This window comes from Felis catus, chromosome B2 (genome assembly GCF_018350175.1).
Source record: "Felis catus isolate Fca126 chromosome B2, F.catus_Fca126_mat1.0, whole genome shotgun sequence".
In the NCBI taxonomy this organism is placed as follows: Eukaryota; Metazoa; Chordata; class Mammalia; order Carnivora; family Felidae; genus Felis; species Felis catus.
Genome location: NC_058372.1, coordinates 101,242,726 through 101,314,814, shown reverse-complemented (window position 1 = coordinate 101,314,814; position 72,089 = coordinate 101,242,726). Strand labels below are relative to the sequence as shown.

General features: G+C 38.1%; 1 long non-coding RNA gene across 1 annotated transcript; it reads right to left on the bottom strand.

Moving 5' to 3' along the window:
• Positions 1-28,045: 28,045 nt before the first annotated feature.
• Positions 28,046-31,933, bottom strand: LOC123385713. The gene is made up of 3 exons (XR_006598675.1): positions 31,525-31,933; positions 28,925-29,047; positions 28,046-28,546 (listed from the first exon to the last, which is right to left on the bottom strand). It is a non-coding gene; the product is annotated as an uncharacterized LOC123385713 (long non-coding RNA).
• Positions 31,934-72,089: the final 40,156 nt, after the last annotated feature.

Here is a 72,089-nt window from a genome sequence, read left to right as displayed (position 1 = left end):
CCGTGGGCCTCTGGTCTGCGTTTGGCTCCGGCGACTCCGTTCTGCTAATCCTCTGGCGGTTTTCTGGGTTATTTTGGCAGGTGTAGGTGGAATCTAAGTGATCAGCAGGACGCGCGGTGAGCCCAGCGTCCTCCTAAGCCGCCATCTTGCAAACCTCCTCTACAATACAGATTTAATATAGCATACTTATATCATGCCCTTGCTATATAATTTTATAACATACAAACAGAAATTTCTTTCTCTACACTTTAGATCGATTTCAGAACGAAAACCATGTACCTAATACATATTAAATGAGAGAATGGAACATTAATTTCTTTCAATTTTATTTAAAATAGTATAAATCTATAAATATTTTTATATGATCTTGGTAACTCCTTATAAATAAATGAATAGTGCAAAAGATTCTGTGATTTGGAAAAGCAAAGTCTCTTTTAAAAAAGAAATATAAATCAAGAAGAAAATTAACACAAAAGAATTCAGTCTGCTTAGGATCAAATTGCATTTTTCACATAATTTAAACAAAATTCACAAAGGCTAAGATGCCAAGTTGATACATGACTTGGAATATATTGGCAGTTATAACATAAATTCTGGAACACTGTTGAAGGGAAAAAGAAAATGCTGTTAAATATTTGATGCTACAAATGGGAATGCTTTACCATCATTTAACATCTTAACCTAAAAAGTACATTTTAATAAGTATGTTTCAATCATATTTCTGGATCTCTTCTTTGAAGCTAGCTTTTAAAAATCCACAGTCAGGCGTTATTTTACTAAACCATATTTTCTTTCATTTCTCTAAAAATGAATTTTCACATATCTTTTCTGGTAACATGCTGAGAACTGTAAGTTGCTTTAAATGAAACAAGAACAGGGGGAGCTCATATTTACTGAGTAACAAAATCACTTTTTATTAGAAGGAAGATTTCGTTTGTATCAACTAAATGAGAACTTGTACAGAGACTAAAGGCAGCATGGGCTAGGGACTGAGGTTCAGTCTTGGCTATGCTGTCTATAAACGGGTGACTTTGGAGAATTATTTATCTTAAGTCTCAGTTTCTCTATCTGAAAAATAGTAATAATTATAATGATAATAATAATAACAGCCGCAGTAGCAGTATCTATCTGATGGGTAGTTTTGTGTATTAGTGACAAACATGTGAAGATCCACTATACTGTCTAACAGGATAGGTACGTAATAGAAATGGTCCCTCAAGTCTCTGGGTGATACATTTGAATTCCAGTTCTTCTCTACAAATGATGTATTCTTGGATGCATCTTTGTAAAGACTTTCTCTCTATAAAATAGACAGCGATATGAAAAAGTACATACGAAAGCCCTCATGCGTTAACAAAGCAGTGCTTCTTTGTTTAACCAGTGGGTTGGTTAGAACAGGCTACATAATTCTGTGATGGCAAACTATAAAATCATAATGTATTTGTCCATCATTTAAATTCATCATGGGCCTGGTGACTCTTCAGGGCAGCTCTCTTCCAAGGGCTGATACAGGGAACAGCTTCCATCGTCTACTCTACACTCTGACGTACTTGACCTTTATAATCAAGGGAGAGGAATAGGGTGGGGAGAGCTTACACATCCCTTAAGTACTGCAGACTGAAAGTATCACTCTGTTCCTAAAACTGGTGGCATGGCCCCAGCCAACTTCCCAAGGGAACTTGGGAACTGGAGGGCAGCATAAGGAATATTACATGAACTCTATTGTCTGCCATGTTGAGTGTACAAAATAAACTATTAGCAAAGCTGTTTAATGTGTCTTCCATGGTTTAACAGTTATGATCTGTTTTAAAAAATGTACTTGATGCTGGTTTTAAATCTGTATTAAAACTATGGAGACTGAAAAATCTTTTTCGTTATATTTTCTATTTATTTAGAATATTTTACTGTTCATAACATTATTACGTATCCCAGTTTTAAAATAGGGATATAAATTAAAATATGTTCTGTGTCACTATCAGATTTTGGCCTGTTGTCCCATTTTGAAACCAGCTTTTATCTTTTATAGTAGATAGACTCAGCAGGATTACTGGTAATATTTGGACTAAAACCTTTCAGAAGCATATTAAAAGAATCCAATGACCATGGCAAAGCTGCAGCTTATCGGAGAATGATCGCGATGCGTCGTTACACAAATCTAAGGAATAGTATTTTTCCTGAAACAGAGATAAAGCTATTTTGCAAATGAGAAATTTTTTTGCAAAAAAAAAAAGTCAAGATAGCTAACCGAGGCTTACGTTGTCCCCAGTGATTCCTTGGTGATGGAGAAAATAGACTAAATCTGCATTATTCCCAAAAACAAAATAAAAATTTCAGAAAAGCATGCATACAGTGCCCTACTACATGCATTGGAGGTACGATGACACATTCCTTTCATGAAGAAATAATGTAACCGCAGGCAAATGATTATCCCTTGCGGTTTAGCTACTAGGCAGAATTTGAGAACATGGGCTGTTTCCATTGAAAGCGCATGTGAAAAGTCCGGCACAGTCAGCTTGACCAAAACCATTGCGTGAGTTCTTTGAACTGTCTGCCATCATGCCAGTGTTACATCCTTAACTGAGAAGACACTTCTCATGGCAAAAGCTTGAAACTACTCCTCCCCACGTGTTATTCATTCAGGCCCTGGAGACTCTGCCTCTCGTTTGTCAGGGGAACACTTCAAAATGGAAAAACTATGATCAATCAACATTATTTATTTTCATTGAGAAATGTCCAGCTTAGCTTAACTTTTTAATCGACGGGTGTTGGAAACTCCATTTGTCACTATCATCAGGTGTGTTATAAGCTTCTCAAGCCAAACATACTGATGCTCCCGTCTCCAAGTTCAGGCTTACCCCCTAAGGCAGTAAGACATGTACTAAATATAATTTCTACTTTAATGTCTGTACGGGTGATTAAGGCACACAGGCTTAGTCTTTTATGAGAAAGGACCCCATCTTACTAAAGACAGTATTAGGAAACTGTGGGAACCTAGTGTGGTACAAATAGTTGTTATTTTCACTTGTCTGCTCTTTGGTTATACCAAGATCCTTGCTCGTGAGGTTCCAGAATGCTGTCTCCTTCCCATCTCCTTCTCCTGCTTTTATGGTAACTCTTCTTCCCTCTACCGCTCTAGTTCACCAACAAGCACACACCTACCTGGATCCTTGGCTTCCCCTAGGCATCATTGTGATCACCATGCTAGTAACTGCATTAGCAAGGGCAAGTCCTCTTTTGCTGTGCTGTACCTTTTGCTTTCGAGGGGAGTATGTGTGAAATGGGCCTTGGGTTTCACTGATATGCGTTCATTCTCCATCTGTACCCTAATGTATTATAATGTACAACAAAAGCTATTCTTGTTTTGCAAGGGACCCAACAGATCACTTGAATGCATCCAGGTCCTTTAAACACAATGATCAAGAGAAACAGGGTGAAGGAGAAAAGAAACTCTCTCACGACCATACTCCTCCCACTAATTGCCAATAACTTTAGGCTTGGAATCGAGTCCTTTTTCAAGATCCAAAAGCTATTGGCCCAAATATCTGGCAGTTAATGCTAACACTGTTTGTTGTGTCATCAGTTTTAAAGTTCAGTCTTCCTAAGATGCCAAAATGACTAGTGAGGAATCAGTGAAAATGTGTTTATATCACCCAAAATTCGAATTTTACACATTTTTTTTTTATTAATGGAGTAGTTGAGACTGAGCAGTATTTCTTGTACTGACACTAAAATCTGGCTGTTTAGAAGTGTTCATTTAAAGAAAGAAATGATTTTTTAAAAGAATTGTATACCAAATCCAAAATCATCGATTTGCTCATTTTCTCCCTTGTTTCCCGTTCTCAATTTGAATTACTCTTATTTAGGAGTCTGAGTTTCCTCCTAACTCTTAGCTATCCAGGAGATAAAAGAAACGGAAAAGCAAGGCTGACATTTTGTGCTTCAGTGTTAGAAATAGCATGCTAAGTGTACTTTCCAGGTCCTCCCAAAGGATTCAGTAAATCATTCTGTAAATTATTCCAGGGTTATTGACAGAGAGTATGGCTTTAATTTTCTGCTCTTAGCCATAGCATAGAGGAACTTATTGGTATGAGGCTAACTCTTCAAAAGCCCTAACTGGAGGGGGATGGGTAGAAACACAATTTGAATAAAGAGTATCTCCTAGAGCATTCCTCTACTGATTTTCCATTCAGAGGTTCACAATGGACAATACACAGAATAAATTTCTCTGTTGGCAGTTTTAATCAGTTGAACAAAAAAAGTCTCCAGAGACTTTCTAGTGTTGGAAACTTAGCCTCATGGCAAGTCCATAACTGACTACCAACTCTACTTCTTCACATTTCACATTACTTTGATTCCGTTTCTTCACACACACGCACAACCTGTTAGTTTTAAATGTTTATTTTTATTTATTTTTTGAGAGACAGAGAGAAGAGGAGAAGGGGAAGAGCAGAGGAGGAGCAGAGAGGCGGGGAAGGGGCAGAGAAAGAGGAGACAGAGGATCCAAAGCAGCTCCCCACTGACAGCGAGAGCCTAAGGCAGGGCTCAGACACCGGGCTGGAGCCCAGGAACCTTGAGATCATGACCTGAGCCAAAGTCGGATACTTAACAGACTGAACCACCCAGGCGCCCCACAACCCTTTAGTTTTAACATTCTCTGGGATGCCTGAGTAACTCAGTCGGTCTAGTGTCTGACTGCAGCCCAGGTCATGATCTCACAGCTCATGAGTTTGAGCCCCGCATCAGGCTCTGTGCCGAGAGCTTACAGCCTGGAGCCTTCTTTAGATTTTGTGTCTCCCTCTCTCTCTGCCCCTCCCCCTGGCTCAAACTTTGTCTCTCTCAAAAATAAATAAACATAAAAAAACCTAAATTTTCTGTATTCCCAAAAGTCAATGACAAAGGTGTTTCAAATTTTATAAAGCTATAATTTTTTGAGACTGATAACAGTAAAAAAAAAAAAATGAACAGACAAAACAAAGGAGCAGAATAAACAGCATTTACAGAAAAGACATATATTATTAAGGACTTAACAAATGTGGAAGGACAGGATTGTTAAAAAAACGAAGCTGAAAAAAACTGCTTAGCTTGTTAAGAACTTCACCTCAGTTGTGGCAGATAAATATAAATTGATGAAAGAGAAAATTAGAAAATATAGATAATAGAAGAAATAGATAGATAGATAGATAGATAGATAAATAGAAGAAAATATAGATAATAGAAGAAAATGGAAATTAAAAATATCAAATGTCAAGAATGTCATGACATGTAAATATATAAACACTGTATATACATTAGATAAATAGATCATATGCATACATAAATAATAAAGAAGTGGGATATTGTTATTGTTTTTAAAATGTTAATGAATTACAGAGTTTACAAATAAAAGAATCTAATGCTGATGGACATGGATTTTTTTCAAACACTGTTGAAGACACTGAAAATATCCATTTTGAAAAGAATGTGGCAAGGATTATATAACAACATATAAGAATGGGGCCCTTTTGGCTAGTATCCAAAATCTATAAAGAGCTCCCCAAACTCCACACCCAAAAAACAAATAATCCAGTGAAGAAATGGGCAGAAAACATGAATAGACACTTCTCTAAAGAAGACATCCAGATGGCCAACAGGCACATGAAAAGATGCTCAATGTCGCTCCTCATCAGGGAAATACAAATCAAAACCACAATCAGATATTACCTCATGCCAGTCAGAGAGGCTAAAATGAACAAATCAGGAGACTATAGATGCTAGAGAGGATGTGGAGAAACAGGAACCCTCTTGCACTGTTGGGAATGCAAACTGGTGCAGCTGCTCTGGAAAACAGTGTGGAGGTTCCTCAAAAAATTAAAAATAGACCCACCCTATGACTCAGCAGTAGCACTGCTAGGAATTTACCCAAGGGACACAGGAGGGCTGATGCATGGGGGCACTTGTACCCCAATGTTTATAGCAGCACTCTCAACAATAGCCAAATTGTGGAAAAAGCCTAAATGTCCACCAACTGATGAATGGATAAAGAAATTGTGGTTTATATACACAATGGAGTACTACGTGGCAATTAAAAAGAATGAAATATGGCCCTTTGTAGCAACGTGGATGGAACTGGAGAGTGTGATGCTAAGTGAAATAAGCCATACAGAGAAAGACAGATACCATATGTTTTCGCTCTTATGTGGATCCTGAGAAACTTAACAGAAACCCATGGGGGAGGGGAAGGAAAAAAAAGAGTGGGAGAGAGCCAAAGCACAAGAGACTCTTAAAAACTGAGAACAAACTGAGGGTTGATGGGGGGGTGGGAGGGAGGGGAGGGTGGGTGATGGGCATTGAAGAGGGCATCTTTTGGGATGAGCGCTGGGTGTTGTATGGAAACCAATTTGACAATAAATTTCATATAATAAAAATAAATAAATAAATAGGAAAAAAAAAGAATGGGGCCCTTTTTAAATCAGTTTCAGTTGAGCCCTAAAACAATAGGTGATAACTGACCCCTTATTCTATAGTAAAATGCTAGACCATCTATAAGACCTGCAAAGAAAATATCCAAGTGTATAGGAACTCAATACAACATCTACTTCCTGGTGATATAAACAAACAGCCAATAGTTTAATTGGGGGAGTTGACGACTTAAGAGAGGATTTATTTGGAGAAACATGACAGTACTGTGGTAACCATGGCATGTGCGTGTGTATGTATTTTATTGGCCTCCAACATCGTGAGAAATGATTTAGACGGACAACGCAAGACTTCAGTGTGATTTCTCTGGAAGTTGAAGGGAGGGCCTTGCAGAGGAGCGTCTGATAAACGTGTGGTATCTAAACGAAAGAGCCTGGCTGAAGGGGTGTGTGACAGTGTGGAGGGGACTCTCACTGACAGAGTCTGCCCTGTGCCCGTAAGGACTGTGATGGCGGATCTTTGGAGGACAGGAGCAGGGAGGGAAAGGATGCAGTCTGATTCACATTTTTAAAAGCTGACTCAGGCTGAGGAGCGGGTTAGTAACAATACAAATTTTGACGGATAATTTTATGTGTCAGTCTGACTATGCCATCATCTGCCCAGACATTTGGTCAAACATTGTTCTGGGGGTGTCTGTGGTGCTGTGTTGGGATGAGATTAACATCTGAAGCGGTAGACTGAGTGAAGCACCTTGCCTTCTCTACTGTGGGTGGTTTCATACAATCCGCTGAGGGCCTGAATAGAATAGAAAGGCCTAGATAAGCGCTCTCCTGCCTTACAGTGCCAGCTAGGACACTGGTCTTTTCCTGCCTTAAGGACCCGAACTGAAAAATCAGCTCCTGCTGGGTCTCAGCTTTCAGACTGAAACTACACCATTGGCTCTCTTAGTTCTCAGGCCTTTGAACATGAACTCAAACTAGATCATTGCCACACCCCCGCCCCCTTCCCGGGGCTCCAGTTTGCTGACTGAAGATAATCGGGCTTTTCGGACTTCCTAATCATGTGACCCAGTCCCTTGTAACAGATTTCTTTCCATATATATGTACAGTCTATTGGTTCTCTTTTTCTGGAGAACGTTAATAGCAATAAGAATAATTACTAATATTGTTTCTTGTACTAGGTGATATCCGAATGCTTTATGTTTCCATATGTCAATCTACATAATCCTCACAATGACTCTGTAATGGATATTATTATGGTTATCATTTAAAGATTAGAAAACTGACAAAATTAGTTAAATGGCAAGTCTAAGACTCACTCATACAGTCTATTTCCAGCACTCACTCCCTTCCATCCTGCTCCATACGCCATAATAACAAAAAATAACTGTGGGTAGGAACCATAACGGAAGCAAAGATTATTACAAGGCTCTTGGCAGTCGGGCAGGAGAAGATGGTGGCTGAAACTAGGCTTAGAGCACATTTTAATCTTGTATTTATTGAAGGTATGGTGTGAGATACAAGTGCCAAACAGCAATGGACATGTATCATGTGAAAGAAACTGAGATTTTTGGCATTGACTCCTTACTCTAGCATACCTAAACTATCCTCACTTGTACAGTAAGCTTGTTTATAACTCACCCATTATGATTTTGATTTTTCCACATCTCGTTTTAATGCATTTGAAATTTTATGTATAGATACATATATATGTGTGTGTGTGTGTGTATTTTATATAGTTTGTATAGACATGTGCTCATATTTGCTCATATATATATATATATATGTATACAATTTGAAGTTATTTCTATACTGCTTTAAGTGATTATGTGTATTTTATTGAGGGATCTATCATTACCAAATTCTCAAAGAGGCTTGTGTCCTTACAAAAGTTTAAGAATGCAGGTTTAAAGAGTCCTCTATCAGGAGTTACTAGGTTACGATATAGACATGTGACCCCCACTTGAGCCATTAAACTCGTTCGTAATGTTCTTAAGTGGAACCTTGATTTCTGGGAGTAAAATTTGTTGGTAGCTTCTGAGTTAGAGCAGATATCGAATGGGATTGATAAACAGCAATTATAAAGACAAGAGGACAGGGAGAGGAGAAGGTTTGGACAAAGATAAGAGTATTGAGACAAAGAATCAGGAGTTCGGCTTTGAACATTCTAAATTTGAAAAGCCTTTATGCTTCTAAGCAAAGAGTCGAAGTGGTTGCCTGGCACTCAAGGGAGAGTTCAGTGTGGAGCCATAAATCTTAGACTTTTCAGCTTCTGGGTGATATTTAAAGCCACGAGACTAGAAACCACGTGACTAGCGAGCATGTTTAAATAAGGAACAGAACGCAGCTCAGCACCAAGTCATTCCAACATTTGAAGCTTTGAAACGGGATGCAAAATTAGCAAAGGAAACTGGAAAGCAATGGATGGAGGGGTCAGAGGGAAATCGAGAAACAGCAGTATTGCGAAAGCCGAGAGAAGAAAGAATTTCAAGGCAAGAGCTCAGCTGTGGGAGGTGCTGCTGAAGAAGTAAAATGAAGGACAAGAAGTGACAGAGGGTAGGACGGAGGCTCAAGGCGAGCTGGATCAGGGCTGCGGAGGGAGCAGGGATGATGCTGCACTGAAGCAGGTTGGGGAGCGATTTGAGGATAGGAAAGCAGGCAAAAAGTGGAGACAGTTAAGCAAGCATATAAAGGATTAACACATGCATATTACTGGCATTATCTAATAAAACTCCAAATTCTCTTTCATTACAAATCTTAAAATTTTCTCGTGTGACAGTCTCAATTGGAACATTGGTGTGTGTGTGTGTGTGTGTGTGTGCGCGCGCGTGTGTCTAATTCTCCTTTGCTTCTGTTCTTGCCATCTGTGTTTGATGTCCCCAGGACCACCACAGGTCTGGTAATTTACCAGGAGGACTCACAGGGCTCAGTATACAGTCACAGTCAGGTTGATGATTTATTACAGAGAAAGGATGCAAAGCAATATCACCAACGGGAAAAGGCACAAGGAGAGAAGTCTGGAGGAAATTAGACACACATTTCCAATAGTCCTCTTCCAATGGAGTCACACAAGACATGCTTAATGCTTCCGGCATCGAATTATGACAACACATGTGAAATATCGTCTACCAGGGAAGCTTAGTAAAGACTCATTACTGATTACATGGCAGGAAATCTCATTTAGATTAGGTCGTGAGGGTATGAACCTTATGATGAGATTAATACCCTTTAAAGCAGAAGAGGAAGAGGGCACCTGGGTGGCTCAATTGGTTGAGTGTCCAAATTCAGCTCAGGCCATGATCTCAGGGGGTTCAAGCCCCACGTCGGGCTCACCGTTGCCTGCATAGATCTCACTTCAGATCCTCTGTCCCCATCTCTCTCTGTCCCTCCCCTGCTCGCATTCTCTCTCAAAAATAAACAAATGTTTAAAAAGAGGGGAAGAGGGAGAAATCTTTCTGCACACGCATGCAGGAAAGGCCATGTGAGCATGCAATGACAAGGAGGCTGTCTGCCAGCCAGGAGGAAGGTTCTCAACAGAACCCAAATCCGCTGCCACACTGATGTCAGACTTCCAGACCCCAGAAATGCAGGAAATAAATGTCTATTTTTTAAGCTACCCAGTCTATTGTGTTTTGTCACAGCAGCTCCAGCAAACTAAGACAGCATCTAAAGTTGATTCACTGCCCCTCTGTCTTAATACTTGTTAGTGGTATTCTGGCTTCAGTGCATAACCATGAAAGAGGCTGAGCAAGGTAAAAGGTAATTAGCCAGATTATCAGTGTGTCTGGCGACAGCTAACCAGACCCAGACACTGTTCTGAGGGCCAGGGGCACAGCTATGGCTTAAGGAAAACTGGTAAGGGCATGAGAGGGCCAGAACTTAAAGCAAAAAGAACATCAAACAGCAACATTACTATTTTTCACGGGGGTATTAGTTTATCCCAGCTCCCACCTTTGACCAAGACACTAGTATTTCCAACTAGTGGAAATAAGGCCAGCCACGCCCAGATGATAGGTCACAAGCGGTAGAGTTGAGGTATCATTCACAAAAACAGACTTGCCCTGCTTTAGAACCAACTTGGGTTGCCAGCAGAGAAGTCTGTCCCAGTTATCTCTTGCTACATAACAAGAGACCCCACAACTTAGCGGCTTAAGGCCACAACTATATTACTATATCTTAGGATTTTTTGAGTCAGACATTGGGGCAGGGCTGAGTGATTCTTCTATTCCATGTTGTATTTATAAGCCTCACTTGGTGCTATTCAGCGGATAGGACCATTCGGGAGGCTCCAAGATGGCTTTACTCACATGTCAGACATCTTGGCAGAGGCTCAACCAAGACTATCAACTGGAGAACCTGCACATGACGTCTTCAGGATGGTGGTCTCACGGTACCTGAACTTCTTATAGACAGACCCAGATGCCCAGAGAAAACACTGTAATGCCAAAGAAGATGGAAGCCTTCTTACATAGCTACAAAAACCCCAGAACATTATTTCTACTACATTCTATCGGTCAAAGAAATCACGAAAGCCAGCTCAGTTTCAAGGGGAGGTCAGTTAGATTTTACTTCTGGATGGGAAGTGCAGCAAAGAATGTGTAGCTATTTTTTTTTTAACGTTTATTTATTTTTGAGACAGAGAGAGACAGAGCATGAACGGGGGAGGGGCAGAGAGAGGGAGACACAGAATCTGAAACAGGCTCCAGGCTCTGAGCTGTCAGCACACAGCCCGACGTGGGGCTCGAACCCACGGACCGTGAGATCATGACCTGAGCCGAAGTCGGCCGCTTAACCAACTGAGCCACCCAGGCGCCCCTGTGTAGCTATTTTTAAGCTACCACATTCACTGTTTCCAAATTTATTCTCAATTGTGGTAAAGTATGGCTCCCTCTTGCCATGTTTTCTTTCCCATTTCATTTATAAAGGGGAGGCACTGATTTTCAAAAGAAGGAACTATTCTAGCTGTGTAAGAAGCTAGTAAGAAGTTGCCTAACGGCTTTTTTTACATTACACCAAGGAAACATTGATACTTACTTTGAAAACCAAGGAATTTCCAAGAACTGCTCTCAAATCTATATACGAATGATAAATTTGTCTCACATATAAACACTAAGGTATGATAGAACCGGGTCTGTTCTCTCAATAGAATAGGGAATTATTTTTTTTTTTACCACTGGACTCTAAAACCTAGGGTTTAATTTATTGTAGGGTTATATGGCAAGAGAAGACAAAACATGATTCCTATTTGGGGAATAACAAATTCCTATTTGAGGAGGGTGTTTAATGTGATTCAAATTCATGCTCAGTAGTCATAATAAATGAATATGTACAAGTACATAGCCATTCGTGGTTGGTTGGATTATGTTTTAGGATTGAGATACATTACATTCACTTGTATACATTTAGTAGATATTTTTTTTTACATATTAAAAATCACAACTTTCAAGAAAATTAAATTTCACGAAAATTTTAAATCTTATTAAATCATTGACAAGATGTGATGAGAACCAGTTTGCAACTAGAAAATGCTTCTCTGTTTCCCAATGTCAAATAAAAATAAAGAGCATTTTCTTTCAATCTTATTTGCAAATGAGAAGTTTGTCTGCAAACAGTCTACATCGTATAAAAGGTAACATCTACAGGTAAGGCATTGAAAGGTTTTAAAAAAAAATATTTATAGGCAGTAATCTCTTAGACATTGGCCCTGGCAATATATTTCTGGATCTATCTCCTCAGGCAAGGGAAACAAAACCAAAAATAAATAGTTGGGACTACATCAAACTAAAAAGGTTTGCTCAGTGAAGCAAACCATCGACATAAACAAAATGACAATCTACTGAATAGAAGGAAGTATTTGCAAATGATATATCTGTTAAAGGGTTAATATCTAAAATATATAAAGAATTCATAAAACTCAACACCAAAAACATAAAGGATCTGATTTAAAACTGAGCTAGGACCCAAATAGACATCTCTTCAAAGAAGACATACAGATAGCCAACAAACACGTGTAAGGATGCTCCACATCACTAATCATTAGGAAAATGCAAGCCCAAATCACAATGAGATATCACCCCATACCAGTCAAAACAGCTAATGTCAAAAAGGCAAGAAATAATGGTTGTTGGTGAGGATATGGTGAAAAGGGACCACTTGTGCTCTGTTGGTGGGAATGTAAATTGGTACAGCCACTATGGAAACTAGTATAGATGTTCCCCAAAAAACTAAAAATAGAAATACCGTATAACCCAGTAATTTCACTTGTGAGTATTTACCTGAACAAAACAAAACACTATTTCAAAACAAAATATATGCACCCCTATAATTCTTGCAGCATTAATTACAGCAACCAAGATATGGGAGCAGCCCAAGTATCCATTGATAGATGAATGGATAAAGAAGTGGTGTATATATTCAAAGGAAAATTACACATCCATAAAAAAGAATGAAATCTTGCCATTTGTGACAACAGGGAGGGACCTATAGGATATTATGTTCAGTGAAGTACATTAGACAGAAAAAGACAAATGCCATGTGATTTCACCTATATGTGGAATCTAAAAAGGCATCTGAGTTTTAAACATCACCCTAATTACTTACATAGGTTCCACTTTAATTATTACTTTTAATAATCACTGGCTCACAATACAAATATACCTCACATAGTTTTTTTGAAAGTTCATGGGAGGAAAAGTCATTTGCCCTTTTAAGAAGGATTTGTCTTTTCTCTCTTCCTTTTGGAGTAAAACTGGAAAATGGAGGAAGTGAACGCGCTCATACAGCAAAGCACACATTTTTCAAGATGACTTTGACTTGAGCTGGTCATTTTATTTTTTTTTTAATGTTTATTTATTTTTGAGACAGAGAGACAGAGCATGAATGGGGGAGGGTAAGAGAGAGAGGGAGACACAGAATCTGAAACAGGCTCCAGGCTCTGAGCTGTCAGCACAGAGCCAGACGCGGGGCTCGAACTCACGGACCATGAGATCATGACCTGAGCCGAAGTTGGACGCTTAACCAACTGAGCCACCCAGGCGCCCCAAGAGCTGGTCATTTTCAACGCTCAGTCAACACTAGGATGGATTTTAATGCCAAGTTTTATTTCAGGAGTGTTATCCACTGTCCAGTGTGAAACGGGAGTGCTATCTGTGATGGCACTTTTTAATTTCCAAGCTTAACTCCAACAGCTGCCATAGAAAATATCCTTCTCTTAGACTCCTCCTTAATCACCAGGAAGGCTGCTTCCTGTGTTTGAAGCCAAAAAGACATTAACAGTAGTTGATCTGACTTTATCCTTTCTGGACCCCAAAAATATTGCCAAGAAAACTTTAGCTGCACCACGTTGGCCCAGAGCTACCTCAGGCCTGCCAAGGGGCCAGAACTGCCTGGTGGCACCATCTCCAGGGCCTCGCCACATCATGGTCAAGTCTGTGCCTCTGTCCCTGATTCTGGTGCTGTGTGGTTGGCATCAGGTTGCTATGGTTACCAGAGACACCAGTCACCGTGATAAAGTGGCCCCTCTCGCATCCACCTGCCAACCTCCGGTCTTCAGCAATGTCTTTATACAAAGCTGGAAACGAAGAAAAATAGAAAAGGGAAAAAAAAGAGAAGCCTTTCACAGGATATTTTGTTTAAATTTTTACATTTTAAAAATCACTCCCGCTCACACACCTTCCTTTTGATTGGGATTTACTGATCTAATTAATGAAAACTCTGGTCATTTTCAGTGAAATCAACCAGCCTTTGAGATAACTAAATGAGAAACGTGTCCTATCATGTTAGGGCAATCTCTTTCCTCACTTATCTTGTTCTGTAGGTTGAAATGCTGAGTCTTCTGTCAATGATGCTAGCGATCAGGTGTAGAGGTACCATGCCAATTTAGCAAATTGAAAACAAGGGGGGGGAATGCTCAATTAAACTTTCTAATAAACAATGTGAATAATTTATAGTATAAGTACATACCATGCAATACTTGGGACACATTTATACTGAAAAATTATTCATTGTTTCTCGGAAATTTAAATTCAACTGGGCATCTTTTCATTTATCCAATAAATGCACTGCATTTCCATAACTGAACTTAGAAATCTCGCTTAATCAAATAGGAGATAAACATCCGAATGGAGGAAACGTTTAAATGAAAATGAGAGTCACTATATAATAGAAGTCCTTAAAGATACATTAAAATAGCTAAACGTCATATTGATTTGATTATCCTTTTGACTCTCATTCAATAACTTTAAGGTTGGCTGGAATATAAAAAGCAGCTCAGCGGCCCGAGAATTTTATAACACTGTCGAGAGATGAAGCAGTAAATTAGCAAAAATAACTCTTTACAAGAAAAAGTCCCAATTTTGCTGATATCATTATTTATATTTCACAGAAGGATACGTAGAAAATATGACAGGTGTTAGAGAAGCAGAAGGACCCACGGGAAGTGGGGTTCTTTTTTTATACAGGTCAGTGATTAGAAAAGTCAGATTGAACACTAATTTATCATTTCAGCATTCTCATATAATACTAAAGAGACACTAATCCTAAACCACAACTCTCATATCCATGATACTTTGTATTAAAATACACTTTTTCCTTCTTATGATAAGTGGTTAACTGAACCAGTAGTAGACTACTGCATATATATTATATACATATATGTATTGTGTGTATATGAAAGTCTGTATGTATGGATGGATGGATGTATGGATATATATGTGTATATATGTGTAAGCATATGTATGTATAAATATATATATATACATATATATACACACACACAAAATCACCTTACAGAAACAAGAATGGCTGCATTTTTCATAAATTTTCAATATGGACCTACATTTTACTGTTGGTAAACACAAAAGACAAAAACGAGATAAACAATAAACTTCATTATACATGTAAAGGAACCACAATTCCACATATGTTTGCCCTTTATGTTTTTAATGCTTACTTATTTATTTCTGAGAGAGAGAAAGGGGAGGAGGGGCAGAGAGAGGGAGAGAAAGAATCCCAAGCAGGCTCCACACTTTCAGCGCAGAGCCCTACGCAGGGCTTGAACTCACAAACCAAGAGATCATGACCTGAGCTGAAACCAAGAGTCTGTTGTTTAACCAAGTGAGCCACTCAGGCACCCCTATGTTTGCCCTTTAAATACTTACATATCAATCAGTAGTTGAGTGTTTTCTATAATCAAGGACTGTACCTCCTTACCTACAAAATAGGAAGTTGATAGTGTCTTCCCTTCCTCTTCTAACTATTTTACAGGGCATTACTTTTCTTTCTTTTACCAATCTTACTCATTTCACGGAGAAAATAAATCACATTGTAATGAAAAATAGCAGAAAGGGTTTTTAAAAAGCGCATGTGTTACTCTGAAAGTAGCTCATTTAAAGCAAGAGGACTCATTTCAACTAAGAGCCTTTCACGCTATCAGAATAGGTTTATTCAAAAGAAAATACATTAAATAAATTAGTAGTATTAGTAATACTATATAAAAAAATTAACCTAGGGGCACATGGGTGGCTCAGTCGGTTAAGCGTAGATTCTTGATTTCGGCTCAGGCCATGAGCTCACGGTTGGTGAGATCGAGCCCTATGTTAGGCTCTGCACTCACAAAGTAGAGCCTGCTTGAGATTCTCTCCCTCCCTTTCTCTCTGCCCCTCCTCCTCTCTCTCGCACATGTGCTCTCTCTCTCTCTCTCTCTCTCTCAAAATAAATAAACAAACTTAAAAAAATTAACCTATATAATAGGATGAGTGGTCTTAGAAGCAACCATTTGAAAACAGTAACACCAACAAAATTATTCTATTGAGTCTAAAGAGGTCTATTACATCAAAGTATTCAGCTAATTTGCTATTCTTGCTATGGAATGAATGAATCCAATTTTATTATGAGAATATTCTATAATTCTAACTTTATTAACTGAACCTCACTTTTCCTACAACTAGGTTGAATTAGTGACATTTTGATTTTATGTGTGTTTGTGCATGTATGTGTGTGAGTGCGAGTGTGTGTGTATGTGTGTGTGATTACCCTTTTTATACCTCTAAATTACAATGGTTATCGTGGTCCTGTTTGTATGTTTGACTGAAAGGACTTGTTTTCATTGTTCAAATGAAGAAATGTATTACCTTTGCTTTTTAGGGAGTAACTTTCAGGCACTTTAAATATAGCTCTTTGCAGGGCGCCTGGGTGGCTCAGTCGGTTAAGCGTCTGACTTCAGCTCAGGTCACAATCTCAGGGTCCGTGAGTTCGAGCCCCGCGTCAGGCTCTGGGCTGATGGCTCGGAGCCTGGAGCCTGCTTCCGATTCTGTGTCTCCCTCTCTCTCTGCCCCTCCCCAGTTCATGCTCTGTCTCTCTCTGTCCCCAAAATAAAAATAAATGTTAAAAAAAAATTAAAAATATATATAGCTCTTTGCTGCTTATTTCTGCTAACTTTACCTTATAGGTATGAGAAGACAAGGGATTTCATAAGCAATTAATTCTGAAGAGGATGAGCATTAGGTAAGTAGGTACTGCCTTGAGTATTATGGTTTTAGAAAAATTACAATTAAAGCAGAGGAGATGGGGTATGAGAGAAGGTGATATTTAACTAAGTGATCATTTATTTTGTTGCAAATTTGAAACCCCATTAGAGATTTCCATAAAGTTTCAAACTACTAATGATCCCAACTTTTTGCGCTGAGGGAAAAAGTTCCTATTTAGATATTTGACGGCAGAGTGTTAAAAGGTCATTTGTCAGCAGGGTCACTAGCTGTAGAACTTGTTAGGAAAGTTTGATATTGCTTGGTCCCACATTGTTGCTGCCTAAAATCCCATGGGCAGCTAACAAGAGCAATTAGGCAAATTCTGGTTTCGCTGAGATTGACCCCTTTCAATATTTTGAAACACACATAAGTGTCTGTCAAAGTGCATCAGCCAACTCTGTATTTAAAGATAAGAGGAGAAGCTGCTGGCAAAAATTTCTACCTCCTGCAGAGAACTGAGATTTAAGGCCAACCCACCCTCCTGCTAAAGCTTTGCCAGGAGAAAGATTATTAAAGGAGGTGGCAGATTGATGTTGGAAAGCTTGCTACTCAACTACACATTATACACGTCTCTGCATTTACTCTACCCTCTGTGTCCTTTTATGTTCTTTGTAGATCAGAAAGTACTCTAATGCCTTTCTATACTGAGCTCTTTCTTTATACATTATCTTACATATTTTAATGTATTTTAGTTTAAAATGGAAACTCAAAATTAAGTAGCAAAGTGTAATCTTTGAAAGTGAGCACTTTCACATTTAATATTGCTTTTGTATTGTCAAATGTTTCATGTGGGGATGAGAGAGAATGCAAGTATGATCAGATTTTTGTAATATCTTTCAAAAGAGATAATCAGATATTTATAACATCTCTCTGCTTGTTTAGGAAGTCAATATTAATTTTCAGGTAAAATTTGAAAATATACAATAATTAAGGTTCTATAAACGAGATCATTTATATTCTGTGAACTTGTTATCTCTTAGATTGTATCCCTAAGTCTCTACAAACCCAGTTGTTGTGTTTTTTTTTTTAAAAAAGAACTAACCTATATGTTCCTATTATTCATTCAACAAATATTCCTGAAGGTCTATGTGTTTCAGCCACAATCCACAAAAATCCATAAAATCTATAAAAAGACTGAACAAAACAGAATGGGTCCCTGATCTCCTACAATTTAAAATCTAGTGAGTAAATCTTAGTGTTACTGGATTGATCCCAAATAATTCAATATGTAAGTAGAACGTTTTCCTTTGGGTAAACCACGCTAGTTTAAAAGAGATGCTCTTTGGGGTGCCTGGGTGGCTCAGTCAGTTAAGCGTCCCACTGGCTCAGGTCATGATTTCAAGGCTTGTGAGTTCCAGCCCCGGGCTTCATGCTGACAGCTCAGAGCCTGGAGCCTGGAGCCTGCTTCAGATTCTCTCTCTCTCTCTCTCTCTCTCTCTCTCTCTCTGCCCCTCCCCGACTTGCAGTCTCTCTCTCAAAACATAAACATTAAAAAAAATTTAAAAGAGATACTCTTTAATGGCAGTGTATTGAAAGAAATCTTAGCTATAATTTTGCATGTAACCTTACTTTGAAGGAACCAGTTTGCCAATGACTGAAAAAGGCACTCAAATGAAACAATTTCAGAAAATGGACATGTACATAAACACATGCACATACACAATGCAGTGTAAAATCTAAAGTCACAAAATGGTTAATGTTAAATGCCCTTTGACTAGTATATTATTTTTTTATGGAAACAATCATCTGGACTTTTTGTTAAAAATTATATCCTCAGACAACCTCCCAGATATTATGATTTAGTAGGTTAAGTATGCATCCCAGGATTATATGTTATCAATTAGTCTAATCTGATTCAGATGCCCCATGGCTTACACTTTGAGAATCATTGCCTTAAATAATAAATAGACTGTATTTATGAGTTAGCAAATTAGACCAGGCTATAGGACTTCCATTCCTGTCCATGAAGACTTACCTGCTAAGGAACTTGTTCTCCTACCGTAAAATAACTAAAAAACTAAAAACAAAATCAAAGAGTAGCAGCACCAACAACAACGAACAACCTTCCTGACCCAGAAAATATATATAAAATGATGATCTTCATACATTTCAAACAGTAGTAGCAGACTATAATTCCTCAGAAAAAAATAAGCGAGATGAGTTGTATGGTTGCTCCAGGTTAATTCATGGAAGTAGTTCTCAGAACTAAGAGTAGTAAGAGGAACTTAAACATTCCTGAGATGAGAACATAGAAATTGGACTTTAGGAAAACCGAGCCAGCTAGAAATTGTGGGGTACCCTACAAGAGAACAGGGGAACTGGAAAGAGACAGAGACAGAGAGATGGACGTACATAGAGGGGTTCCTTCTAGTCTTTGGCTGAGTATTTAAACACATGTGGGATAAAACACAATAAGACTGGGAAAAAGAAACACCAGGAATTAGGCTGAATAGTTCCCCTATGCTCACAGAGGGCTGAAAACAATTCACATTCCTGATTCCTCAGTCAGAATAGAAAATGTCTCATAACGTACTTATAAAGTATTGAGTAGCATCAGAGAAGGGTATGACCTTAGTAATGAGCTAAGAGAGCCCAAGACTAAAAACTGTTTGGATTAGCCCTAACAAAGTTTCAAAGAAAACTTTGAAAGGATAAACTTGGTCTCAAATAGCTCAACTGAATGCTAGAAAAAGTTCAACACTTTTAAAAGGCAGACAACAAAATCTGGTTACCAATAACATAAAATTCATTAGGTGGGATATTCACACAAAAATTCTGAGGCATGCCAAAAAGCAGGAAAGTATGACCTAGAAGAGATAGACATACCAGTCAATAGAAATAGACCTAAATAAGAGATTATGGAAGTACAAGCCAAAGACTATAAAACGGAAATTGCAAATCTAATCAATAGGCTCAACAGTGTAAAGGAAAACTTAAAAGTGATGAGGAGATAAACAAAAGATATTTAGAAATAGAACTGCCAGCAATGAAAAATGCAATATGTAAAGTGAAAATACACTAAAGAGGATTAACAGCAGATTAAACACTGCAGAAGAAAAGATAAGTGAACTTGAGATTACTGAAAGAAAACAAAATCTGTCAACCCTCAATTCTATATGCAAAGAAAATGAAAATGTTCTTTCATGAATGAAGGGAAAATAAAGACTTTTTAGGACAAAAGAGAGATAAGTAGCTTTATTGCCACTAAGCTCTCCTAAGGCAGGAGGATAATACCAGATGAGAATTTGAATCTTCTCAAAGGAGTGAGTAGTGCTAGGTGATTAGCTGTTTCAGGCACAAATAATAACAGTGTATTGCGGGGTTAAATCATACATAGAACTAAAATGTCTGACTATTACATTAGCATCAAGACGTGAGAGCAGAAAGAGAAGTTTTTTATACCAAAAGGGAAGTGATATAATGCTAGTTAAAGTGATGGTGACAAGTTAAAGGTGTATATTGCCAACCCTATGGGGAAAACTAAAATATAAATTAATATATGCTAATAAACCAATAGTGGAGCAAAAGTCATCATAAAATAATCATTAATGCAAAAGAAGTCGAGAAGAGAATTACCAAAAAAAAAATAGAGGAAGCATTTAGTAAGATGCTAGATTTGAAACTAAACATATCAATGGGGTGCCTTGGTGACTCAGTCGGTTGAGCAGCCAACTTCAGCTCAGGTCTTGATCTCATGGTTTGTAAGTTCTAGCCCGACATTGGGCTTACTGCTGTCAGCACAGAGCCCGCTTCGGATCCTCCACCACCCTCTCTCTCTGCCCACCGCTGCTCTCTCTCTCCCTCAAAAATAAATAAACATTAAAACTAAACATATCAAAAATCACATTAGATTTGAGTGGTCAATACACTTCAATTAAAAGATAGATATTGGGGTACAAGTGCCCCTATGCATCAGTACTCCTGTATCCCTTGGATAAATTCCTAGCAGTGCTATTGCTGGGTCATAGGGTAGGTCTATTTTTAATTTTCTGAGGAACCTCCACACTGCTTTCCAGAGCGGCTGCACCAATTTGCATTCCCACCAACAGTGCAAGAGGGTTCCCGTTTCTCCACATCCTCTCCAGCATCTATAGTCTCCTGATTTGTTCATTTTGGCCACTCTGACTGGTGCGAGGTGATATCTGAATGTGGTTTTGATTTGTATTTCCCTGATAAGGAGCGACGTTGAGCATCTTTTCATGTTTATAGCAGCACTCTCAACAATAGCCAAATTATGGAAAGAGCCTAAATGTCCATCAACTGATGAAGTGATAGAGAAATTGTGGTTTATATACACAATGGAGTACTACGTGGCAATGAGAAAGAATGAAATATGGCCCTTTGTAGCAACGTGGATGGAACTGGAGAGTGTGATGCTAAGTGAAATAAGCCATACAGAGAAAGATACCATATGTTTTCACTCTTATGTGGATCCTGAGAAACTTAACAGAAACCCATGGGGGAGGGGAAGGAAAAAAAAAAAAAAAGAGGTTAGAGTGGGAGAGAGCCAAAGCATAAGAGACTGTTAAAAACTGAGAACAAACTGAGGGTTGATGGGGGGTGGGAGGGAGGAGAGGGTGGGTGATGGGTATTGAGGAGGGCACCTTTTGGGATGAGCACTGGGTGTTGTATGGAAACCAATTTGTCAATAAATTTCATATTAAAAAAATAATAAAAAAAAAGAAAAATAAATAAATAAAAGATAGATATTACCAGATTGGATAAACAATTTTCAATGATATGCTGTCTGCATGAAACCCAAAGTATAAATATACAGATAAATATGAGTTAAAAGTAAAGGGTGCAGAAATATATGCCATGCCAAAAAATCTTTTAAAAAGCTTCAGGATAAGAAATATTACTAGAGGAAAAGATGTCATCTCATAATGATAAAGGAATCAATTAATCAAGAAGACATAAAAACCCTAAATATGCCTGCATCTAATAACAGATTTTTAAAACATGGATGAGACAAAACTAAGAGAAATCACAGAAGCAAAATTATAGTTGAAAGTGTCAACACTCTTCCCTCAGTAATAGATAAAGTGATGCAAAAATTAGACCAAAAAATTCAATAAGGATGTAGAAGACTTAAAATACACTTTCAACCAACTTTATCTGATTGACATACAGAACATTCTCACCAAAAACTGTAAAGCTACACATGGTTTTCAAGTTCACAGAGAATATTGACCAAGTTATTTATACTCTATTTTGGCCCCTAAAGCAAATTTGAATAAATGTAAAGAAATTAAAATCATACATATGATGCTATTTGTTCACAATAAAGCTAAAAATTAATACGAATAAATTAAGAAAAAGTGTATATTTGTGTATTTAGGAATTTTAAAATAAGCAGCTAAATAATTTTTGAATCAAAAGGGTATAAAAACGAAAATTTGAATGTATTTTGAACAGTGTATCACAATGATACCACTCACATCGAGCGCTTAAAGGAAAATTCATAAGATTAAATAAAGGCTTATATTAGAAAAGAAAAAAAAAGGGTCAAATAAAAGGCCTAAGCTTCCACTTAGAAACTTAAGAAAGCAGAGAAAACCACAAGGCAAGTAGAAGGAAATAAGTAATAAAAGTAATGCTAGTCGGTAAAACAGAAAGCAAAAACATAAAAGAGAAAAATTAATGAAAGGAATAGTTGGGTCTTTAAAAGTGTCAGGAAGATTGTTAAATATCTAGCCAGACTGATTAAGAACGAGGTCGCAAAGTTGCGGTACCTGGGAAGAACAGTGAATACTGAATACACTTTCTATATTGAGAATCTATTAAGAAAGGAATATCGTGAACATCTTTATGCTTGTAAATTTGAAAACGTATATGAGGTGGCCAAACATCTTTAAAGACACAAATTAGAAGTTCACCGAATAATAAATAGTAATGTAAGAAAGCCGTATGTATAAAAAATTGAACTCTTATCTAAAGCCTTCTTACAGAGAAAAATCCGAGTCTGAGGTAATGCAATGATGAAAGTCTGAGGTAATGCACTCCATTTTTCAATAAACAGTAGAGCAAATGGAACTCTTGCAAAAAAAGAGATGTGAATGTTGACCCCTACCTTACACCATATGCGAATATTAACTTTAATGCATCATACTTCTAAGTATAGGGTAAAAGTTATAGAATTTCTAGGACAAAATCAAGTTAAACAGCTTTCTGTCATGGGGTTAGATGTTAAAAAACCGTTAAGAGGAGAGTAATTAACAATTGGGACTTCATAAATTTTGTTTAAACGATCATCAAAATACATTATTAAGAACATGGAAAGGTATATAATGGATTGGGAGAAAATATTTACACAGCATATATCTGATAAAGCACTTGTATCCAAACACATAAAGGATTCTTACATATCAATAATTAGAAGACAATCAAATTAATTTTTTAAATTGGGCAGGAACTTGAACAAATTCTTTTTTTTTTTAACGTTTATTTATTTTTGAGACAGAGAGAGACACAGCATGAACGGGGTAAGGGCAGAGAGAGAGGGAGACACAGAATCGGAAGCAGGCTCCAGGCTCTGAGCCATCAGCCCAGAGCCCGACGCGGGGCTCGAACTCGCAGACCGCGAGATCGTGACTTGAGCTGAAGTCGGACGCTTAACCGACTGAGCCACCCAGGCGCCCCAAACAAATTCTTTATAAGATAAGGTACCTAAATGGCAAACGAGCACATGAAAAGGTATTCAACACCATCAGTCATTAAGGAATGCAAATTAAAGCTACAATCAGATGCTGCGCTTGGGGGGGCTCAGTGGGTTAAGCGTCTGGCTCTTGATTTAGGCTCACGTCATGATCTCATGGTTCATGAGTTCAAGCTCCGAGTTGGCCTCTGTGCTGACAGCACAGAGCCCGCTTGAGATTCTCTCTCTCCCTCTCTCTCTCTTCCCCTCCCCAGTTTGTACTCTCTCTCCAAATAAATAAAATAGGCATTAAAAAAAAAAAAATAAAGCTCCAATGAGATGCTACCATATATCCAATAGAATGGTTAAAGCTAAAAGTAAAGACAGTACTAATTCGTGGCAAGGACATGCAATAACTCAAACACATTGGTGTTAACAGAAATGCAAAATGGTAGACATTTTAGAAAACAATTTGCCAGTTTTTCTAATGCATAAATATTCTACAACTACATTAATGTGCCATCTACTTGTACTTTAAATTGGTGAATTTTGCAGTATGCACTTACACCTTACAACATTTGTTTACAAAAAAGACATGCTGGAATCCATCATACATGAGTGTTTTTCTAGTTATGAAAGTATTCATCAAAGTCAGACAGACTTTAACTACGCATAGCTCTTCATTCACTACAAAGTCATGGCATTCCTCTCTCCAACTTCACGGAACTTTGTAGTCCCCGACGGTGCAATGTTATTGAAAAACTTTGTTCCAAGAAAATGATTGTTAAGATCGTCATCTTCTTATTTGATAAAGTAAACATGACTGGTCAAAAGCAAAAATCATTTATATTCAAATAAAGGAAACGCCAAAAGCATAAAGGCTTCCCTGTAATACATTTTTTTCTCACTTGAAATCATTTCTGGGGGCACATGATATAGTGTGAGGGAGATCTGAACGCACAAATATAGAGGACCTGGTAAAAAGCTACAGAAAAAAATGATCCAAAGACGCCAAAAACCGCCTGGGAAGAATGATATCACTAGAACCACTTGAACGTCGCTGAGAGGGTGGGAAGTTCCTCTTCTGACCTGCATAATGGATCGTTTCACAACATGGCAATTTCATCTGTTGGTCATTTGTAGTAAGTTCCCGAAAGAACAGAAGGGATTTATAAATCAGGAATTCAGGACAGTAGTTGTTACTCTGATGAAAATTGCGTGGTGGTGGGATTTTACATGTTAATGAAATGAAAATGAGTGTTTGCTCGCACTCTTATGAAACCCCAGTCATGCTCTCCGTAAGTATAGAAGAAAAACTTAGTTATACCTTTCATCTCAAAGGTCAAACAGGTGGTAAATTCGACCCTCACAGATTCCTTACCTGAAAGTATACAGGGGAAAAGAGCCATTAAATGCAGAGTTATTTTAAGTCTTTATGTTAAAAGCTTGCACTTTATATCTTCCTCAGAAGAAATTTAGGGAAATGAACAGCATGTCAGCTTTTGAGGGAAACCAATCTGTGCTGGATTTTCAGTCCTGCTATTCCTATCTATAACCTTGGGAAAGGTGCTATGAATTTCATTTTACTTTTTCTAAAACACGGGGGAAAGAATTCATGCTTTGCAATGCTCTTGAGGTGAACAGAGAAAACGTATGTGGCATTTAAAATTGCTATATATTGTATTTGCTTCTTATTTAATCTAGACGCCTGGTTAGCCCAAAACCTTACCTACAGCAAATTGGAAGCAGCAAATAAGAAAACGAAGTATGGGCAGAAAAAGGGAAAGATCAAGTAAAACCTGTGTAATTACATAATGAAGGAAATGACCATCAGAGACAAAGAGCAGAATTAAATTGTCACATGTCATGCATGTCCAAAACTGCCTTATATTATGTATGCCCAAAATGATAATGTACTAGAACTTACTGAGAAAATTATATTGCATTTCCTGTCCTCTGCATAGTCAGATATGAGATGTGTATAAGAATGTGGCAGAAGGCTGATGGAGGCTGACCCTCATGTTCCCAATTAAATTATCATTGAACAGTCAGGAAAATCAAAAGCAACTCAACAATTAACACCACTGTGAAGAAAAGAAGAAAAGAAAGTACATACACCAAATCTGCTCTATGGATTAGAATGCATATTTTTTTTAAACTTTTTTTTTTCAACATTTATTTATTTTTGGGACAGAGACAGAGCGTGAACAGGGGAGGGGCAGAGAGAGAGGGAGACACAGAATCGGAAACAGGCTCCAGGCTCTGAGCCATCAGCCCAGAGCCCGACGCGGGGCTCGAACTCACGGACCGCGAGATCGTGACCTGGCTGAAGTCGGACGTTTAACCGACTGCGCCACCCAGGCGCCCCTAGAATGCATATTTTTGCACGACATATGATATGCCCCAACATATGAACTAGAACAAAGACATTGTAAATAAAGAGTAAGCAGGGGGAGCCTGGATAGCTCAGTGAGTTAAACTTCTGATTCTTGATTTCGCCTCAAGTCATTATCTCACAGTTCATGAGACTGAGACCCCTGCGTCAGGCTCTGTGCTGACAGGTGGAACCTGCCCGGGGTTCTCTCTCTCACTCTCTTTCTGACCCTACCCCACTCACGTGCGCATTCTTGCACCCTTTCTGTCTTTCTCTCTCTCTCTCAAAATAAATACATAAACATTAAAACTTTTTCAAAAAACGGTAAGCAAGAGCTGTAAAAATAAGCATGAAGAGGGGGGAGGAAGAGGAAGTGAAAGAGAAGGAAGCAAAAGAAGAAAAGGAATAATAATTTTAAGCGTTTAAATATAGTTTTATACTATTCCTGCATAATTACTGGGTCAAGTAGAAAATTAAAAATCATATTTCTTATTATTTATAAAATATGACTAAAATGTCAAATCTTATGAGATGCCAGAGAAATTATATTAAGAGATAAATATATCATTTAAAAATGATTTTATTACTAAACATAACGTTAAGTCTTCAAATAAGATTACAGGAAAAAAAAGTAACCTAAATGAGAATAATAGGAAGGAGTTAGTGAGCAAGCAGAACCAACTGATTATTAAATACCAAAACTATAAAAGTATGTGCCAATATCAATTTTTATGAAAAAATGAATAAAATTTTAGGCAAATAATTTAAGGGTAAAGGAGAATGCACAAAACACGAAAACAAAAGAAAAACAAAGAACAAATGTTTAAAATATGAAATATTTTCAGTAAGATAAGATCTCAAAAATGGATTATGGAAAGAAAAATTACCAAAATTCTTCAGGAGTGGAAACATTTAACACAGCAAAAAAAAAAAAAAAAAAAAAAAAAAAAAAAAAACTCAAAATAAACAGACATTAACTTGACAAAAATCACCTCCAAAAAAGTATGTGGATAATATGTTTTATATGTTATCTCTGTCATACTTAAAAAAAACAAAACAGGGGCGCCTGGGTGGCTCAGTCGGTTAAGCGTCCGACTTCAGCCAGGTCACGATCTCGCGGTCCGTGAGTTCTAGCCCCGCGTCGGGCTCTGGGCTGATGGCTCGGAGCCTGGAGCCTGTTTCAGATTCTGTGTCTCCCTCTCTCTCTGCCCCTCCCCCGTTCATGCTCTGTCTCTCTCTGTCCCAAAAATAAATAAACGTTGAAAAAAAAAAAAAAAAGCAACAAACCAGGCAGTTCCTATTCTGATGATCTATTTCAGAGCATAGAAAGATATAAGCAGTTCCTTTTAGAAGTATGCAATCCCAGAAACATATACTTTGTTGTTTTAAATTTTTAAAAATTTTAAGTAAGTTGAACATGAAGCTTGAACTCACAATTCTGAGATCAAGACCTGAGCTGAGATCAAGAGTCGTATGCTTACCCAACTAAGCTACCCGGGTGCCCTAAGAAAGGTATACTGAAACATACACTATGGTGCTTGGATGGCTCAGTCAGTTAGGTGTCCGACTCTGATCTCAGCTTATGTCTTTATCTCATGGTCATGAGTTTAAGCCCCACACTGGGCTCCATGCTGGTGTGGAGCCTACTCAAAAATACAGGCATACCTCAGAGATATTGCAGTTTTGGTTCCAGACCACTGTAATAAAACAAATATTGCAATAAAGCAAGTCAAATGAATCACTTTTTTTTTCTGGGGCTTATAAAAGTTATGTTTACACTATACTATAGTCTAGTAAGTGTGCAATAGCATTATATCTTAAAAAACCTGCACGCATGCCTTAATTAAAAAATATTTTATTGCTAAAAAAAAGGCTAACCATCATCTGGGTTTTCAGTGAGTTGTAATCGCTGATCACAGATCTCTATAATATAATAAAAATTTACAAGTTCGAAATATTCCAAGAATTACCAAATGACACAGAGACACAAAGTGAGCAAATGTTGTTGGAAAAAATGATGCTCATAGACTTGCCTGATGCCACAAACCTTCAAGCTGTAAAAAGTGCAATATCTGCAAAGCACAATAAAACAAAGTGAAATGAAACAAGATAGGACTGTATCCAATTACTTTATTTTTCATTATTAAATAAAACTTTTTGTGTCTCTATGGTGAGATGTGTAATATAAGACACAGGGATCTTCTGCACAGTTTCAGAAGAAAAATGCTCTTCCTAAAACCCTTAAGGAATGGACTCTAGTTTCTATTCTGTCATAGGGGACCCTGAAATGATCCTTGTCTAAGCCCATGTTGTCCATTCTCAGGCATGATGCTCTGTTGCTCAAGGCATCCAATTCCTGTCCATGTCATCAGAGAAAGACATCCACATGGCTCCCAAGACCCCGGCACTTGAGTTTAAGTTCCCCCCACTTCAATGCTGAGGCACACATTCCTTCTCTTGAATGATCCAACCCCTTTTCTCTAAGAGTAAGAAAAAGGAAAGTATCCTTCTACTTTTCTGGAACAAATAAAGCTTTGATGTCAGCAAGCATTGCCTCTGCTTTGTCCTTTTTCTGGTGTGAGGTGACAATGACCCCTCACTCACAATGATGAAACTATAGTGGGGAAAAAAATGAGTTATTCTTCTGCATTCAAATGAATTAAATTCGAAACAGAAAATAAGGATGTCTTGTAAAATTATAAAAAAAATAATTTCCCAAAGTTTTCAACTACAGTATTTGATTGAATTAGTTAGCCAGGATTCTTCTACTAAATTTCAGTTATCAATACAGTGGGTCATCAACAAGTTACAAGTGGAATGAATATAATGCCATATATATGTGTATACACACACAGTAAACAATATGGAAAATATTGCATATTTTTCAAAACAATAATGCTCAGCTATTAAGTATTTTGGAGATTGATATTTTAAATTGCACACGTTAATTAATTCCTTCTTTCAACATGTAGCAGACATTGCTGTTGCTTACCAACAAGTGAATGAACGTCACCTCTGTGTGGAAGCATTTCAAGCCAATGTGTGATCTCTCTCCCCCAGTTTGGCCAGCAAGTTCCACATCTTGCAGCTTTAGAACAATACAGCCTCTCTCGGCCTGGATAACGAAATTAGCCCGTGGAGATCAATTGCTTACAGTCTCCTAGACCCCCAGTACACTTGGCTTAAATGGGAGGAAAATGTTAATTGTCCCAAGTCACCTATGTGCTTTGTTTTTAATTATTGTTTCTGCTGTTTGGATTCGTTTTTGTTGTTTGTTTGTTTTTTAGTTACCCCAGCATAAACGAGTTTAATCTTACTAAGATGATATCAATAACATACTAAACTCGGGTACTATGGAGACTTCTGTCCTCTAGAAAACTAAAGAGGCAAGAGCTCTAATCGGAGAAAGCTGATAAGTCTCTCAGACAAGAGGGCTGAGCTTAGCAAAATGACGACAATCACAGCATCATGCTCAGAGGTGGTAAGTTTCAGAAAACACCAAACTCATTTTTAATAACATAGAATGCCAATTTATGTATTTGTAGAGATGTCAAGGAGACTAGCCAATCAAGCCCATGTCCATGATGGAGATTTACTCTTCCATTCAAGGGCAAGATGAATTATAATGAGAACTTTGGTTATGAGACATGAAGGCAGAATATAGAGATTTGGTCGCCTAATCTTAATGGCTATAGAAGATGGACATGCCTGTTTGGGAGAGGAGGGATTCCTGGTCAGGGCATCTCTCTCCCAAAGGGAAATAAAACACCGTGACCATCCTTATGGTCTAGAATTCCTTTTCCTGAATTCCATGTAGACATATTCTTTGTTAAGATGTTAATGTCACTGATAAAGCTACAAATTGCTCGTATTGTCAAAATAGGCTTAGATTCTCATCCTTTTTCAACATGGAATTATGAAGGCATTTCAAATAATTTCTGTGGAGAATTTACATCACCCATCATATGTTACTTTTGTTCTCATGCTCTTGGAGATTGAGTAATCCCTCACACTTCTCTCATTCACTGAATGTTTACTGGACATCCGATATTTATTAGGCATAATTCACAATGAATAGGATGAAGCCCCTACTCATGAGATAGTCTATGAGGGAGACAGTGAATAGATAAACATGTAATGGAAAGTGCCAGAAAGCACTTTAGTAATTAATTTTTCACCATCACAAATATTTTATTTGCAACGGACATTGGCTTCTTTACCACAGTCCTTTAAAGAAAAATGGGGCACCTGGGTGGCTCAGTCAGTTAAGCATCTGACTTTAGCTCAGGTCATGATCTCACGGCTGGTGGGTTTGAGCCCCGCATTGGGCTCTGTGCTGACAGCTCAGAACCTGGAGTCTGCTTTGGATTCTGTGTCTCTGTCTCTCTCTGCCCCTCCCCCACTCTCTCTTTCTCTCTCTCTCTCAAAAATAAATCAACATCAAAAAAAAAAAAAGAAAAATCTTTCATTCATAACGTTTAGGAATATTAACACACTTAAGGAAAACAGTATGCATTTGCACTTTAAAACGGCTAGCTGTCAAAGGAAACCTTCAACAAAACAAAAAGACAGCCTACTGAATGATGGAAAATATTTGCAGATCAGATATTCAATAGGGAATTCATTTTCGTATATATAAAGAACTCATGCAACTCAATAGCAAAAACACAGAACACAAAAATCTTATTAAAAAATGGGCAGAGGATCTGAATAGGCATTTTTCTCAAAGAAGACACATATGGTACTTAAAAAAATGCCCAACATCTTTAATCATCAGTGAAGTGCACATCAAAACCACAGTGAAATACTACCTCACACCTCCTGGAATGACTATTATCAAAAAGACAAGAAATAACCAATGTTGGCAAGGCTGTGGAGAAAAGACGGATGGAGGTTCCTCAAAAAATTAAAAATATAACTCTCATATGACCCAGCAATTTAATTTCTGGATATTTACCTTAGGAAAATGAAAATGCTAACTCAAAAAGATACATGCACTAGACAAAGATAAATACCATATGACCTCTTATATGTGGACTCTAAAAGGTGGAAAAAAAAAACCCAACTTCATAGATACAGAGAACAGATCGGTGATCGTCAGAGGTGGGGAGTAGCCGCGTGAGCGAAACGAGTGAAGGGAGTCAAAAGTTACAAACTTCCAGCTATAAAATAAAGTAATGGGACTGTAATGTAGAGCATGGTGACTCCCATTAGTAAAATTGTATCACGTATTTGACAATTTCTAAGAAAGAAATCTTAAAAGTTCTCATCACAAGACAAAAAAATTTGTAACAATATATGGTGAAGAATGTTAACCATAATTATCGTGGTGATCAATTTTGAATATATACAAATATCAAGTCACCATGTTGTACACCTGAAACTAATATAGTATTGAATGTCAGTTATATTTCAATTAAAAAAAATCAGACTGTACAACAAAAAATCGATCCACTCTCCTTATTATCCACTATATAAATATGTTGCACACAATGAATTTATCTTTTCCCCCAAATGCATGTGAGCCAAGAAACATTCTATAAATAGTCTAATAATGAACACATTGCACAAAATTAAATTCAAGACACTTACAGAAGTGCTGTCACAGCTCCAAAGCTGTTCCTGTGGATGAAACACCTAAGGAAGATGCCATAGAGTGTAGCCACATTGCTTTTGCTTCCTATTTCTAGTTTTGCTGAGCTATAGATAGATTCAAAAAGAGTTTACAAATAGCAAGGCTGCAATGCCATGCTGATTTCTTGCGGAAGCACGATTCATTTTAATTAAGCGTTACCTTAAGACAGGCGGTATTTGGATGACAAGAAATCATATCACTAAAATATCTGCTGCAAAATCATAGGCTATTAAGTAGTCCTATATCAAATGGCAATGCTGTATCCTAAACCACAAAGAAACCAAAAGGATGGGTCCTATGCATTCTAAGGGACCTCTGAAATCCCTGTGAGACTGGTATTCTCTTCTCTAAATACCATGGAAGGTGTAATTTCTGACATCTCTGAAGCAATCGGAAGCAAACAAAACTACGGAGTAACTGACAAGACGCGGTACATAGGTTACAAAACAGGAAATGGAGAGACGTGTTTCACTTTTTGAAGAAGGAAGAAATAGAAACTGTTACAATAACTCAGGTGTGATTTAGAGTGTCTAAATCTGGATGTATCTCTAAATCTCAGCTCTGATTCTATGCCCCACAAAAAAGCAAAGGAAACCTGGCACCCTTTCTTTTTTTTTTCCCCCACACATTCTTTTTGTTTAGTTTTGTTTTGTCATTATGACAGAACAACAAGTGGGAACATGAACCAACTCAAGAGAAATATGTCTAAGGAGAGAAAGACAATCTTATCAAAAAGTTAAAGGAAAAACCGCCAAAGAAAAGATGGCACACAAACGGGGAAACTGAGTGAATAACGCCAAATTAGCAGTGAGAGTCAGCTATAAAGGAGTTCACTATTTCAGGGACTGCCCACCCTTCTCTGGGAAGGACTAGTAGTAAAAGTTTTAGGTTTTGAAGGCCATATTGACAGGGTTTTGGAGTGATGGGGTCCGGAGCTGATGGTCCAGAAAGAATTCTTGAGACATCCTTGGTCCACAAAGGTGATTTTATTAAAGCACGGGGACAGGACCCATGGGCAGGAAGAGCTGCACTGGGGTTGTGAAGAGTGACTGATTCCATACCCTCAGGTTGGGAGGGGGTTAAGGATAGCATAAGTCTCTAACGTATTTTAGAAGCAAGGTTTCCAGGACCTTGAGGGGTTAGCTGCTGCTGTTAGTACTGTTTTAGTAAAAACTCCATCATGAGACCCTTCAGATGTATATCAGGGGGCCATAAGCTTGAAGTATGATTGCCAACCTATTTCTTGGGGGAGGTGGAGATAAAGGAAGTTTCCAAAGGAATTTTTGTATGTTAAAATAGACTTACAGGATGCTGGGGGTTGGGATAATGTTAAGCTAAGATTGCCTTTCGCCCTGAGCAAAGTGTCATCACCAGGCAGGTGAGCTCCTAGAGGACAGTCACTCTGCCTATTTCAAGGACTTGTCAATGGGCTTTAGACAGTAAGGAAATTTAAGTTTTAATTTGCCGGTGTTTCCCACACCAATATGGTCTCAGTTGCAACTAATCAACTTTCATTATAGCGTGGAAACAAACATATAAGTAATATCTAAATGAATGAGCATAGCTACGTTTCGATAAAACTTCATTTATAGACACTAAATTTGAATTTCAATTTTTTTGAAATTCTTTGCTGACAAGTCATACAGAAATAGGCCGTGGTGCAGATTTAGCGCTTAGTTTGCCATACCTATACTATCCTAAAAAACATAACCAGAATAAAGGTTATGTGAAAAGTTCTGTTTGTTTTATGATGCTCTGAATGTTTTATGTTTAATAAACGTGCAAAATACATTAATAGGTTTTTTTAAGGTGTGACTAGGAAAAGAAAGTCCTATTTCTTATTTTGGTCAAGTCTGTGTGGTACGTACGTCTAAAATCTTTAATCCCTTCATGGTATTAGATCCAAAATAGATTACCTAACTAGTAACCTGAGTCCTAGAGAGTCAAAACCGAACATCTGGGCCACAGAAGTAAAATCTTCAAAGCAATGCCAAAATGTGCATAAGAGAGAGGAATGGCCATTGTCGGTATATTTTTATTATGTCTGATATTTAACCACAGAAAACCTTCAGATCCTCAACAGCAGTTGATTACTACGTGTCCACATAAATTTATTCATTTTGGATTCCTGGTTTTCTGTGTTTAAGTGATTCTTTTTTTCTGGAAACCACAGTCCTAGAGAAGGAGATCTTTGTGGTCATTCTTGTCCAACCAGGTGTAATCTGGGGACGTGAGTCCTGGGGCTTCATGCTGCTTTCCATGTTCTGACTTGTCTAGTGATGGGACGTTGTTAGAAGACTCAACAGTGAAGGGGTCTTGTAAGAAACTTTGATGGCTCTTTTATCCAGGAAGATACTGGCAAAAGTCGTTACATTTAATTTGTACACGGGGGTGGGGGAAGTGTTTCTGGAGGCTTCACTGTGCTGCAGACTAATCAAGAGCAAAGCAAACAAAGGAAAACCTCCTTCACAAGAAGTACTAAATATGTTACCGGGAGGCTCAGCGCTGCCTGAAATGAAATTCATTTGCATCATTAGTTTTTCCCTTTATATAATTTTAATGTCAAACTCATTGGTTTTCAAACGTTTTTTGTTAGGTTTTTAAAAAAAACTTTTTTGTGTTTATTTATTTTTGAGACAGAAGGAGAGACAGAATCCGAAGCAGGCTCCAGGTTCTGAGCTGTCAGCACAGTCCGTAGTGGGTCTGCTCAGGGTAACTCTGGATGAATCTATCGATTATAATTCTCTCTTCTAAGTCAGTGGTTCCCGGGGCTCCTCAGAATACAATTTGACAGCTGTTGGTCTTTATTCTTTACTATTTTACCTTTGCTCTGCTTTGCTTTGCAACAGTAAAAATTTTTTTTCCAGCAATATACAGAAATGACAATCTATTACAAATGTTCTGTTTCAGAATAAAAGCCCACACAAAGTTGTTATAAAGTTATGAAGAATTTCAAATTAAGACCTGCTCAAGTTCCTTTCCCCTTTCCCCACAAGAAATAAGAATCCTGCAATATGGCCCACTGTAGATTACTATGCGGTCTGTTTCTTCTTTCGGTTGCTTTTGGAAAGAAAGTCTACTTTATTTCACAACACTCAATCTTGGAAGTATCCACATAGTGTATTTTTCATGCACAGCACTCACAAATATTCCTACAGAAGGCAGAAGCTTCAGGGTGGGGGAAAGAAAGAGAGAGAGAGTTCTTGCTAACAGGAAGTATCTCAATGATTCAACTGGAAAGATTTCTAGAGAAGGCAGTGAAACTAGGGACAGAAAAGCAACCCCCAACTGTGAACAGTCATGGGAAATTGAAAGATAGGAGGACATGCATAATTTAGCCTGGCTGACAAATTAGCATTCATTCCAGTCTATGAATACACTGCCTTGGCCTGCCCACAATTAAAGTGCCAGCTTAGCTTTTAATTCAAGGGGCATTATAAGATCAGAAGAAAAAAATAACAGTTTCTAAAGTCTTTTATTCAGGGCACTGAAAACATCTTGAATTAAACTGAAAGAACAGCTCATTTACTTTCAACTACTTTTGCCACTTGTTTCCATAGACCAAGAGAAATGCAACATGGAGATTGCTTGGGACAGTCTTCGGGGCTCCAAGAATTATTGGTGTCTGCTCTTGCTGCTGCTGGTTATTTGGCCTAAATGTTTAAAATATAATTAGGACCCCAATTAAAATTTAGCCTGTCAGTGTTAAATGTCACTGAATGCAGCTATTTTCAAAACCACAAACTTTGAATTTAAGAAGTGGGGCACAAAGTATAATCATTTAGTAGCGCTTAACATAAACAACATTTTCAAAATTAGATACCTGGCCCATGTGGGCTTACAAATGCAAAAGAGGGCACATCTGGAGATGGAATTATATATTAATTTGTTCCTTGATCTCAAGCTGCTTCCTCACGTTTGTAAGGATTTCATTTATTGTAGATTATTTGGACTTCATTCCAAGCTGTTTTCTCGACCCGGGAGGTCAACGGAGGGAGGGGATGGTGAACAATAGTAGTCAGTTAGGGAATTGTTATTTTTTTAAATAGAAAACTTCTGAGGTTGCATATTTATCCCAAAGTGTGTGTGTGTGTGTGTGTGTGTGTGTGTATGTGTGTGTAGGGTATAATGTAAATTCACATTTCTACAATATATTTTCTTCTAAAATCATATAATAGCATCTCCTGAGGATAGATTTGGGAGTAGAAAGAAGGAAGATTTATTTATTTGTTGACAGTTTCTTAAACTAAATCCAGTTTTCATTTTTCTAATAATTTCTCAATGTGTTAAAACCATATTTTACATGTATTTGTGTGCATATATGTGAATGTATCTATGTCTCTCTCTCTCTATATATATAGATATATATATATATTAGATCTCTCTCTCTATATATATATATATACACATAGAGAGAGATAGAGATATAGATATATCTATATAGAGAGATATAGATATATCTATATATGTATATATAGATATATATATCTATAGATATATCTAGAGATATCTCTAGATATATCTAGATATACATATATATCTATCTATAGATATATATATCTATAGATAGATATCTCTAGATATATCTAGAGATATCTCTAGATATATCTATATCTGTATCTATCTATCTATCTATATATATATATATATATATATAGATAGAGAGAGAGAGAGAGAGAGATACAGAGAGAAACATAAATACAGACATATATACCCTGACTGTATGCTATTTGTGCACCTTTATAAACTCAGTTCTATGTGAAGGACACTGAGAAAGCATCAGCTTTTCATGTAGCCTGTGGCACAATAAAGTGTACCAGATAATGAGCTAAAAATATATTTGGCTGTGATCATGAGGGATCAGAGCATGCTTGCTGAAGGGTCACCAAAATGGAGTTAATTCTGAAATAAAAGCAGGATCTTCATGGTATGAAAACTCCCAGATGACAAGTGAAAATCAAGTCAATCACCAAAGCAATTGGACAATGTTTTACAGCTGTAGTGTTGTTTATCCCAAGTTCAGAGCTTACACATCAAAGGAAGAGGCATTTCTCAAGCAAGCAGAAATTCTCATGATCACCTAGAAGATTGTTAAATGCTTTAGAGACAAAAATACACACATTTTACTATAAGAATCAAACAAACAATATGTTAATAACCAAAGAACAATGATTAGAAAGGAGATGGAAAAAGCCATAGACCATGGGTTTTCTTTCCACAGCTTAATTTAATTTCAGTGAGGAAATGGTGATTTCAGCCTCTTTCTAAGACATTCCTTATTTACTTATCCTTATCCCTGATCTCCAAGAATCCTGTAGCCCTAATAGACAGAAGAGTTGGCTGGAGAGATTGATATATTGGTAGGAAAGAAGGCATTTTTAATATTAACGTCCCAATTTTAATCCTCCCAAACATAATTGTGTGTAAGTAAATATAGATTCATTGCTAACTATGTCAAGGTGCTGTGTTTGGCATCACGAGAGAGAGAGGATAAAGGTTAAGGATCTCCGTTGTGGGAAGCTTGCTATCTAGGGTCAAGCTTCCAGGCAATGGACCACATACACGGAGGCTTGGAGATGCTGAGCCTTTCAGCAATTGGGGCAGCCAGGTGGTCCTTGGAGAAGGTAAGGCCCAAGGTCAAAACCTCCAGCTGTACTCAATCTTTATTTTGATCTCCTTGGAGATTATCCTAAGCTGGATGGCACTCCCTATGGTCCCCGTGATCCGCTAAATGATATTGAAGAAGTTCTCTACCAAATAGATATCTACTTCTGAAAACAGCAAGGGTTTGTAGGCTACTTGGATGGGTTCATCTTCCAGTTATTTCACAGATCCCTCTTATCAGATAGAGGGAGTTTCACTCTTTTCCTACCTTTTGGGATTTTTTTTAAAGTTTATTTATTTTTGAGAGAGGGAGAAAGTGTGAGTAGGGGAGGAGTGGGGGGGGGGGGGTGTGGGGTTGGACAGAATCCTAAGCAAGACCAGCGTTGTCAGTGCAGAGACAGGTAGGGGCTGGAACGCGCAAACCATGAGATCATGACCTGAGCCTAAGTCCGACTTTCAACTGACTGAGCTACCCAGGAGCTTAGAGTTTTTATCATAAATGAACATTAAATTTCGTCAAATGCTTTTTCTGCATATGCTTAGAAAATCATATAGTTTTCCTTATTCTGTTGATAATTCTGTTAATATATTAATATCAGTCAGCATTCGTTGACTTTCAAAGTTGAACTTGCATTTTCTGGATAAACCCCACTTGGTCACAATGTATTACCCTTTTTACATATTGTTTAATTCTCCTTGCAAAGATTTGATTTAGAATTTTTACTTCCGTATTTACAAAGAATATGTGCATGTAGGTTTTGATTTTGTAATTCCTTTATCTGTTTTTAGTATCAGAGTAACATGATCCTTAAAAAAATGAGTTGGGAAATATCTCCTCCTCCTCAATTGTCCAGAAGAGATAAGAGTACAATTGATGTTATTTCTTCCTTAAATATTTGGTAGAATTCTGCAGTGAAGTGCTCTGGGCCTGGAATTTTCACTGAAAAAAATTTTGACTACAGATTCAAGTAAGGCTATCCACATTATCTGTTCCTTGGGTGAGCTTTGGTAATTTGATACTTTGTCTTAAAAAGATTTGACATATTTTATATACATTTTTATATTTACTAGCATAAAGTTGTCCACAAATTTTTCTCATCCTTACAAGATCTGTAGGATCTCATATCTTCTCTTTTCCCTGATAGCAGTTATTTGTGTCTCTTTTTTATTTTCCCAGTTACTTTGGCAAGAGATTTACCAATTCAATTGACCATCTTAAAGATTGATATTTTAGTTTATTGACTTTTCTATTGTTTTCCTTTATATCTGTTCTTATGTTTATAATTATCTGTAATTATTATTTAATTATATGTCTGATCTTTAGTAATTATTATTCTATCTCTACTTACTATTTCTCATTTCTTCTACTTTTGTTGGATCTATTTTGCTGGGTTTTTTACTTATTTTTTTAACTGGAAGCTAAGGTCAGTAGTTTGAGATCTTTTACCTTTTCTAATGTAAGTATGTAATTAACATAAAGTATTTAAATTTTTTTCTAAGCACTGCTTAAGCTACATTCCACAAATTTTGATATGCTGCATTTTGATTTTTATTCAACTCAAAATACTTTTTTAATTTCCTTGTGATTTCTTCACCGGCGTATGTGTTATTTAGAGGTAAGTTATTTAGTTTTCAAATATTTATAACTTTTCTAGGTATCACTCTGTTGTTTATTACTAATTTAATTCCATTTTGTTCAGAGAACATACTTGAATTATTTTAAATTTATTGAGACTTTATTATGGCCCAGCAAGTGATCTATCTTCATAAATATTCCATTTTCACTTGAAAAGAATTAGTATTCTTGCTGTTTTATGGACGGATAGCCTATAAATGTCAATTACATCAAGTTGTTTACACTGTTTTCCTCATCTTCTCGATCCCTATTGATGTCTTGTCTAGTGTTTCCATCAATTATTGAGAGAGGGATGTCGAAATCTCTGACTGAAATTGTAAATGTGTCCATTTTACTTTTCAGTTTTATCAAGTTTTGCTTCATAGATTTTAAAGTTCTGTTGTTATGTGAACATTTAGATGTTATAATTTTTTGATGAATTAGCCTCTTTATTATCAGAAAATGACCCTCTTTCTTTCATATAATATTCCTTGCTCTGAAATCTATATTTTATATGATTACAGTCATTCCAGCTTTCTATTGATTCATGTAAACCTGAAAACATTTACATGAAACATATTTATATATTTAAAAAGATTTTTTTAACGTTTTTTATTTAGTTTTGAGACAGAGAGAGACAGAGCATGAATGGGGGAAGGGGCAGAGAGAGAGGGAGACACAGATTCGGAAGCAGGCTCCAGGCTCCGAGCCATCAGCCCAGAGCCCGACGCGGGGCTCGAACTCACAGACCACGAGATCGCGACCTGAGCTGAAGTCGGACGCCTAACCGACTGAGCCACCCAGGCGCCCCTATATGTTTTATTTAAAATGGGTGTATTATATACAGCTTAATGTCAGCTTTTAAAAAAACCAATATAAAATATTTGTCTTTAAAAAATTTTTTTTAATGTTTATTATTTTTGAGAGACAGAGAGAGACAGAGAGCAAGCAGGGAAGGAGCAGAGAGAGAGGAAGACACAGAACCTGCAGCAGGCTCAGGCTCCAAGCTGTCAGCACAGAGCCCGATGGGGGCTCGAACTCACAGACTGCAAGATCATAACCTGAGCTGAAGTCGGCTGCCCAACTGACTGAGCCACCCAGGCACCCTGAAAATAGTTTCCTCTTAATTGGTGTAGTTAGAACATTTATGATAGTATGCCTTCAAATAATGTCATTCTATTTCATGAAGGCCTTTAAAACAGAATTCTTCCACTTCCCCTCTTCCCAGCCTTTGTTCCTTTATTTTCATATATTTTACTTCTATGTATGTGATTAAATCTATTTTGTAGTGAAGACATTTGAAAATGGCATTTATTATTTTTTTAATTTTACTTATTTATTTTGTGAAAGAGAGAGAGTGTGAGGAGGGGAGGGGCAGAGAGAGGCAGAGAGAGGATTCCAAGCAGGCTCTGCTGTGTCAACACAGAGCCAGACACGGGGCTCGAGCTCACGGACCGTGAAATCATGACTGAGCTGAAACCAAGAGTCAGACACTGACTTAACTGAGTCATCCAGGTGCGCCCGAACCTGACATTTAATTTGTGTGAAGATCTTTATCTACAAATTCAATTAATACTATTTAGAAAATGAAAAGGCCAACCCCAAACTGGGAGAAAATATTGGCAAAACATGTACGCAGCAAAGGACATATCCAGAATATACAGGGAACCCATATAACTCAGTAATAGCTAAGCGACAAGTCCAATAAAAATATGCATAATAATTGAACAGACACTTCAGCAAGGAAGATATATGAATGATAGATAAATACATGAAAAGATTCTCAGTATCATTGGTCCTTAGGGAGCTTCAAATTAAAACTGCAATGAATAAATATTATACACCTATTACTGTAGCTAAAACTAAAAAGATTTACCATACCAAATATTAGATTGGATGTGCAGCAACTTGACCTTTCATATGTTGCTTGTAGAAATGTTAAATGGTACAACCACTTTGAAGCATACGCCTACCATATAACTTAGCCATTTACTCAGAACAATGCTCAGTGAAAGAAAAATGTATAATTTCCCATGGGAAACTCTTGAAGGTGCAAACAAATAAATAGTGACAGAAACCAATCAGTGATTACCTGAGGACATGATGGAAAGAAAGGGAGGGGTGGATTATAAAGGGGTGATTGATATGTTTATTTTCTTGATAAAAAGTGAAGGCCTCATTGGGATATGCATACATAGAACCTCATCAAATCATATACTTCACGTATGTGCAGTTTACTGTACATAGGTGTGTCTAAATAAAGCTAGACATAAAGTATTTTACTTAAGTCTTAAAGTAGAATATTGATTTTGAAATCCATTTGTGACAAAGTTAAACGTTATTTTTATCAATTATAAATAGCTTTATATCTCTTAAATGTGTTTCCAATTGTTATAAATTATTAAGTGCTTTTAATAAATGATTTTACAGTTTTAATCACCTCCTGGCCTGAACAATAAGACTTATCAGTGGTGGCCACTTAGAATTTTGAGAGATCAGGATTAAAAGTCCTGATTAGATATTATATGTAGTCATTTCAAATATAATACCTATTACAAACAAGCGATGATCAATAAAAACAAATGGAAAATTTTTCTCTGAAAGTGGCATACAAATGCAGTATGTATTATCTCCCCAATTTTTTATATATTAATTTGGTTATAAAAATTATTTAATATAAACTTCAATGTAGTTTGAACGCTTATTCTAAATCTATCTTCCCTTGGCTACTCTCTCTTTCTATCTTTATGGTTACTCTCTTATCACTGCTTATTAATTTTTTTCTTAAATTTCTCCTGTTTAAGTTACCATATGGCTTTGTCTCTTGATTGGACCCAGCCTGAAACATGGTACTGTAAATAGTGTGTTTGTATTTTAATATACACTATTTTAGGTGACTCTGTATAGCTTATAAGTAAGATAATGCTTTTAAAAATCTAGTACTTTCCAATAACCTAGGTGACTACAATATTTTTCTCATAATATGCATTTGTATGTTTCATGAGATATGTGAATATATCACAAGGCAAGAACACTGATAATAAATCAGAAAACAATAATACGACATGTGGCAAAGTCAACAAAGTAAACATATAGGTGACAGCAGGCATTAAAAGAGACTGGAACTTTCAATATCACATAAAAAGAATTTGACAAGAGTTACTCTCATAGTGGTCTATTAATGTGTCTTTTAAAATATTTTTTCCAGGGGCGCCTGGGTGGCGCAGTCGGTTAAGCGTCCGACTTCAGCCAGGTCATGATCTCGTGGTCCGTGAGTTCGAGCCCCGTGTCGGGCTCTGGGCTGATGTCTCAGAGCCTGGAGCCTGTTTCCAATTCTGTGTCTCCCTCTCTCTCTGCCCCTCCCCTGTTCATGCTCTGTCTCTCTCTGTCCCAAAAAAAATAAACGTTGAAAAAAAATATTTTTTCCAATACTATAATTGCATTATAAAAGAGATATTAATGAAGACGTGCCTTCAGTTAAGGTAGTCTACATATGAGCAAGAAATTCCAGAAACTTAGCAAAATAAACCCAACTTAACATATTTATATAATGTGATTATATTATTTCTAGATAATCTGTGCATCACCATGCTTATTTTGAAAAAAAATTAATAAAAAGTTACTAAATTATATCAAAAAGGCAAATTTAAATTGGAAAACTGAAAACAATTTTTTTTGATGTCACTACCAGCACCTACCATCTATTTTCTAGGAAGAGTTGCTACAATAATAGGAAATAACATCCCGCCAATTGTTAAACTTAACATTTTATAAGGAAACATAAAAACTTAGAGTAAGTTTGAGAGTGTTTCCAAGTGAGTTTACTTGTTATGCATAATTTTGTGTTATTATGTTTTACAAATTACTCATTTCAACCTAAAAGATAAATTGGATTTTAACCCTAAAAGATACAATTTTCTGTTTCATGTCTTGAATTTCCTTACCCTGTGGGGTGTCATTTTATTTATTTATTTATTTATTTATTTATTTATTTATTTATTTATTTTTAACTTTGTGTGCTCAATTTAAGGCTGAACTAAAAACTTTGACTGGTGTGGGCAACATACGGCCACCAAAGTAGAGATCAGCCATGCATGTTACGCTTTGTGTGGGTGTTGCTTTTGCATTCTCTGGCCATTGGAATCTCACCTCTGAAGATCCATTTGGGTCTACTGAGTACAAAAGCTGGTCCCAAACAATACCAGCGGGGTCTATGGAATAAGTATTTCACTCTGAAGTCTGACTGTATTATATTCTTAAACCATTATAGTATGAAAGCCCCTCAAGGACCACTGGAAAATGAAGGCACCAGCCTTGTTTTGTTTTCCCAGGTCTCTGGGTTGACTTGCAAACTATGAATTTGAAAATAATATAACTATGTTTCTTTCAAAATATTGAATAGCTCAGATCTTTCACTTTTAGTTTCTTTGCCAATGGTCTAAATTATGAGGTTTAAGGTTTCAATTATCAATAGAAGTATTCTAGCTCATTTAAAGTGTTACAATAGGGCGCCTGGGTGGCTCAGTCGGTTAAGCGTCCGACTTCAGCCAGGTCACGATCTCGCGGTCCGGGAGTTCGAGCCCCGCGTCAGGCTCTGGGCTGATGGCTCAGAGCCTGGAGCCTGTTTCCGATTCTGTGTCTCCCTCTCTCTCTGCCCCTCCCCCGTTCATGCTCTGTCTCTCTCTGTCCCAAAAATAAATAAACGTTGAAAAAAAAAATAAAGTGTTACAATAGATAGAAATATGGTATTTGTGATGTATCAATGTTATGTAACTTTTTAAATATTTATTTTTGAGGGGGAGAGGGACAGATCATTAGTGGGGGAGGGTCAGAGAGAGGAGACACAGAATCTGAAGCAGGCTCCAGGCTCTAAGCTTTCAGCACAGAGCCCGATGTGAGGCTTGAACCCATGAACCACGAGATCATGACCTGAGCCGAAGTCAGACACTTAACCAATTTGAGCCATCCAGGAGTCCCTGATGTAATATTATTATTAACGACATTTTCCTGCTACTAATATTAGACAAAAGCAGTCAACCTGAATCCATGATGTACACGTTACCTTCAATTTAGGTAAAGGGAAAAATATCTTTAATACGAATGGGAAATTACAGTAATGTATATTAATAATTAATATCTCAGATAATTGGAATTTCCACAGTTAAGAAATGACTTTCTCTCCAACTCAGATCATTTTGCCTGTTAATTCCAAAGAATTTTAGAAATACAAGACAGTTCATTTGTTCCACAAATAGTATCATAGTATGTCTTCATTTGACAGAGGAACCCTCTCATAATATAGAATTAAGCTTGAAAAAAGTTGAAAATTTTCAAAATCTTAAAAATGAACTAAAATGTTTCGTTTATTTTTTAAAGTTCATATGTTTATTCTATAACCACAATTAAATAGAAACTCCAAAGCTTATAACCATCGAGGACCGTGAGCTGTTTTTTTTTTGTAGTAATTATTTTGTTTGATGTACAAAATATATGATATGCGATATAATTAAAGGACTTATAGCACTTTGGTAATGGAATAAATAGCATGAGATTTTAAATGAGTTTTGGCAAATAGTTTTCTGTAACTGAATTTTGTCAATTCTACCCAAGTTCATGTCACCCTACTTGTGAATTTAATCCTAAAGCTTATTGAACGACAATAAACTTCTATCACTGCTGATTGTCTCACTGCATTTTGTAATTTAGTGTCACAGCAATACTCACACAAAGGCATTATTATCAGGACCATCTTATATGCAATGAAATATAGATGCTAGGATCTCAAACCTCCTAGGAAACAGAAGGTAAGGAATAGTTTGGAGTTTGAGGCACAGTCCTGCACATAAGCCTCATTTTCTGAGCTGTGTGATTTTACAATTCACTTTTCTTTTTCTTTTCTCATCAGTAAAATGAGGTGAGGATACTCTCTAACTTACACAGTAAGTGAGAAGTAAGTTACTACGAGGTTTGTGAAAGTGCCTATCCCATGACGGATGCCCAACAAACATGAATTTCCTATTCTTTGTCCCCAGTAGCACAGATAGTAAATTCAGACAGTGACTCGAATCCTGATCTCTTGATTCCAAGACCAACTACTATATTCTACATGGTTGATTCATCCTCTACTCATATATTTCGCTAAATCAAAATACATACTGCATTCAATCAGAGCCTATCCTGCCAAACACAGGGGAACAGGGCCTATCATGTCTGCATGATTACACTTTATCTGTGCCAGAAGTTGTGTGTGAAAAAAGCTGTCATGGCTTGACCTCTGGATCATGGGAAACTGTTTACATTTTACTTATCTTTCTATCATTCTTCTTGGTGGTATGTTAACCTTTTTTGACACACAGGCTCTTCTTAAAAAAATTTTTTTAAATGCTTTATTTATTTTTGGGACAGAGAGAGACAGAGCATGAGCAGGGGAGGGGCAGAGAGAGAGGGAGACACAGAATTGGAAGCAGGCTCCAGGCTCTGAGCTGTCAGCATAGAGCCCAACACAGGGTTCAAAGTCACAAACCACAAGATCATGACCTGAGCTGAAGTCAGAGGCTTAACTGAGTCACCCAGGTGCCCTGACACACAAGCTCTTCTAAGTACATGTATGCAGCAAGCAGTCAGGGTACTTACCAACAGTCCCCTCCTCTCTTCACCTCCATAGTCTACCAGGCTTAGATTTCAGGGTCCGTTACTTCACAAACTCTCTTGCTTTTACCCTAGATTCCCTCGACCATCTGTCTTTTTGGCACATGCCTCTGACAAATCACAATTCTGTATCAATCCAATAACCCTCTTTTTCTGTGCTGGAGGAAATCACAGGAAGCAGAAAGACTAATTCCATTAAAATTCATGAACGCCAACATCGACTAGATCCTTACCAATTCACCGGACTTGCCACAACATGATTTCAAGGTCATTTCTGCGGACTCCTTTCATCCAGCTCTACTTTCAGTAACCTGTGGGCTGCTAGGTTGTTATACTGGAAAATGAGGGAGTTTTTCTGAGCTGGCTAATATTCTCAGCCTTAAGTCTCTGTGATTCTCTAATGATCAATGATCAAATGGGCATAGTTGTAAAAGGGCTTATGAACTGAAACTCTCTCCACACGTGTTAGTGATGGCACTGTCACCATTATCACATTTGTTGGTTTGCAGATGAATGGATGATTCAGCTTTTTACTGAGTCAAGGAAGAGTAAGGCTGAGTTTGGGAGAAGAGGTAGAAAATCTTAAACCCTGAATGAATTCTACAAGTATATAATATTTCTAGCCCTCATATTCAGTGATCTTTCATCTCTAAAACTCATTTTGCTAAATGACAAAATACCAAAGACGATTTTGACAGATGCATTGAAAATAGTTGCAGCCAACCCCTGATCTCTTCCTTTATCACTCAAATCAAAAGGATCTTTGACCACAACTTAGATTGGAAAGGAACGTATTTCATTTTCATTAAATATCAATGCAATGATTGGTCAATGTTCTAATCTGTTTTGACAGCAACTAGGCAGAGTGCTATTTTTTCCTAAGATATGTGGAAGCATTATACTAATGATGCATTCATCCATGACACATGAAGGCTATTCCCCTTCAAAGATACTAAAAATGCTCTTAAGAGCAGGAGGAGAGAGAGAGAAAGAGAGAGAGAGAGAGAGGGTGCATTATTGGTAATATTCAAAATATGACAAAAATTAAGCATAAATAATTTGTATTTGATTTATCCAAAGATGCATGAAAAGCAGTTAGTGGATCTCAAAACAACCTAGGTTCCCAGCCACCTCTAAGAAATATTTTCCCTCTCAAATTACATTTCCTTTTGCTAAAACTGCCATTTTTGACAATGAAAAGTAGCTTCACATATCTTTTTCTTTTTTTAAAGAGAGAGTACAAGCAGGGGACAGGGGTAGAGAAAGACAGAGAGAGAGAGGGAGACGATCTTAAGCAGGCTCCACATTGATGTGGGGGTGCATCCCATGACCTTGGAATCAAGAACTGAGCCAAAAGCTAAACCAACTGAGCCACCCAGGTGCCCCATCTTTCATTTTTACAATATTTGTCTTCTCTTATATACTAATGAAGGAGATATCCAATTCTTGAGCAACAAGTAACACTTGCTTTTGACCCACGGCTCCTCTGCAGGAGAGGAAAAATGTCTATTTTCAGGGAGAAAAAAAAAATGTCACCTATTGAGCACATATTATGAAAGATCAATCTGCTCTTCATGTTTGAAATACACTGTCTTTAAATACTTACCAAACATGCCCATTTGGTGCTCCTCCCACCAAACATAAGTATAAAATATGGCATTGGTAGATTAGTTGGTTTTTGTTTTCAACGTTTATTTATTTTTGGGACAGAGAGAGACAGAGCATGAACGGGGGAGGGGCAAAGAGAGAGGGAGACACAGAATCGGAAGCAGGCTCCAGGCTCTGAGCCATCAGCCCAGAGCCCGACACAGGGCTCGAACTCGAGGACCGCGAGATCGTGACCTGACTGAAGTCGGACGCTTAACCGGCTGCGCCACCCAGGCGCCCCTGCATTGGTAGATTAGTTTTAAGGGTCAGGTATTCTCTTATCTGACTGTTTCAGATAGCTGCGAACACCAGAACTCTGCTTAGTGAGAACTCAAACACTCATAGTAAATTCATTTCATACAAGAAGCTGAGGGAAAGACACTGTTTGGACTGCTTCCTACTTTCTTGCCGTACCATTTTTTGCATGGGCTGCCAACAGACGTCATCTCTTCCCTCTGTGAACCAAGGAAGAAAGGCAAAGAAGGCCTTGGTAGACAGTGGGCAGAAACTGGCTACAGGAAGCTGCAAGGGAGCCTGGGAATTTGATGTTTTGCTTTTACTTGAGGAACAGGCAAAGAAGAAGGGGAGTGGAATAGAGAGTAAGTGAGCAAACCCACACTTTCTGCTCCACATTCTCTCTACCGTCGCCCAATTCCGTCTTGTCTAGTCAAATTGAACAGACAGCCACGGACTCAGAGAGGAAATCAGGAAGATGCTATGGGAGTATCATCTGGAAAACTTTCCAAAATTAGTTCTTACTGAATGGCTGTTCATATTCTCTAGTTCCCAGAATCATAAATTGATTTTTCTCACAAAGTAATCATCCAAACATTCTGAAAGAATTAATAAAAGAGCTATCTATGCAAGTTATACTAAAAAGCAAAGAAAAGTTCTTGTAATGGACTACCCAAGATATCCTCGATAGGGGGTATATTAAGTATTACTTGTGCTGCATTTTCCACACTCTCAGTTTGCCTACTGTGTGTATATTTAACAATATGGACACCTGCAAGTAGCAAGGTCACTGAGCCACCCTCGTGAGGATATTTTTATCCACATTTGTAAGATGACTTCCTCCTCTATTCCACTCAGGATTACCCTGCCTCCAGGAAAAAGACTGATGTCAGAATCATCTAAGCATGCTTAGAATAATACAGGATGAAGCTTGTGGCACTTGTCATGTGGCTTTGAACAAGGTACTAAATCTTTCTGAACCCTGCTTGTATCATGTATAAATGAGATCTTTATAAATATACCAGAAGGAAGCTATGATTGTCAAATAAACAAACATTTGTCACTGTAAAAGTAAGGAATTATTACTAAAGGATCATTTCATTCCCAGAGAACAGTTCTGGAAACTTAGTTAAAAATTCAGATGTATCAGGTTGGGGTGCCTGGGTGGCTCAGCAGGTTGAGTGTCTGACTTCGGCTCAGATCATGATCTTGTGGTCCTTGAGTTCGAGCCCCACGTCCGGCTGTGTGCTGATAGCTCAGAGCCTGGAGCCTGCTTCGATCCTGGGTCTCCTCTCTCTCTGCTCCTCCCCTGCTTGCACTCTGACTCTCTCTCTCTCTCTCTCTCTCTCTCTCTCTCTCTCTCTCTCTCTCTCAAAAATAAATAAAAACATTAGTAAAAAACATTAAAAGGGGCACCTGGGTGGCTCAGTCAGTTGAGCATCTGACTTGGGCTCAGGTCATGATCTTGCAGTTTGTGAGTTCAAGCCCATCGTGGGGCTCTGTGCTGACAGCTCAGAGCCTGGAGCCTGCTTCAGATTCTGTGTTTCCCTCTCTCTCTGCCCCTCCCCTGCTCACGCTCTGTGTCTCTCTGTCTCTCAATAATAAATATTAAAAAAATTTTTTAACTGAAAAATAAATTAATAAAAAATTCTGATGTATGATAATGGAAAGCCAAGAATAGACCTATTATTATTATTATTATCATTATTATTAACACAGCTTCTGTGTTTTCCTATATGTCAGATAATTTGCTGCAAATATTACTTTGTTCCTCTACTTTACAGATGGGGAAACTAAGATTTGTGAGATAAGTAATAAGCCCAAGATCACCTTACTAGTAAGTGGTGGCCCTGGATTCATAACTACATTTAAAAAAATTTTTTTAACGTTTATTTACTATTGAGAGACAGAGAGACACAGAGCATGAGTAGGGGAGGGGCAGAGAGAGGGGGAGACACAGAATCTGAAGCAGGCTCTAGGCTCTGAGCTGTTAGCACAGAGCCCAACGTGGGGCTCAAACTCACGAACAGCGAAATCATGACCTGAGCCGAAGTCAGACGCTCAACCGACTGAGCCACCCAGGCGCCCCCATAACTACATTTTTTTAATTGAGTCAAATGATTTTCTAGCACTTAATATATTACTCAGTAAAAGAATCTGAAATTATTCCATCCTGGCTTTTTGTCTGTGAATTGTGCGTCTCCCGATGTGGACTATGAGCTCCTTACCAGCATACAACATGGAAATGTGGTTCGTTACAACTTAGACAGTGTTCTCAGTGAATGAATGAATTTGTGGCTGAATGAATGTCTTACTATTACAGTCAGCGTGCTTAGGCCTTTCTTTCGCTCTTCTGGAAAATGTACAACTTTTCACAATCTCCTCAACTTGTAGCAGAGATACTCACATATTGAATCATAGGAGTAGAAACATGTGTGGACTATTTCTTACCTTTAGAAAGAGTTATCTGAAAAATCTCCATAGCGTTCCCCATGTTATTGGTATTTATAACCAATATGGTGTTATATTAGACAGTTTGGAAATTAACAAAATATTTGACTACAATAAAAATTCAGTAGGATCTAAAAATATTTATATAGCATAAACTCGAATGTGTACAGTATTTAAATATGCGCGCATGATAAAAAAAAAAAAAAAAAAAAAGGCTGGAACGGACTTTTCCCAGCGCAGGAAAGGCAGCAAAGACATGGGAGACTTCTCGGAGAAGGAGCACTAATAAACATAAAGGAGCAGACGCTAGCAAATTGGAGGAAAGAACACCCAGTTTTGTGTGCCCAGGGGCCAGCTGCAAGCTTGTAATAAAAGACAATATTTGAAATGCTGCTTATAGTCAGATCATAGAGTTACATGAATGTCAGCCCCGAAAGACCGAATTTTACTTTTGGAAGTTTTGGAAGAGGTTGGGTAGAAGACGGTGATAGCATTTGTGGTTAGCTTGAATTTTCACACATTCGAGAGGAGGCAGCAAATGGCAATTGCGAAGATGGATTTGAAACTCAGTGAGGAGATTTGCGCTGAAGACAGAAATGCGTGTGACATCAGTCCCTCAGTGGATGTGATGCCCCAGGGAGGCAGCACAGAGTGGGAAGAGTAGAATCTTGGAGCTGAATCTTGTAGGGCCACAACAGCTAATGACCGAGTACAGTGAGGCTCAAAGGAAACCCCTTAAGAAGCCGGTTAGTAATCCATGCAGTGTCAATGGAGATCTGATCTGGCATGATGACAGTAGAATTGGAAAGAAAGGGAAAATTAAGAGGACACTTGTTATTTTTTTTCTTTAAATTTTTTTTAAATTTTTATTTATTTATTTTTAATTTTATTTTTAATTTTAATTTTAATTTTTTTATTTTATTTATTTATTTTTTCAACGTTTATTTATTTTGGGGACAGAGAGAGACAAAGCATCAATGGGGGAGGGGCAGAGAGAGAGGGAGACACAGAATCCGAAACAGGCTCCAAGCTCCGAGCCATCAGCCCAGAGCCCGACGCGGGGCTCGAACTCACGGACCGCGAGATCGTGACCTGGCTGAAGTCGGACGCTTAACCGACTGCGCCACCCAGGCGCCCCTATTTTTTATTTTTTAAAATTTACATCCAAATTAGCACAGAGTGCAACGATGATTTCAGGAGTAGATGCCTTAGCGCCCCTCACCCATTTAGCCCATCCCCCGACCAGTATGCGAATGACCAGTTGTGTCTATGCCAGAGATTCCCATGGCCACCAAGTGGACGTGCCTTTAGTAACGCAAACTCCTAACCTTAACTTTTCCCCACTCTTGCCTCCCCAAATCTGATTCAGTTGGTTTGTGATGGGATCCAAGAGCTGGTAATTTTACATAGCTCTACAGTATATCAGTGAGCAGCTGGATACAAGAACTGCTGATCTAAGAAACCACTTTGCACCCCATTCCAGCCCAGTATCTAAATGATCTTTTTTTTTTTTTAATTTTTTTTTTCAACGTTTATTTATTTTTGGGACAGAGAGAGACAGAGCATGAACGGGGGAGGGGCAGAGAGAGAGAGGGAGACACAGAATCGGAAACAGGCTCCAGGCTCTGAGCCATCAGCCCAGAGCCTGACGCGGGGCTCGAACTCACGGACCGCGAGATCGTGACCTGAGCTGAAGTCTGACGCTCAACCGACTGCGCCACCCAGGCGCCCCTAAATGATCTTAACTGAAGTCGACATTGCTGTGTGAGCATGTTCCTCAATGACATGAATAGTGGCCGTGGACTTGCCGAAGCACCCTTTATTGGCTTCCTTCTTTTTCTAGTCTCACTTGGTCTTTACCTTCAAATGGTTCCTTCACCTTTCACATAAATGACTTTCACTCAAATCTTTGCCTCAGGGCCTGTTTCTGGGAAGCCCAAACTAGGCCATCTGGTTTTGACGTGCTGAAATAGTATTCCGGGCCATGGTATGAAAAGAGGATGGGACATTACAGTCTAGAGGCTGGTGGCCGCAGATACAGTGATGGGACAACAGAAGTACCATAATCAACAGTGGGGACCCCCAGACGGAGCTCCAAACAGGTACCTCAGGTCTCTTCAGGCCTACGTTTGAATCCCACCCGTGCCAATTTTACTATGTGCACATACATAGGGACACACACACATGGGGACACACGCTCAATTCCAGTGACTTCTAGAAGGAATAACTAGAGAATGAAAGACTACGGAAGGACTAGATTGTGCCAGTCAAGTGAGTTTTAGATTTTCGTGTGTATCTCAAATAAATGCCATATGCTTGTTCTCCCCATTGGTAAGACCTGAAAATCACATGTTACGTATATAAAATGTATATGCATACGGTAAGAGGTCAACATAAAATATGCTGAAATCAATGTAACTGTCTTATGCTGATTCCATTTTTTTTTCTTCAAAATTTCTTGATCATAAAATGACAATAAAATCAGACCTACAGGGGCGCCTGGGTGGCGCAGTCGGTTAAGCGTCCGACTTCAGCCAGGTCACGATCTCGCGGTCCGTGAGTTCGAGCCCCGCGTCGGGCTCTGGGCTGATGGCTCAGAGCCTGGAGCCTGCTTCCGATTCTGTGTCTCCCTCTCTCTCTCTGCCCCTCCCCCGTTCATGCTCTGTCTCTCTCTGTCCCAAAAATAAATAAACGTTGAAAAAAAAATTTAAAAAAAAAATCAGACCTACAGACGACCACGTGCACGATTCTTTACCTGGAAGGGAGAAAGACAATGTCTGAGGTTTGTGTTTGACAAATGATAGCAACTTCTTGAAATCTGTCAATTTCTGGACCCGGCTTAGATCTGGGTCAAGCAGACATAGTCACTCTGTGGGCTAAGTGAATTTCCTGCTTTTCCTTAGACATGCACAATTCCTCCACTGTGAAACAAGCTCCAATGGTTATAAATGCCCACATCAAGGCTTTTGGACCTGAAGGAGAAGGGATTGCATCTCCTGAACAGTGATTTCTCACCGAGCTGGCTTTATGGGCATGCAATCTGTGACCCACAGATTATGTAGCTGGTCCTGAACACCAATGTACAATTATGAATATTCCCAGTTATTTTTTTAAGTTATGTATTTATTTATGTTGAGAGAGAGAGAGTGCATGAGCAGGGAAAGGGCAGAGAAAGACAGAGAGCGAGAAAGAATCCCAAGCAGGCTCCACGCTGTCAGCACAGAGCCTGATGCGGGGCTGGTACTCATGAATGGTGAGATCGTGACCTGAGCCCAAATCAAGAAGTTGGATGCTTAGCCAGCTGAGCCACCCAGATGCCCCTGAATGTTTCCAATTATGGTGCACGGGCTGTTGCAAGAACATAATTGTCTATTAGAGGGAAGAAGCCCAAGGAAGAGGCTAGCTGAAGACAGCAGGAGGGGAACTAAGAGCAAAGCAAGAGGTGTAGTTTTTAAATGATATGTGTACATTTCTCTACTTCATAATGTGAAGGCTCTGATCCACTGTCTCCATGATTACAGCATGCTCGATACCATCATTTGGGAAGTGTGATTGGTTACAGCATTGACAGAATCTACAAGAGACCAAAGTGTAGTGGTCATGATATAGATTTCCAGCTGTGCTTGAATCAAGGAAAAGTCAAATGAGTTTTTGTGATGCTTACCTATTTTTCAGGAATTATTATGCTTTTTTTTGCAGTCTTACCTGCTCTCTCTATTGAAAGGAGAGTTGTGCTGATTTCATGTCAAATGCGTTATGCAACCTATATTTGTCTCAGTCTCCCTGTGCAGAATAGAATGAAAAAGTCTTATGGGGATTGATCTTAGATTCATCCATCTATCCATCTATCATCCATCCACAAAGCCTTGTCAAATATGCTACTAGATTTACAAACATCTTTCTAGAATGAAAACTTGACACTTATTTTTAGAATTTTGGTAAAATGAATTAGAATATAATCAAGTACTGGATAAAAGCTTGAAAAGTACTAACAAACTTAACATTTTAATAATGATTATATTATTTTACTAGTTATTAGCCAAATAGACTTTTCAGAGGCTCTTGGCATTTACTGTTGATTAACATGGTCTAACCTGAGATGGTAATGCTAGCTTTGGTTTCAATGGCTTTATAATTCTTGTATAATTGGTTAAAAGTGATGATTTAGCTCATGTTGCAAAATTATGTAATTGCTATGTGGGTTAGTCATTAAATCTTACTTTCTATGTGGACATGATTTTACCTTAGGTCACTAAATTAAAACCAGACAAAAAAATAAAAGTGAAATTAACCACTTTATAAACTAGTTATTATTCAACTCTAGATTTACTGATTAAATGAATCATAGGATATTTGCATTTCTGATACAGGCGATTATAAGCAGGTCTTCATTATTGGCAAATAAAGAGAAAATTATCTATTAGACTACTTACATAAATGTGTGTATGCTTCTAGTATTGAAAATAGAAGATCTAATAACAAAATGTTTGTTTTTACATGAATTAAAGTAATTATACAGCTTCAAATATTCACTTCAATTTGTATTTCCATGCCAATTCCCCCAAACAAATTGTGTTTATATGAGAATCCCTTTTGAGAGTGTTTCGTAGACAGTGTTTAGGGCCAAAGCAAAGGCAGAATATGTGTTATCCACTGACATCTGGAAGTCTCTGTAAACTATAGTCTGGCTGGAGGCAAAAAAAAAAAAAAAAAAAAAAAAGAAAAAAGAAAAAGAAAAAAAGACCCTTGACATAAGAAGGCCCAGCCCTAGCGTCACTGAAGCACTTGATAAGAAAATGGGCTTGGCAAGATGCCTCATTTTCATGGTCCCAGTTTCTCCACCCCAAAATTAGGAATAATCACGTCTACTGTAAAATTTCCATTTCAGTGTTCATAAACGCTATTTAGAGAATTAATTTTATCAGTAACCTCTCATATTAGTGATGAAATATAAAGTATGTATAAATTCCAATGCTAAGAATACAGTGAAATAATGAACAGAATAATGGCTAGTAAACCACTCACTGTATAGGGTACATATGATGTTAATATTATTATATTTGTGTAGTTAGCTTTTATTACCTTGCAAAAAAGAAAAATAGAAGTATCTGCAGACTCCAGACTAATTAATATATGTGTGTATTTCATTGCTATACTATTTCTGAGATATTTGTAACAGAAAACAGTGAAGTCCATTTCTGGTGCAGGGCTGGCAACAATAGCGGGGTTCCTCTTAATTCATTTTCTACCACAGGCATTACAGTTTTTAAAGGGTGGCGTCTCTATAGAAAATGAGATTCAAATTCATCAATCTGGGTCACAGTTTATGGTATGGACAGGGGCTGAATCACTATTAGGCTCATTTGAATATTGTAGATTACCATTTGTCCAATAGATGCTTATTGAATGGTCGCTTGCCACTTAATCCTCCCAGAACCCAAGCTTCTCGTGTAAAACATTTCTTCCCAATAGTTGTTTCTAAATAATCAAGGGTGGAAAAGAAGTCGAGCAATTTATTTGATCTCCTAACCCCCAAGAACATTATTTGTCTCTATGTAGTCTAGATGATTAAATGGTCTGGTTGCTCAGAGTGAATTAATTTTCATCTACATCCACCTCTACATATTTTGAAGAATAATGATATTCAAAGAGATTGAGTACTCAAGCTGTAATTCATTTCAGGCCTGCCTTAAGATCTATACAATAATAGGTTTTCCGCATGGTTGATGGAGTAATTCAGGGAGGATCTGATCAGACTCTCCAATCATTCTTCCCTTTCCATTTTAGTTTCCTAGTACTAGGGAAAGTGGATTACAGTAAAACAAATATCAGAAGATCGGGAAATCTGTTCAAATATACGCCCTCCTCCAATACTCTGTTAATCAGTGCAGTGCTTTAAATATCAAAGATTCGTTACTTCTTCATTGTACATTGCTCAAATGCAAATCAGATTTCAGGAAGTAGTCTCTTATTTTCTTAAAATGGAGGCTGCTCCATTATATACGGTGTTTCGGTATTTTGTGCAACATTTTGTGAAGTCACAATTAAAATGCTTTGGTTAAAATATTTTTGTATATCACCAACAAGAAGAGAATATATTTCAGATAACTTCAAATAATATGAAGACAACCTATGTTCAACCCCCCCCCCCCTCCATTAGGACCATGATACTAGTGATGCAAAACAAAGCATGCAGAATTCATAGTATAAAACCCTCTCCGTAAGAAATTATTGTGATATCTCATTTTTTAAAATAATTTGTTAGAATTCTAGCCAAAACACAATTTTTTTAAAAGCAACATAAACACTGTGTTAAGAGATCTAAATGAAATGTAAATACGTATAGACAATGTAAGTGAAGTGCTACATAATTGGAAATGCATAAAACAAATATGCAAAGCAAAATTTTGGGTCTCAAAAATGTCTACATTTTAATCAGTTTATTCCAATACTAATATTTGGAAGAATTTAGGTCATTCACTCTAAATTGAGTAGATTTTGCATTGTACAGTTAGACATATGGGTACCACAGTGTTAAAACTTTTGGAGGTAAAAATACTAGCTCACATTTAGAATCATACTAATATTGGGACTGTAGAATTCAAAATGACTGTCCCTTTTGGAGGCAGAAGAAATACTTCTGAATTTTTATTTTAAGTTGGAAAACATGATAGCAAACGTGTGGAAAACTGAGGCAAAGAAATCAAGGTGCCTTATTTGTTTTGTTCAGTTTTGATTTTCCGCAAAATTTTGTTTTCATCTGCCTACTAGTATCGTGTAGTCATATTTTTAAATTAGTACCACTATAGATAAATATCCTGTAAGTTTTTGTCAATTACCCTTTTGTGTACACACATTATTCGATATCTCATCACCAAATAGGAAGCGAATAGGTGAGTGTAAGGTTATGGCAGACATTATTGTTTTAAATATCTTATTATTCATCAAACTTGAAAAATAAAATACAGATGGTAGAACAAAATGTCATTTTTCTGTAGTCTGAAATGTTCAAATCGATATTTTCTTATCACATGGAATGTGCATTTTAGCCAGTTTCAACTAGAAGCATAGTTATGTCCCCCTTTTATTACAAAATCCATACAGATATTCAAGGAGTAGTCCTCTAAATAATTATGGGCCTCCAGATAAAGAGAGGACATACCTACAACTATGTTAGTTGCTTTCCTGTTTCTCATTTTCTTTTCCCACCCTGCTTTATCTTTCTAATTTTTTTCACTTTCTCTACCATAAAAAAAAAAATTTTGTTTGCCACAAATCGAGGAATTCTAAGTAAAGTTTCAGAATCAAGTTTGTAGTTTGTTGTTCAGGACCGACATTATTTGTAAGTGAGCAGAGTTCGCATTCTAGAGTCCTAAGAAATTCTCCCAGATCTATGTTCCCAATTTAAAACGGAGTCAGCTCATACTCAAATCACATGCAGGTTTAGGCGTGTAATGGAGAAAGTAAACAGAGGGAAGCATTGAGGGCCAGTTCTCCCACCAAGTGACTTGCTAGAGTCACTTGGCCTCCTCCTTTCTTTTCAGTCCCTCTCATGGAATAGATATGTAAGGCTAAGCATGTGGCTACTTCTTCCTCCTGTATCCTGCCCGCTTTTTTGTTCTACCCCCAGAACCACACCCCATCCCGCCCCGCCCCCATCCCATGATCCTGATTTCATAAACAAAATCTTTTGGAGTAGCTTTCAAGAAGGTGGAAGGTTATTTGTTAAGGTCCCACAAAGATTGAATTGGTCATGTTGTGACATAGTTTCAAGGTCCTACAGCGTGGATGGGAAAGGTGCATTCCAGGTCAACAAGCCTTATATCTCTAGTAAGCAGTAACATTCAGAAAAAGTATGGCAACATGGAGTTCAAAGGGGTGCACATTTTTCATTTGAAGAGTGAGTGGAGCCGGATGGTTCACTTGGAAAACTCCTTCTGCAATGTTTCATGTTCACCAATGTGCGTTTACATGCAGCATAACATAAGCAAATACAAACTCTTAAGATGATTTAATAAGACTTTGAGTATTTGCTATGTAGGGTGCAGCAGTAAAGCATATGCCTATGTTATTTTATAGCTACTCCCCATTCTGACCTCAGATATGGCATCCACTAAATAAAAGTAGTATCAGTTGGCTAACCTATTTTATCTCTATTTACTAGTCGAAATAAGCAGGAACACATTTGCTGGTGGGACAGTGGATTAAGGGACACTGTAGTGTCTGACGTCTTCTGGCTTCATGTCACCAAGTCATTCGTTAAAAAAAAAAAAGAAAAAATGAACAAATCTGAAAATCAAGCCACTTCCATAGATTTCGTTGTGATTCATCAGGTTTGAATTTCCTGTGAAGGTATCTTACAAGAGTTGCTCTAGGCCTTTTATTTAATGTTTAATAGCCACTTGATTATTGTTTCTCCCTTGGGGGATTCTTGCTGTCATAAAGCAAGCATTTCTTGATTTGTACCATCCAAGTGCACCCTTCTCTTTGGTGGTGCAATTCCCTCCAGCCATTACTTCCCTTCACAATGGAAATTATCTGTACCTTTGCCTAACTTCCTGTGAAAGGCCTCTCCAAGCTCTTTCAATCTATGTGCAGGTACTGAGTGAATGTGTTCTGGATGTATGTTTTACAACTCAATTTAAATTAACTTTTGCTCAGGCCAAGTCTTTAAAATAGGAAAGTAGTTGAAGCAATTAAGCAATGCTCTTTGAACCATGACTCAGCATCTTGGTTTTCAGATGATAAGATAAAATCTACCTGTTTGGGCTATTGCCTTTGCAAAAATATAAAGCCATCTGATATTCATTTTAACAGTGCATAAATCATGGCAACATACATAAATCAAAGAAATGTTTTCAATTTCAGACCCCAAGAGCCAAGAGAGATAAGCTGATCTTAAAAGATCCAAGTAAACGAGGGAAACAGATGTCAGAGACCTTGCATTTCAGACTTTTTTCCTCTCGAAGAATGTTAATTTCTCTGCTTGTTCATAAAGCCATAAAACAAGAAAAAGCTGCATGCATACCTTGTCATATTAAGTGCCCCATCACTTGGAATTAAAGCACAAAGAAGCAGGGCTAAACTGAGAATATAGGCTAAATGAGGGATCAGAAACATTACATCTCAGTTCTCCATTTGTACAGAATGCTCAAGAATATGGACCTTCTTCATGCGGCTTTCTTTTGAGAACTATTTAATCAGATGCTTTAGAAAACAGAATATGAACACACTATCTAAAAAACTAACTGTGTAGGGTGCCTGGGTGACTCAGTACTTTAAGTGTCTGTCTCTGGATTTCGGCTCGGGTCACAATCTCACCATTCATGAGATCAATCCCCATGTTCATGGAGTCTGCTTGGGATTCTCTCTCCCTGTCTCTTTGCCCCACCCCCACTTGTGTGCTTGTGCTCTTTCGCTCTCTCAAAATAAATAAATTAATTAATTAATTAAAAAATTTAACTGTATGTATTATAATATGTCACAGGTATGTGGTATACAGCTTAAGATAGCAGTAATAATAGTATGTTGTAAAAACAAACAAACACTGGAATGTAAATCAGGAAATGTGGATTCTAACCTTTACTCTTTCACTGTATGAACCATGATCCTCAAACAAGTCAGGTAACACTTCTCTTCTGCTCCTTTAGCTCTTAAATTGGGATAATAATATCCCTGCTAGCTGATTAGGATGGATTTTGTGAGAATCAAACAAAGTAATTATTTAAAAGTGTTTGGGAAATGTAAAATATACATAGCAAATATTTTTAATACGAATTCATTTTGTGGTCACCACCAGCAATTGTATAGACTAGGTCAATAATTGAACTTATTCATTCATTTGTTCATTTAATAAAAATGGATTTTTCCTTCCTGTGTCGCAAGCATAATATATAATTTAAAATAATAATTTGGAGATTCTTACAACCTCGTACAGAAGGCAGGCAGGCATACAAGTCATTGTGTTACAGTTCAGTAATATTTCACGTTATATTCCATACTTCTATGAAAGTACGGATGCAGGATCCATGGTGTACTTTCTTTAAAGACGAGACATTTAAGAAGGTCTAGAAAGATGTGGAGGGGTCTGACACAGAAATACAGAATCAACATGAGCTCAAAGTAAAAGCTGAGTGAAGAACCTTTTGGAGAACTTTAAGAATTTCAGTGCATACGAGACATAGATTGAATACAAAAAGTAGAGTTGTTTCAAGGAAAGGAGTGAATACTGGACATATTGAATTGGGGTGCCTGTGGGATAGCCAGATGACCATGTGGTCTAGAACCCAGCGGGGAGGATGTCTAAGTGGAATAGAGGTTCCCAGTCCACAATGTAGCTGCAGTGGTCTGCATCATCAGAGTAGGTATGATGATCCAAGGCGAGTGTGGGATGGCATCCCCTAGTGCCTCTGTCATGCAAAACAAATAGTTTTTAAAACTTTTTATTTTGAAGTAACTACAGATTCAAAGGAAGTTGGAAATATAGAACAAAGAAGTCTTCCAGATCTATCATGCAGTTTCTCCCAGGTGCTGGAATTTACACAACTATGGTGCAATATGGTGCAAAACCAGGAAACTGACATTGGTACAACGAATGTGTATAGCTGTAGGTCAGTGTATCACATATGAAAATTGGGGTAACCACCATTAGAACCAAGATATAGAACTCTCCCATTACCGTGAAGATCTTTGTGTTTCCATTTGATAGCCACTGATCCACATTATCCTCTTATCCGTAGGTTAATCAACCAAGGGGCATTTACTTCTTTTTAAAAATAATTTTTTAATGTTTCTTTATTTTCGAGAGAGAGAGAGAAAGGGGGGGGGGGAGGGGCAGAGAGAGAAGAAGACACAGAAACTGAAGCAGGCTCCAGGCTCCAAGCTGTCAGCACAGAGCCTGATGCGGCGCTTGAACTCCTGAACCGTGAGATCATGACCCGAGCCGAAGTCGGATGCTTAACCGACTGAGCCACCCAGGCGCCCCTGGAGTATTTACTTCTCATGGAATGGAAGTGAGCCTACCACAAACTCTGAAAAGTTGCCAGTTAGATAAATATGTTGAGATTTCTTTCCAAGAGATGAAATTGATGCCCCATTGTGAAGATCTATCATACAAGCTCCATCAGGAGCCTCTTAAGTGAGAATCCGAACCCAGAAATTTGAAGGGGAAAACTTTAAAACCAAAATTCAGATTAACTTCATAAAGAAGAAAGAATTAAATTCTCTCTCTCACACATTTGTGTGCACGCCCATGCACACACACACACACACACACACACACACACACGGGTGCACACCCATACACACAAACCACAATTATGAATAGTTTCTCATTTCAGCAATTCTCAGGAGAAACTGAGTGAAGGAACATTCGATTAAATCATATTGACTCTCTTACTAGGCCTGGTATCGCTAAATCTGAATAAACATTGTTTCCCTTCATGTGTCTCAATCTTACGACTTTCAGTCATCAAGATTAAATAACAGTGGGCAGATCTGGCCGAGCCTTTTGCTTTTATACAAATATTATACTTTGTTTCCCCGATTCTACTACTGCATTCTATATTCTTCAAAAAACAACCAGAGCTATCATATGAAAATGTAAATCAGATTATAATACCTCATTTTGAAAACTCTTCAGTGGCTTCCCATTGTGCTTGAAATAAAATCCATATGTGCAGATGTCCCTTCAGGAACAAAGCCCTTATTTCATGAGCTGTTGGGAACATGGCCAAGCCAGCCCTCAGGTATCAGCCTTCCTGGTAGATTGTCTTGGCTGAAGAAAACTGCTTCTCCCAAAGTCAGGCTTCCTTTCGGGAGAAGCCCATATCCACTACCTGATGGATGTTGCAGGACCATTTGGGACACTCTAAAGAGCCGTCCCAGCTCCAGTGCTCCCGCGGAGTTGGCGAATACCTTTGTTGGAACTATAGTGCAGCTTATTGTCTCCTTTTGCCCTACCCCCAATCATCGCAGCCTTCCAAAGTTGATCCTAAGAGTACTCCTAATAAACTCCTCCATGAGGGTTTCTGTCTTAGAGACTGATTCCAGGGGAACTCAACCTGGGGGGCTCTGACCACAGCCTACAAGGGATCTACATCGTCTGGGCCTTGCCTACCCCTCCTATTTATCTCACTTCACTGCCTCTTTGCCTGCTGCTAGATACAACACCTTCTTTTGTTTCCCTAACTGCACCACTCCTTGAAGAACGCTGCATTTTTCTTCCTTAGCTGGAGCGCATTGCAGGCTCTTCTTGTGCCTGGGCATTTTTCATTTTTCAGGCATCTGCTTTTCAAACTCCTTTCCAAAGCACCTTATCTCTAGGAACCCCTGGAAACGTCTACTTCCCAAGTCACACTCTGCTTCTTTTTTCCTTCATTTTATTTATAACTTTGAAATGATCTTGTCTCCTTCCAGGAAGGAAAGCAAAGATCCAATTGCTCCAGGAAAGCAAAGGTCATGTCTGTGTGGCTCATCATTGTACCTATAGTGCCTAGAAGGGTACCTAACACATAAATGATCAGTACATATCTACCGAATTAATGGAGAACTCAAAATTGCCTCACGAAAAGGTTTTATTTTTATGATCTCTTAAGAAGGCTTTATTTCCAATTTTAAGTTTTATAAGTGGTATAATAGAGTCAGTAACAATGCACACCACGTCCCCCCCTCCCCCCCCCACACCCTATACACAAACTATCTTGATATCAGGCCACTGCATACAAACCCCCTTCGAATTGTGGTAATATTTTCAGCGGAAACATTCTTAATTTGACTCATTCAACTGGACTTGTGTATTTAGCATTCTTTTGGAGTTCCTGGACTTTTTCGAACAGCCTGCGATCATTTTGAATTACGAAAACATTATTTCTCCGGATTGTGCCATTATGGAAAAGTCCTTCAATAGGTAGAACGCAGCTGTCTCCACCCACTTCTCTAACGTGAAGGGATTATGCAAACAAGCGACAGAGAGCACAACCTCTGACCAAGAGAGAATGTGATACCTCCGGAGAGGCAGAGGACATAGAAGCATGCCATAGAATAAAATAGGTCAGGGACTCGAAACCTATAAGTGAGTTCACTTATGGGAATCACTTTTTTGATGAATCAGAGCGATCATCTGAGACACCTAGATTTAAAGTGAAAAGTAGGGCCTACCCATGAATTCTGTAGAGTTATGTACCTCAGAACTTTCCTGGGGCCTGGACCAGATAGCAAAGATCTACCTGCCAGATGACTACAGCTGTGTTTCGCTGCCAGGTACCTAGCACGCACATGCACGTTCAAGTTGCTGAGACTCATCTGTGTCCACATGCTTTCTAATCTCATGCTCCCACTTTTTCGTGCATACCAACACCTGGCTCTGGTAGGAAAACAGAAATAGTACTCAAGGCAATTCTGTGCCATCAGTGCTGACTACAAAAGCGTAGTGATGGATATTTTACTTATGTTACTCCCAAGTTTGACTTGCAAAAGGCTGAATAAATCATCCTGACATCAATACACTAACATCCTTCAAGATGACTAATTTACTTTGCAACAGACGAATCTTCCTGAAAAGAAGGCACCTTTTGATGGAAAATAAATTCTCTCTAGACACATATTTCTGAAGTGTGAATATTAATCACAGTTTGGACCTGGAAAGAAAATATGATCATTTTTTGGTGAGTATCTCGTTTTATTAATAGAGACATACATGATTCAATTTTGGCTTTATTCCAGCTCTTCCTCGGCAATCAGTTTCTCTAACAGTGACAGGATATTGTTTTCTTCTAGGGTTCTAACATGGAAAGAGCTCTGTTCTGTATAGATCTTACCATATTTTTTAAAAACCCACAATTTTTAAGTCAAATCAGATTATTGAAGATTAATAAGAGATATATTTTGAAATTAAATCTCCTTTAGTTTTACATACTTGGAAATATTTTCATTACACGCTTCAAAATGCGTGGCTCTTTCTGATATGTCCATCAACCAATATCTCAGCACTTTTCATAAAAGTCAGTCATTGAACAATAAGAGGGAAAAAATAACCTAATGTTTAAGATACCAAATGTTTTAAAGAACAAAAAGGTGGTCTTGCCCAGTGATTGTTAGGGTAATATATGTTAAGTCACGGAGGTAATATAATGCAAATGATCAGCATTTTATGGATAAAGTTCAGGCTTTTCTACACCGCCCCTCCCCCAGTTTTAATCAGTGCCTGATGCAAGTGCAAATAGTTATTCAGAGATATTTTCCATTTATCTAGCTTTGGAAGCTCAGCTTATACTAAGTTTTATGTATTAGTCACAGAGAGACCTCAGACATCAAACTATAATGCGAGTGAAAACAGTGATGGAAAAAGATGCTGAAATGTCTAATCTGATTCATCATTGATGGAATGATAAATATATCCATACACAAATGAATCGATATTCCTTCAAAATATTGAAATAAATATTTTAAGAAAAATTAATAGTATTACATGTGGAAAAGGGCAATGCATATATATAGCAAATGTTCAAAAGCTGCAATTTCCTGTTGTGTATTAGATACCAAGGTAATACACAGTGTATGACCATGGTGCAAAAGGGATGTTGGAAATTTGGAATGGAGCTACTTCTCCAGACGGGGCTTAAAGCTTCCTGAGCAGTGTTCTGCTGTAGTGATTCTAAGTAATTTGTTTGCTACTTGATGTAGGGTAACTCTTTACTTTATTGTCCAGACCAGTATATTATGTGGCACCATAATAATGACCCTGTTGGAGTAAGTGAAAGCTAGGGTTATCTCAGGTACCCTGGGATGGGGGGAACCCTACCGATTGCAATAAACCAGAGATCATCATGACAGCTTTTCCATTTCTGGATTATTATATTGCAGTGGCTTGAAGAAGAGATATGTCTACTCATGTGGAAAGTAATCAATAACTTTTAGTTAAATTAAAAATTACTCATTTTAGGGCACTAAAAGACGCTCTGGTATTCAAGATAATCAGTAATTGTTGCTGGGACATGATCAACCCCTAGGCCCCATCTAGGACGCAGGTGCTGGCTTCTCTGCAGCTGATTGTGGCCCCATGACTAGCTCCAATAAATAAAATGTGAGCCAGTGCAAGGGTATGATTTCTGATTGACCTGATGCTGAGCTTCTCTCTTCAGTAGATGGGAAGACAAAGAGTGGAACAATCTTGAAGTCATCCATTGAAGACAGCACATCTATCGTGAGACCGGATCTCTGAATTACTATCTGGAGCGGAGGTATCCACTCACCTGAAAAGTTCACTTCTGAACTATTACATGAGAGAGAAGTAAACTTTTAGGTTTCTCAACCACAATATTGGCTAGGTATCTTTATTAGGCAGCCAAGCCTTTAACCTTATCTCAGGCAAGGCAAGAACTTACACTGATCATCTTTCTTTGATTAGGAGCAACTGACTCAAAGCCAAAGGGCTGGAAACAGGAAGTTTCTTTTGGAAAACATGTGCGCAGTTATAACAACTCAAGCGTATCCTTAGTCTATTGCTATGAGAGTCAGATGAATGAGACTAAAGATGACATTGTATAATTTGGGGAAGCACCTTTCACATAGTCTAGGTGAATAATGCCTCCTGGAATTATCGGAGGCCCAGCTCTGGATAGACATTTCCAGAAGCCCAGCTCTGTCAGGCATTTCAAATGACAAAATAATAGCACCATGTTGCCTATTCTAATTTGTCTCCTGGGAATGCCAAGCCAACCTGGATATTTTTTTTCTCTCTTGTTCCTTGACTGTGCATCTATAATCTATCACTTGTTTCATTCATTCTTGATTTGCAGCTTTTAGCACAAATTAGTATATCCTTTAACCTATCTTGACACGTGTCATTTCTGTTCCTGTTGTCTGAGCTTTATTTAGGCCTGTAGCCTCAAATTAGCCTTCCACCTTGCTTCCTGACCCATCCTGCGCCTGAACTACCTTTCCCAGCCAAAGTTGCTTTCCCCAGCACAATGGCTGTGGAAGACATGTAGGGATGATTAAGCTGTAAGGAGCTAGAGGAATTATGGAAACTGAATATCAGAGCAGTTGTTCTACTGAGGTGAACTGGAAGAACGAAAGACTGTACCTGGAAGCTCTCAAGGTCTCTTAGATGCTCTACATAGCATCTAAGGAGAGTTAGCGATGATCCTTGATAGCCTAGAGACTTGCTATTATTTTTTTCAACGTTTTTTTTTTTTTATTTATTTTTGGGACAGAGAGAGACAGAGCATGAACGGGGGAGGGGCAGAGAGAGGGAGGGAGACACAGAATCGGAAACAGGCTCCAGGCTCCAAGCCATCAGCCCAGAGCCCGACGCGGGGCTCGAACTCACGGACCGCGAGATCGTGACCTGGCTGAAGTCGGACGCTTAACCGACTGCGCCACCCAGGCGCCCCGAGACTTGCTATTATTAATCCTAAATGTGGTCCAGCAGCATTGGCATCACCTGGGAGCTATTAGAAGTACAGAATCTCAGGCCCCAGAGCTCCAGAATCAGAATCTGCATTTTTACAAGATTTGTATTTTAACAGGTGATTTGTATGCACGTTAAAGTTTGCAAAGCACTGGTTAGGAACCAGACTGGCTGGGATGAGACACGGAGGCAGAAGATGAATACAAAGCATAGACCCATGAAAAGATTGCCAATTCAACACTAAATCAGCCAGGCAGTGACATTATAAGAGCAACTCTGTCATGTATCAGCTTTCCAGCTGGAAAGGATATGTTGCAAGATGATGGGTAACTCTTCCTTAAACACTGTAAGGACATAGTGAGACTTAGATCCTTGAATTTTTATTTCCTAAGTAATATATTGTTGCTTCTTAATAAATGATATTTTGATGATATATGGGTCAGCATGCTCCCAAAGTGGAAGGCAATTCTAGGGAATGATTTCTCCTGTTTATCCTAGAAGAAACCTTGAGCCAACTGAAGAAGGAAAACCCGAAGCTTAGTCTGGAACTGATTATCACATATGCCTCTAATGAGAAATAGAAGAGGCTTTCTTTTTCCTGTCTTAATACTCACAGTAAAATGCTATCACTGCAGATACATTGTTAGACTGCAACATATTAGATACATAAAGAAATACAGCAATAGGAAATACTGATAGGAAATATTGTACCTATCAGTTTTGGTGAGAAAATATAGTAAGATCTTGTTTTGCAAGCATAATTCGTCCCGGAAATACGCTTGTAATCTAAAGCACTCGTATATCAAAGTGAATCTCAAGCATCATTGGCTCAGTTGTGATCATGTGATGTTCGGTGTCACATACTACTCGTATTGCAAGACACTGCTCATTTATCAAGTTAAAATTTATTAGCAATGTTTGCTCGTCTGGTGGAACTCTCACAGAACAAGTTACTCGCAATCCAAGGTTTCACTGTAATTCAATAGGGACAAATTTCCTACAAAATCACTATTTGCCTGCGTAAGAGAAACAACGACAGTAGTAGGAAATGTACTTAGAAAGTCATTAGTTTCAAGTTTTAAATGCATTTACTAGGGCTTACAAATTTTCCAGTAAGGGTACCGCGGTAGCAGTATGATTAACACAAAGAAATAACGTCATACAGAAAGTGAGGGAGGGTTGTGAAAAGTATTACGTTGCTGTTGAGAACCCCAGCTCCTCCTATGTTTATTACACGCACACAAAAGCAGACTTGAGAAGCTCTGAAACCAAATAAACCAAACTCCCTTTCAACCGCAACTAGACCAATTCCAGAATAGTAGACTCTGTTGGGAGGGTTGGCAACTACATAGAACACAGAAACAAAAGAGGGACGTTAGGGATCACTTCACGTGACCATAAATCAAAGCAGCTCACGCTGCAGAAATGCCTTTAAAGTAAAGCCAGTGAGAAAAACAGCAGGCCCACCAAAAGGGTTCTTGTGTGTCTTTTTCTTATTCCTCCCTTGCATGAAAAAGAGATGACTAATACTACTTTGCTGAAAGTAACAATAATTTTTAAATATCTTAGGAAATTTTAGCCATGCTACAGATACCACTCCACAAAAAGCCACGAAAGCTCCCTGGTGCTACATTGGGAGGAAGTTTCTTTCTTGGCTGGTGTAGAGAGTAGAGGATGTGAAAAGGTTTTATAGATAATTAGTGTCACCCTGATACCAATCCAGAGGTCGGAGAATCAGACTCGTTAATTTAATCGAACACGCGTTGAAGCTTCCAGCACTTCCTCCTTAAATGTATCTACTACCTTTGAAAAAGTTTTCAGCGAATGCCAATTTCGAGAATAAAGAAAACTTCAACACATCGCAGCCCTGCCAACGACTTGTGGGATGCTATTTTGAGCATTTCTCTGCCTTTTAAGTGGGATCCAAAGGAAAATTTTCAAACAAAGGGTCTTGTTTTGAAGCTTTTATCCTCTAATACAAACACCGAAATAAGAATCCCAGACAACGGGCTCATCTTTCCAGCGCACATTCAAGTGCACAGAACGGGATAATGGATCTGCCCTAATGAAGGATGAGGGAATCCATCAAAAAAGTCTTAGGAAAGTAAGTGAAATGGTGTGGCGAATTCTAAATCCTAGTGCTGTGGTTATTAGGGCTTCCTGCTGGAGATGAGGAAATACTTTGGTGAGAGAGGTTAATGACGAAATTGCAGGCTGTCAGGAAATGCCACAGTCATAGACACACATAATGCTACTATTACACTTATCTTGTTGGCATGATTATATCTTTCACAAATTATTTGAAAAAAATACAATAACATTAAAGAAAAAATAAAAGCAAATGCATTCATTGGATTTTTTGACTATGCAAATACAACTGTTTTGTTAGCAATGTTCCTTTACATGTGCAGGTACATTCATAGAATGTGCAGAATGCAAATGTCCTTTTGTGTTTGATATTTTCATTTGAGAGAGCTGGGATAATGTTTACTTCTTTTAATTTTTACAATTTTAATAGGTATATCATACTTTTATTGAAATACAGTGTGCTAAGTAATTCCCCATAAGACAAATAGACTATTTTTTGTTTTCCCTTACATACTATAATTAATTACATTCGCATTTGTAGCTCATAGATTTTTTCTTTTTGCTTATTCAGAATTATTTCCTTAGTATGAATGCCTCAGTCTTGAATATCCTCAGTAAGAGATTTATTTATGGTTTCTTTTATAAAATGTCTACATTGCTTTTCTAGTTTTTCCCAATTACACTCCTTACCAAACAGTAAGGGCGACGCTCTCCCAAGAATCACCTTAATGATAACTATCCTAACCAATTTACTTTATATATATGCACATTATTTTTCTTTAGCTTAGATTATTTATTTATTTGTTTGTTTGTTTATTTAATTTTTGAGAGAGACTGCGAGTGAGTGAGGGGCAGAGAGAGAGGCAGAGAGAGAGAGAATGAGTCCCGAAGTGAGGCTCGAGCTCATCCAATGCGGGGCTCAAATTCCCGAACTGTAAGACCATGACCTGAGCCAAAGTTGGATGCTCAGGTGGACTGAGCCACCCAGGCGCCCCAAAAAGGTGATTTTATTAAAGCACGGGTATAGGACTGGTGAGCAGAAAGAGTTAAATGTTTGAGACACATTAAACTTTTTCTCACACTCTTCCAAAAGTTATGTATGTATACAAATAACAATGAGTGAAATCAAATATTATTGAAATTATAATTATTGTATTTATAAGATCATGCATGTTTCCTTTCTATGAAGTGTTTATGTTCTCAATGCATTTATAATGAATATTAAATTTCTAATCCAAATGAATTATTTTTACGCTGTGCTGTAAAACCATCTATAATATTAAATCTTTCTATAATATTAAACGAGAATATTTTTCCTGACCTGTTTCTCTAGATTTCATTACATTTGAATATAGTTTTGCTCGTTGTCTTTATTTAGAAAATCTAAAGTTTATGCACACTAATTTGTTAATATATTTCATAGAGAATGCTTTATAAACTTAAAGGTAATACAAAGAATATATTCTGTGTGTCAAAACATACAGTTCAAAGGTAAACAAAAAAGCACACAACAATCACAAGAACTTGCTTGATAAAATGCTAACATCTTTTTTTTTTAACTTTTTAAAAAATGTTTATTTGTTTATTTTGAGATAAAGGGAGAGTGAGCAGGGAGGGGCAGAGAAAGAGAGAGAGAGAGCATCTCAAGCAGGCTCTGCGCTGTCAGCACAGAGCCCAACATGGGGCTCAGTCTCACCAACCTTGAGATCATGACCTGAGCCAACATCAAGAGTCGGTTGCTTAACCGACTGAGCCACCCAGGTGCCCCAGCATTAACATCTTTTCTGACACATTTTCACACAAGTTGAAACTAAAAACCACAGTAGATAAAAAGACAAAGGAAAAAAAAAAAACCTCAAAAGGAGAAATGAATGCAAGCCAACAGGTAGAAATACCTTTATTTGTGCCAATAATCAAACATGCAGATTTGAAGCAGAACTAGCTACCGTCCGTTGCCTACCCACAACCTGGATGTGACAGGACAGCTGAACCCTCCAGGTCCACGTTGTCAGCCCCTCCCCCTTCTGCTTCCAGCTGTACTATTGCAGAGACCAGAGGACAGCACTGGCCAGAGACAGAAGGCAAGACAAACAGACTAGGTATGTAACTACCTCACTCCTGCCTTGTGGGAACCGACATACATAAACCGTGGGGAATGCAAATAACAGCCAGAGGAAAAGGAGGGGAAAATCTGGCAGAAAACGTCAGGAGGCTCTGAGACGGAGACTTCATGTTGGATAAAGAGCAGAAGTTTCACAACTGAGCTGAATTCAAAACTGCTTAACTCTTCTGCTTCTCCAGATTAAAAGAAGCGTAGTCTTCCCATGCCCAAGAAGGGATAAAGATGTCAAGAAACGTAAGCAGTTACAAGAATAAAGCATGTCCTATCAGTGTGGTCACTGTTGGGTTATATCCTATATTTATATATCATTACCCAAGATTGTATTTTTTTACTGTGAATAGTCAGTCCTGTCAAGATGCAGTTGAAAGTGGGACTCACATGCACCGTTGGAGAGAATGAGATGGCCGCCACAGTGCTCCGAGTTCCCAGCTTCCCCACTGGGCTCCATGGCCCCTGACTGCCTAACTGTGGCAAGGTTAATTTTTCATCCCATCCCAGATTTTCCATCGTCTCTTGATATCTAGCCTATCTTCCCTTTGCCCATAAACAGCTCTCTCCTTCCCGGAGTTCAGTCCCTAACCCGCTATGTCCCCAAAAGGAGGAGATTCTCTCATTTCCCTCGGAGGTCCTTAATTGTCTGCTCTCTTACCATCATTGACAGTGAATCTATCCATTCTCTTGGTGGAACTCCACATCTCTGTACTAGAAGTTGGGTTTGTTCCAGGCTTCCACTAGGACAAGCGACCCCACTATAGTACTTCACATCTTCTCCGAAGCAATTGTGTTTTGGTTTATTCCCCATCCTTAGGACTTCCCAAGACTGGCAAGCAGGTAATTGTCTCAAATTGACATACTCAATGACTTCCTTCCAGGAAGACAGATTCCCCCCCAAAAGTGAAATTATGATTTTATCCTAGATAATCAAACTTTTTATTTTTTTTTTAATTTTTTTTCAACGTTTTTTTTATTTATTTATTTATTTTTGGGACAGAGAGAGACAGAGCATGAACGGGGGAGGGGCAGAGAGAGAGGGAGACACAGAATCGGAAACAGGCTCCAGGCTCCGAGCCATCAGCCCAGAGCCTGACGCGGGGCTCCAACTCACGGACCGCGAGATCGTGACCTGGCTGAAGTCGGGCGCTTAACCGACTGTGCCACCCAGGCGCCCCGATAATCAAACTTTTTAAATGATCAATCCATTCTTCCCTAATTGCAAAGGCCCAGTGTCTCCTACATCTCATGACATAAAAATTTCTTAAACAATAATGAAAATAGCTACCATTGATCTGGAGTGCTCATTTTCTCACAGGCAGAGTATTAGCCAGTTTTTACATAATTTTCACATTTCACTAGCAAGAACTGAGCTGTAGATAAGTTCATATGTTATGTTTCTATTTCACAATTACTACTTCAAAAACTAAATAGCTTATCTAAATTTCATAACACAACTTTGCGAGCCAGTGAGAAAGATGTCAGTATCCACTGTATATAGACAAAGAAATACACGGTTCGGAAAGATTTCAAAATTGAGTTACCAGATGTTGCCTAACTAGTAAGTGGCCCAGTTAGAATTCAGCTGATCTAAATGCACAGCCCTTACTCTTTTCTGTCTGTATTGAGGCAGTCTTTATTGGGAAGATTATTTCTTGGTGCCTTCTCTATGATGATTCCTTTGAGGAAAATATGTCACGTTTATTGAAGA